This window comes from Schistocerca nitens, unplaced genomic scaffold, assembly GCF_023898315.1.
Source record: "Schistocerca nitens isolate TAMUIC-IGC-003100 unplaced genomic scaffold, iqSchNite1.1 HiC_scaffold_375, whole genome shotgun sequence".
NCBI lineage: Eukaryota > Metazoa > Arthropoda > Insecta > Orthoptera > Acrididae > Schistocerca > Schistocerca nitens.
Window position 1 is genome coordinate 45 of NW_026045909.1, and position 72089 is coordinate 72133.

Consider the following 72089-nt stretch of genomic DNA (forward strand, 5'->3'; position numbering starts at 1 on the left):
AGATGGTACTTACTTCCGGAGGAGGGGTATGGAAAAGATGATAATGATGACGATGATGATGATGTAATATTTCTCTGTGAAATAATAAATATCGAGTAAAAGCACTACATATTTTGGAACACAACCTACGAGCAGCTTAGAGACAGAAGTGATGACACTTTCTGCGGGACCTGACCATCATTTTGCAGAACAATGCTCAAACTGTTACTGATTTGTTTGACTGATGGGATTGCTGAGTGCTGTACCACCTACCGCGGTCCCCTGACGTAAGTCCTCGTGAGTTCAACTCGATTTCTGACTGAAGGAAACACTTCAAAGCAATTGCTTGACGACTGCTGCAACTCATCGATTAACAGACCGCGCCACTCGAACTGTCGACACATGTGACACTGCTAAGAGCATCACTGGCAAGGGTTATACACTATGCTGGAGACTACTTTGAAGGTCAATAAAACTTTGAAAGACATATTTATTTTGTACGAGCTGTAAATAAATAGGGTCCACTGTTAAATGTCCAATCCTCGTATATAAACTCTCTCCTAGTATCCACCATCTTCTACAAGACGAGGCCCTTACAACAGAGTATACCACAGAGGTGCATGTGTGTTTGATGCTTTAGAAATACGCAGTGTGTTGTCTCTACAGTTGCTAAATTCATCGTATCATCCACAGTGATTAAATGATACACTGTCACTGATGAGGCCAAAGATGCCAATACAGAGATAGAATGTATTGTACTTAAACTGCCAACAGCCTCGATTTTTACATCAGTCTATCGCACACCCTTGTTCAGTCTATTTCAGTAATGTCCAGCCTTGTACCAATCCATATATCCTCAATTTACACTATAACTTTGATGCCACTGACTGATCTCCATGACAGCAGCAATATCTCCCTCCCTGTAATACTATTACTTGGAGTGCAATAAGACTCTCTTCACCAACTGTTCGGTGTTGTAATCAAGGAAGAAATTAACCGCATATTTACCTTCTCAGAGGAACCGAAAGTATAAGACCACTCGGATTACGTTTCGCAGACTCATCCATCATTCAATTTGATTTCGTTTGGCTCCCTTACAACTCAGCTGATGACGCCATTCTTACGTGCTCTCCGTCCCACACAGCAACTTGTGTGATGAAGACGCTCGATCTGCTCACCACACAACGAATTCAACCACTGGTGGTGTTAAAGATTAATATGTTTTAGAACAGTTAGTCTAATTCTGAAGACGACGCTAGTTTGACTGATTATGGCATTGGTCTTCCGCTCCTAGTCTGCTTCTGTCTGTAACGGTAGGCTCAATTCAACGTCATGCTTATCTGTTGAACAAAACAAGAGTTAGTTTTACACGTTACAACAAGTAAAAATCAGTGATAGTGGTCAAGGTTCATGGCTGGACTTGAGAGCATCTATCTTTTGTGGTGACCTTCATTATCATCCTTTAAACGGACTGGCGTGTTGTTTTAGCGTCTCTGCTTAACTCAAATAGTTAAGCCCAGACTCGGCTAGCGTCTCTTACAACACTCCTACGGCCCAAATCATCAATAAGCTCTGTCTATCACGCTATTGCGTGCGACCAGCCACATGATTGACGTCTTTCTATGACGGTTCAAAACTCGCCTTTTCACCCAACATCCTCATCGAGCCGATTACGAATTATCCATGTTTGATGCGTCCCTATCGCCTAATTTCGATTGACAGGCCACCGGATAGTCGTTTTGATCACCGGACTCACACTATCAACACAATTGAGATAACAGGTGCGTCTCGAACACTACTGCGTCGGACAGACCACCTCATAATTATCACCCGAAACACCCACAATCGCCATACGCCGATAACGCAACGGGTGGGTCCTGAACACTACCGCGTCGGACGTCATACCCTGCACTCGTCTCAAGAAACGCAACACATTCGGTGGGACGCAATATCCACCTACCACATCACAACACGCTCAACACACCCCAAATCCATCCACCACAGAGCCAGATTTTATCCTGAAAGCTCTCCTGTCCAATAGCCTTGCCATAAAATTTTGTATAGGAAGTTATCTACATAAGATAACCCCTTCTATAATTAATCTAATACTTCTAAATATTGTTCGTGTCATAGATGAAGCAAATTTTCTATACTAAGCGACCCAGTGGTCCCCATACAACAAAATTTAACATCAAACACATAATATACACACAATCCATACCAAAATAAGACAAGCACATGAAAATAGGAAAATAAATACACACATCATAAAACAAATAATCACAAAACACAAATAAAACACTGCCTATACTAATACAAATAAACATCGCCAACAAATCACAAAAATCTAATCTAATTATACACTACTTTGTTCCCGGCCGCGTTCTTCCGCAGCCGAGTGTGCAGCCCTAGTCATTCTTGTCTGTTTTGCGCAGTTTGCGTACGGCCAGGGTTCGCCGGACGTATTTTGATTATTTGTGTAGGTTCTGGATTGCGGTCTTCACTCGCTCTCCAGTTCTGCACTGGTTGATCCCTCGCATTTTTATTGGGTGGTTTCCAGTTATTATTACCCTGGTTCCACCTACGTTCCTGTGGCGGATAATGTTTGTCCTCTATTATCGCGTCACTGTGAATTGTTTCTTCAAGTTGCATGCTTTGTGAGCTGTACCGCGGAACTTACCCGTAAGATGACAGTTGTCTCTACGAGGAGTCTCAGCTTTTCTATCTAAGACCAGCCCGCAAATATGACAATTAACAGCCTTTTCATACAAGTCATCATTTTCCTTTGATTTGGTCATGGGAATATTGATGCTGTAGAGCTTGTGAACTTGCCATCAAAGTTTTCCAAGCTCAGTGAGAAGCCAAACCGCTGGATCGCCCCCCTACATAAGACTGATAGCTATTAAGTTTACAATCATATGCGCATACAACTTGGAACGCAGCCGCATAAGGCTCAGTGAGAAGCCAAACCGCTGGATCGCCCCCCCCCCCCCCCCCCCCCACATAAGACTGATAGCTATTAAGTTTACAATCATACGCGCAGCATACAACTTGGAACGCAGCCGCATAAGGTACATGTTTTTGTGTGAAGGTTGTGTGTGAGGCTAAGGGGTTCCCTTCACAACGAGTAATAGGAGCCAGCAAGCATCAAAATCGGCGTACACAACAAAAGGACAACGCTGCTGGTGGTGAGTATTTTTAAATTTAATGAAGTTATTTTCCTCAGTGGGCATAACAACACGTACCGGGTCCTTGCATGCACAATCTAATAGATGTGTCGCTAATAACTCTTGAGATGAAAAATAATTCAAACACCTTATACAAATATGTTGTTTATGTTCATTTTTACTTAACTGGGAGGAAATGAGTCGGGACATGTCTTTGATCCAGACGTAGTGGTAATTATCACGTTCGGAGAAGAGCAGCATGTTGACATGCAACTCTCGCTCACATGCAAATTTTGAGAAATGGAGGTGGCCTACTACTGTATGCTTGTTCTGCTCATCTGACTTGCTTTTCTTCTCCAGGCCACAAACGTGGACCGATATTGCGGTATTCTGAGCTTAAAACTTAGGTATGTCCTGGATTCTTAAAGGGAACTCTATTCCGTCAAAGTTGTACTGTCTCTAAATATCTTTGACTTTGTAACTGCTGGGACGCTCGGGATGATGTTTGTAATTGTAATTTCTCTCGCAAGCCAGGACTGACCATGCAAAACACGCATTATCATAGTTATTTTGAACATTAACGCACGCCTGCTTTTTCTCAATCTCTATAGGGAGTTTAATATAACTGGACCCTCCATTCATTGAATCATAGACATGTATATGGATGTCGAGGTGTGGTATACTGCTGAGCGCTTTAGCGGATCCACGTACTTCCATCTCGGAAAATCGGTCCATAATGGCGCTCAAGGTGGATTCTCGGTACAACTCAGCAATCGATGTGCTCCGAGAAATAACACCATTTTCACCCCATATATAATGCAGAGTAGCCGTCTCCGCGTCACCTTGATGTTTAGGGGGGTGACTCAGTTCACTGCATAATACCGCACTGCATTTAATGGCGTTAAATTCCGGATCTTCTAAGAGTTTGAGGAGCTCGGTCTCCAAGACGGGGAGGCACGCCTCCAAAAACCTTACAGGATCGCGATACCTCCCGCCTGGATTCTCAATTCTGGTGAAAGAGATTCGCCCCTCAAACGCTCTAGCAACTGCTGAGTATTCTAAGGGAGTCATTACGCCGTTATTCTGATCGATTTCGTTATCGATACAACGGGGGAGAGAACTACCGCTAGCCATAAGGAAATTACTATTATTACAGTTGCTACAGCTAGGAGTCCACCCGATAGATGAATGGACTGGTGATGAGTAATCGTAATCATCATCATTTGCGGGGAGAGGTATACGTCTCTGAACGCACACCTTGCGTGGGCGGCGGCGGCGAGCTGCTGCTTCTAGAGGAGGGGGTGACAGCCGGTTTGAAGGGCCAGGCTGTGGCGACGGCGGACGGGCTGCGCAACCAAACGGATGCGACAGCGCTGGGGGGAGAGGGCGCTAACTCTCTCTCTATGTGACAACCGGGGTTGTGACATAGAGAGAGAGTTAGCGCCCTCTCCCCCCAGCGCCGTCGCATCCGTTTGGTTGCGCAGCCCGTCCGCCGTCGCCACAGCCCGGCCCTTCAAACCGGGTGTCACCCCCTCCTCTAGAAGCAGCAGCTCGCCGCCGCCGCCCACGCAAGGTGTGCGTTCAGAGACGTATACCTCTCCCCGCAAATGATGATGATTACGATTACTCATCACCAGTCCATTCATCTATCGGGTGGACTCCTAGTTGTAGCAACTGTAATAATAGTAATTTCCTTATGGCTAGCGGTAGTTCTCTCCCCCGTTGTATCGATAACGAAATCGATCAGAATAACGGCGTAATGACTCCCTTAGAATACTCAGCAGTTGCTAGAGCGTTTGAGGGGCGAATCTCTTTCACCAGAATTGAGAATCCAGGCGGGAGGTATCGCGATCCTGTAAGGTTTTTGGAGGCGTGCCTCCCCGTCTTGGAGACCGAGCTCCTCAAACTCTTAGAAGATCCGGAATTTAACGCCATTAAATGCAGTGCGGTATTATGCAGTGAACTGAGTCACCCCCCTAAACATCAAGGTGACGCGGAGACGGCTACTCTGCATTATATATGGGGTGAAAATGGTGTTATTTCTCGGAGCACATCGATTGCTGAGTTGTACCGAGAATCCACCTTGAGCGCCATTATGGACCGATTTTCCGAGATGGAAGTACGTGGATCCGCTAAAGCGCTCAGCAGTATACCACACCTCGACATCCATATACATGTCTATGATTCAATGAATGGAGGGTCCAGTTATATTAAACTCCCTATAGAGATTGAGAAAAAGCAGGCGTGCGTTAATGTTCAAAATAACTATGATAATGCGTGTTTTGCATGGTCAGTCCTGGCTTGCGAGAGAAATTACAATTACAAACATCATCCCGAGCGTCCCAGCAGTTACAAAGTCAAAGATATTTAGAGACAGTACAACTTTGACGGAATAGAGTTCCCTTTAAGAATCCAGGACATACCTAAGTTTTAAGCTCAGAATACCGCAATATCGGTCCACGTTTGTGGCCTGGAGAAGAAAAGCAAGTCAGATGAGCAGAACAAGCATACAGTAGTAGGCCACCTCCATTTCTCAAAATTTGCATGTGAGCGAGAGTTGCATGTCAACATGCTGCTCTTCTCCGAACGTGATAATTACCACTACGTCTGGATCAAAGACATGTCCCGACTCATTTCCTCCCAGTTAAGTAAAAATGAACATAAACAACATATTTGTATAAGGTGTTTGAATTATTTTTCATCTCAAGAGTTATTAGCGACACATCTATTAGATTGTGCATGCAAGGACCCGGTACGTGTTGTTATGCCCACTGAGGAAAATAACTTCATTAAATTTAAAAATACTCACCACCAGCAGCGTTGTCCTTTTGTTGTGTACGCCGATTTTGATGCTTGCTGGCTCCTATTACTCGTTGTGAAGGGAACCCCTTAGCCTCACACACAACCTTCACACAAAAACATGTACCTTATGCGGCTGCGTTCCAAGTTGTATGCTGCGCGTATGATTGTAAACTTAATAGCTATCAGTCTTATGTGGGGGGGGGGGGGGGGGGGGCGATCCAGCGGTTTGGCTTCTCACTGAGCCTTATGCGGCTGCGTTCCAAGTTGTATGCGCATATGATTGTAAACTTAATAGCTATCAGTCTTATGTAGGGGGGCGATCCAGCGGTTTGGCTTCTCACTGAGCTTGGAAAACTTTGATGGCAAGTTCACAAGCTCTACAGCATCAATATTCCCATGACCAAATCAAAGGAAAATGATGACTTGTATGAAAAGGCTGTTAATTGTCATATTTGCGGGCTGGTCTTAGATAGAAAAGCTGAGACTCCTCGTAGAGACAACTGTCATCTTACGGGTAAGTTCCGCGGTACAGCTCACAAAGCATGCAACTTGAAGAAACAATTCACAGTGACGCGATAATAGAGGACAAACATTATCCGCCACAGGAACGTAGGTGGAACCAGGGTAATAATAACTGGAAACCACCCAATAAAAATGCGAGGGATCAACCAGTGCAGAACTGGAGAGCGAGTGAAGACCGCAATCCAGAACCTACACAAATAATCAAAATACGTCCGGCGAACCCTGGCCGTACGCAAACTGCGCAAAACAGACAAGAATGACTAGGGCTGCACACTCGGCTGCGGAAGAACGCGGCCGGGAACAAAGTAGTGTATAATTAGATTAGATTTTTGTGATTTGTTGGCGATGTTTATTTGTATTAGTATAGGCAGTGTTTTATTTGTGTTTTGTGATTATTTGTTTTATGATGTGTGTATTTATTTTCCTATTTTCATGTGCTTGTCTTATTTTGGTATGGATTGTGTGTATATTATGTGTTTGATGTTAAATTTTGTTGTATGGGGACCACTGGGTCGCTTAGTATAGAAAATTTGCTTCATCTATGACACGAACAATATTTAGAAGTATTAGATTAATTATAGAAGGGGTTATCTTATGTAGATAACTTCCTATACAAAATTTTATGGCAAGGCTATTGGACAGGAGAGCTTTCAGGATAAAATCTGGCTCTGTGGTGGATGGATTTGGGGTGTGTTGAGCGTGTTGTGATGTGGTAGGTGGATATTGCGTCCCACCGAATGTGTTGCGTTTCTTGAGACGAGTGCAGGGTATGACGTCCGACGCGGTAGTGTTCAGGACCCACCCGTTGCGTTATCGGCGTATGGCGATTGTGGGTGTTTCGGGTGATAATTATGAGGTGGTCTGTCCGACGCAGTAGTGTTCGAGACGCACCTGTTATCTCAATTGTGTTGATAGTGTGAGTCCGGTGATCAAAACGACTATCCGGTGGCCTGTCAATCGAAATTAGGCGATAGGGACGCATCAAACATGGATAATTCGTAATCGGCTCGATGAGGATGTTGGGTGAAAAGGCGAGTTTTGAACCGTCATAGAAAGACGTCAATCATGTGGCTGGTCGCACGCAATAGCGTGATAGACAGAGCTTATTGATGATTTGGGCCGTAGGAGTGTTGTAAGAGACGCTAGCCGAGTCTGGGCTTAACTATTTGAGTTAAGCAGAGACGCTAAAACAACACGCCAGTCCGTTTAAAGGATGATAATGAAGGTCACCACAAAAGATAGATGCTCTCAAGTCCAGCCATGAACCTTGACCACTATCACTGATTTTTACTTGTTGTAACGTGTAAAACTAACTCTTGTTTTGTTCAACAGATAAGCATGACGTTGAATTGAGCCTACCGTTACAGACAGAAGCAGACTAGGAGCGGAAGACCAATGCCATAATCAGTCAAACTAGCGTCGTCTTCAGAATTAGACTAACTGTTCTAAAACATATTAATCTTTAACACCACCAGTGGTTGAATTCGTTGTGTGGTGAGCAGATCGAGCGTCTTCATCACACAAGTTGCTGTGTGGGACGGAGAGCACGTAAGAATGGCGTCATCAGCTGAGTTGTAAGGGAGCCAAACGAAATCAAATTGAATGATGGATGAGTCTGCGAAACGTAATCCGAGTGGTCTTATACTTTCGGTTCCTCTGAGAAGGTAAATATGCGGTTAATTTCTTCCTTGATTACAACACCGAACAGTTGGTGAAGAGAGTCTTATTGCACTCCAAGTAATAGTATTACAGGGAGGGAGATATTGCTGCTGTCATGGAGATCAGTCAGTGGCATCAAAGTTATAGTGTAAATTGAGGATATATGGATTGGTACAAGGCTGGACATTACTGAAATAGACTGAACAAGGGTGTGCGATAGACTGATGTAAAAATCGAGGCTGTTGGCAGTTTAAGTACAATACATTCTATCTCTGTATTGGCATCTTTGGCCTCATCAGTGACAGTGTATCATTTAATCACTGTGGATGATACGATGAATTTAGCAACTGTAGAGACAACACACTGCGTATTTCTAAAGCATCAAACACACATGCACCTCTGTGGTATACTCTGTTGTAAGGGCCTCGTCTTGTAGAAGATGGTGGATACTAGGAGAGAGTTTATATACGAGGATTGGACATTTAACAGTGGACCCTATTTATTTACAGCTCGTACAAAATAAATATGTCTTTCAAAGTTTTATTGACCTTCAAAGTAGTCTCCAGCATAGTGTATAACCCTTGCCAGTGATGCTCTTAGCAGTGTCACATGTGTCGACAGTTCGAGTGGCGCGGTCTGTTAATCGATGAGTTGCAGCAGTCGTCAAGCAATTGCTTTGAAGTGTTTCCTTCAGTCAGAAATCGAGTTGAACTCACGAGGACTTACGTCAGGGGACCGCGGTAGGTGGTACAGCACTCAGCAATCCCATCAGTCAAACAAATCAGTAACAGTTTGAGCATTGTTCTGCAAAATGATGGTCAGGTCCCGCAGAAAGTGTCATCACTTCTGTCTCTAAGCTGCTCGTAGGTTGTGTTCCAAAATATGTAGTGCTTTTACTCGATATTTATTATTTCACAGAGAAATATTACATCATCATCATCGTCATCATTATCATCTTTTCCATACCCCTCCTCCGGAAGTAAGTACCATCTTGACAGTGATGGCGATGCGGGGCTATCGGGGATAGCTTCTGAAACTAATATCAATAAATAAATAAATAACCTCAAAACAAAATGAAATTAGTTTTGTGCATCACATAGACAAAGAATCAGTTATGCACCGAATTTTCTGTGTATTAGCATACCCTGTCATAGATACCTTGCTATTTCGAGTCAGATAGTATCGCTTTTGTAATGATTCGCTTTTGTAATGAACCTCGCTTGTAGTTACCGGTACTCATAACTGCGACGAGCACTAAACAATACTACTTGTAAGCCGTATATTTAGGAATGAAGTACCATCGACATTAATGGAAAACGAAGATGATGTATAATTTGATCGATATTTCATGGCTGTAAGCTGTAGGGAATAGAATAATCGAATCAATCACGTTTAATAGACTGAATCGAGGTCTCGTAAGCCATTAGCCGGCTGCCGAAATATTAATGGGTGAAGCACGTAACTGCCACCGTCACAACTTAGCAAAAGATTTGGCAGGGAGCCGAGAACTTTCAGGCCGTGTGTAAAATCGGTAAGCGAGTCTAAGGATTCCAGTCAGTTCCTTGTTGACCAGTCTGGTGCGGCAGTTGAAGATATCAAAGGCCAAACCTAAGTTTAAAATTTCACATTTAAGACATCGTTCAAGCATGAAAACCGTACAAACATGCAGTCTCTTGACCTTCGGACGGACCCCCGTATGGAAGATGTATAACTGACATAAGGAAGCACCGTCAAGATTTGAAAAACAGACAAATCATCTGGTCCGGATGGCATTCCTGTTAGATTTTAGGAGTACTCCAGGGAATTGGTCCATCACCCCGCCTCTCTCTCTCTCTCTCTTTCTTTCTCGTCCAATACGAAGATCGAAACGAATGGTATAAAGGAACGAAAGAAAGCGCGGGTCACTCCAGTATACAAGAAAGATGAAGGAACAGACCGCAAAATTACAGACCAATATCCCTAACTTCGGATTGCTCCCGAATCTTTGTACGTATTCTCAGTTCGAATATAATAAACATTCTTGAGGCTAAGCTGTTTATGTTGATGAATCAGCCTGATTTTAGAAAGCATCATTCGTTCAAAACTCGGCATGCCTTTATTTCACATGATATATCTAGAACTATAAAGGAAGGTAACAGGTGGATTACATATTCTAGATTTCTGGAAGGTACATGACACGATCTCCCATCGCAGCCCGTTAACGAAGGCACGAGCATATGTAACAGGCTCAGAGATACGAGAGTGGCTATATCCAACATGCAGCACAGTGCAATTGGATAGCTGCTGTTCTCTTTATACTTAAATGATTTGGCGGGTCAGTAGTCTGCCGACGATGCAGCGGTCTACGATAAGTCATCAAAGCTGAGTGACTGTAGGAGGACACAAGACGATTAAGACAAAATTTCCATTTGGTGTGATGAATGGTCGCTAGCCTTAAATGCGGAAAAAATGCATGTTAATGCTGATGAGTAGGAATAATAAACCAGTAACTTTCAGGTGAAGTATTACTATCGTCCTGCTTACTTCACTGGTGGGATTGATCCGTTCCAGGTCATGTTGAAGAATTTCGGCGAATGGCTTCTAGATTTGTTACCTGTAAGTGCCATGGAGCTGCTTTCAGAACTCAAACAGAAGTCCTTGGAGGGCGGTGTTCTTTCCTAGGAACTGTAAACACAAAATTTAGAGACCCTCATTTCAAGGTAACTACCAAACGACTCTACTGCAGCTAACATTAATTGCGCATAAGGACCACGAAGACCAAATACGAAAAAAGTAGACCTCATATGGAAGCGTCCAGACAGCATTTCTACCATCACTCTATTTATGATTAATTGTACATGGAGCCCATTGAACTTAAAGAATTCGAAACATGCAATGCCGTAGACGTATACAAAGAAAAAAAAAACTCTGATAATAACTTCTCTGTAATGCAGTAGAATCACGCATACATGAAAAGCAGGAAATACACCCTTCTCAAAGTTAGCTAATATCAACTCTGGCAGCTTGTAGGTGTAGGGTAGAGTTTCGATGTTTCTGTCGCTGGTTTCGAGTGGTTCTGCGAATTTTTTTTCTTGGCAGGATAACACCAGTTGTATGGTATCGTCAGTTTTCGCGGCGTATTGCGCGATTTTATGCCGTCCTTCTGTAGTGCTTTGCATATAGTTGTGTAATTAGGGCCTATCTTTGTGATTAATTACGCAATTAGGATCGATCTTTGCGTCAGTTTCTCGACCAAAATAAACAAAGTACACTAACCTAACCTTCCTCTCCCGCATCTAGGCAGGTTTCATGTGTTGGGGGTGCACTTGAGCATTCCGTCCAGGAGCACCAGGGTTCGAGTCCCAGAAAGGGCTCCGGCATTTTTTAATTTCCCATCAATTCCATGTGTGTCTGGTGGTTTAATTGTGTTAGGTGGAAGCACTTGGCCTTTCCACCCAGGAGGAGCAGGGTTCGAGTTCCAGAAAGGGTTTCTCTCTCTATGGCACAACCCGCTACGGTAATAACGACTAGAGAGTCACCACTTGCCGGATACACTGCGTGCGATCTTGTTGTTGTCTACTAACGATGCTTCTCTCTCTATGTCACAACCCGCTACGGTAATAACGATTAGAGAGGCACCACGTGCCGGATACATTGCGTGCGACCTTCGACTAACGATGCTTTGGAAGGGTGACGGTGTTATGAAAACATTTCATGTCTAGCGCGTATACGTAGGCGGGAGGGAGGGTGGCGGGGGCGGGGGGGGGGGAGCGGTGAGGGGGCGGGCGGGGGTTGGTGACGGTATTTTGGAATGGTACCGACGTTGTCCCAATACTCACGTGTCAACCTTCAGTTGCCACGCTTCTAGTGCTAATTATATGTGTAATAACCTTTCTTTTTCAGTTACTATAGTAATTGTCCATAGGACTGGCGACCGTAATTTCCCCCAAATCTCAAATATCTAATTACCGCTAGTTAATTGTTAACGTAACGGCCGCACATTTACTTTCTTTATTAACTTTACCCCTTTTCAAAATTAATTTCCACCAGTTTCATTTGCATTTTTCCTTTCATTTAGATGTAACCCTTTCCTCCCTCTTTACCGACAGATTAACTTCGGTGACGATTGCTTTTCCTAAATTTCCATTAGGTACACGCGGTTTAATTTTTCACTGTCATTAAGGTCGATAAGTGAGGGGGAGGTTACAAGTCCTGTCGTGCGGTCACAATCACGTCGGAATCATTTTCTCAGGAGTAACCTGCATACTAATGACAGCCCCGCCAATGCACTAAGTACCCTTTTATACCTTGTATCGCGACACTACCGCGATATGTATGTGTGCATATCGCTATCCCATGACTTTGTCACCTCATTGTATTACGTTCGAGTTACAGTGTATCGGCTATACAGCTTAAAGATTATACAGTAATCACAATTAGAATCTTCCATTACACAGAAAAATTGTACAATTAGAAGGTCTCATAAATGTTAGGTACACGAATGTTATCCAGTAAAAGATCAGACTCCGAAGGTTTCACTGACTAGAGTGTTACACTGAAATATCAGGCAATTAGAAGTACAAACTATGGATATTACCACCCTGCTAACTCGGGGCACGAGACGACCATCTTACAAATATTCAAAAGCGATTTCTGAATGAGAAACCTGCGGCATATTTATGCTTATAAACATAATGTAGAAGGCGTTGAACCTACACAATTTTTTGAGGTTGCGCTGACATACTAACTATTTGCGAACTCAACCAGTAGTAACTTCTTGCCATTTTGACGTTTGTTGCATTCCGTTCTTTATGCTATTGCAATTTTGATCGCCAGCAGTACGCAACCCATGTAATGACTGTGGTGGTAGAAGCGGATAAATTCGGGTTTATATAATATTCTGAGCGAACTTCCCAAGGGCAGTATTCACACAGTAGAACCCCAGCCTTGCGCTGCCGTTCGGGAGCTTTTCCGTCCCAAAGTTATACAGGGGAAACCCACATCTGGTGACCCGCGAGCCCTAGACACGATTAGTTTTTATTCTGCCGCCGATGCCTCACGACCTGCAGGGTACTCTGTCGTGTTTCGAAAATGTTATTGCTCGCGGTTACAGAAACACGCAGCTGCGACTGAGAAAACATTCATTTCGTTGGTGCCAGCATGCGACAGAACGACGATTGATTTCCGCCCGTCGGTCGCTGTAAAAACAACGCTTCCTGGCGTTCTCTTTTTTTTGGTCGTCCATCTCCACTCTCCAAGTTCCGTATTTGCTCTCCCGGGCAAACGGGAATTCAGGTGTCTGTCCGCAGTTCTCTCTCCATAAAGATTAGTATCAAACACAAAATGAAGATGACCAATTTTATTAGAGGTCCGGACTCATTGGTTTAAGAGTCGCTGGAAGAAAATGTTGGCGAAAAACTTTTCGATCCTGTTCCCGGCGCCGGCAAAGTTGTTTCGAGGAAGGAACTGAGGATCGGAGATGATTGACGAAAATAATCTTTTATTCTTTTCTTTCACGTTTACCTATGGACCACCGGTTTCTAAGCTAGGTAGGTCCTGTTCAAGCGTCATGTGGCGAATCGTTGCTGACTCTCTTTGTTCCGTGTCAGCGGAACGTATCTGAGTGTCAGCTGTTCTGCGATGTCTTATTGCAAGAACTTTAATGATGAAATAAGGCCGGCCGGTGTGCCGAGCGGTTCTAGGCGCTTCAGTCCGAAACAGCGCTGCTGCTACGGTCGCAGGTTCGAATCTTGCCTCGGGCATGGATGTATGTGATGTCCTTCGGTTAGTTAGGTTTAAGTAGTTCTAAGTCCAGGGGACTGATGACCTCAGATGTTAAGTCCCATAATGCTTAGAGCCATTTGAAATCTACGGTAAGTTCCTGTTAAATTGTCTTTTGCCTTGTCTTCTGATAATCAAATTAATTGTTCGCCACAAAAGTGGCAAATAACTGTCACCTTTTGCCAAGCGGGTTTAACATTATGGTCAGCACACTAACAGTTACTCCTGGAAATCCAAGCGATCCAGGATGGTGAACAGTCCTCGCGAGTTCACTTTCTATTATTACTATAAGTATGTGTTTTGTAACAGGCCGTCTCTGACGCCATCTGAGGCAGCGTGCACTCCGACGTTTTACCGAAGCGAATTGTACAGTGGCTGGTTGTGAAGTGAAACTTGGTCTTGCCTCTCAGGCTGTATTTATATATTTGGCGCAGCAGATGGCCAAGGGAATACCTGCTGTCGTCCGCCCTATATCCATGGTAGCAGCCTCTAAACGGCCGCTTTCTCGTACACATAATATTTTATAACATTGTTGTGTATTAATTTAGAATCTTCGTAATTTTTGTATGCATATAGTTAAAGTCACAGAAAACGTTTTAGATCGCCTGCATTTAAACTTTGCCGTCTAGAATTTTCAGAACGGAACTGACAATAGAACCTGACCTCTGAACTACAACTTTAAGAAACCTTGTATTTGTTATTATTTACATCCAGGCCTTGAAACTTGTTACATCTCTACTATTTAATAAGTCTCATCATGTGCTGTAACCATAATTTTGTAGTATTAATATAAAAGATATTTAATCTACTACAAATAAGGACATTTCAGTTTTCTGCAGATCACTCAAAAACTATTAGAGATAGCTCAGTGGGGTTACGTAATTAATGTTTTATGTTGAACTGAAGCTTCATACAAAGTTTCATACTTCTAAGTCTAATATTTAGAGCATTCAATTTTTCTTAAAAACGCGGATTCTGAGCAAAATATTTGTTTCATCACGTTGAGACTTGTACCAGTTAAGTTTGACATACATCTGCACATTATGTCAAATTAATGGATTTATAACTGTATTATTTAGCGCCAATTATTTTTTTCTTAAAACGATGTATTTAGAGAAAAGTATTGGCCTGATCATTTTGAGATTTGACAGTTTACAAATAAATGTACTAAAGAAAATGCTAACAAAGTTTGAAAAAGCAACTTTAACTTTTAATTCCATTCTTAAACTATGGTGCAACACTAGTGTGCTACCCACAGACGTGTTGTGGTGACGTGGCGCTACTAGCAGTGAAATGGGGTAAGTCCTGGCACACTCGCTCGCCTCTGTATCTCTTCAATGATACAGCCCTTGTTTCCCCACAAGCATGGCCGCAGACGTGTTGAGATGAATAGAGGAGAGGATGGACAGAGAGAGGGAAGGAAGGGGAGATGCATGAGGCAGGTGGAAGGTGCAGAAGGGTAATGGACAGATGGAAGAGAGGAAGGGAGAGGTGAAAAGAGAGAGGGAAGGAGGAAGAAATGGTCAGAGAGAGGGGATGAATCATATGGACAAAGAAAGGGGATGAACAAGGTGTGTTCAACATGGACATGCAAGCAAATCCGAGGAGAAAAGCCTAGTATAAAAATAAAAATCAATAAAAACTATTTTAAAAATGTCTAATTAATGCAGAGTTACTGATAAGCTCTCTCCAATTTAAGTTTAGTTCTGTCACATGAAAAGATGTAACAAAAATTTTGTATTTATCCGACAGCACTGAGCGAAGATATTTACTCAATTATTTGTCTACTTATACTTCTGTATGCCGCAGGGCAGCAGATGGTGTATGGTTACAGTGTAGGTACACAGTGTGTCAGTCTCACATCCCGCCCAATATTCTGTCTTTTAACTTCAGCCAATTATAAATTTTAGAAATTAAAAGACAGATGTGTATACCCCATATCTATTATTAAACGAGCAAACCCAATACAATTATTCACCTCTTTTAGATGAGATCACAACCTCAGGATAGAAGCAAAACTTTGGGCCCCAGTATATCGTAGTTAAATAGTACTTGGCTGATGCATAACTTTAGTCTGGTCATTGTAGTGTGGTTGCTGAATGTGTAATAATGTATGTAATTTGTTAAAAAAATTGTCATTAACGTAACTGTACATTAAGCTATGGATCGATACATTAAAATGTTGAGATGAGTATCTTTACCTTGTCATGTTTATCTGTGCATTATCATTTTTGGGAATCAGTAATTTACTTGAAAACCTAGGTTGTGCAGTAACATTAATAATAAAATTGTGAAACAAGGCAAAAAACAGTGTTTGTTTAGTTAATTTACTATGTTTCACCAAGAACCCACAGTTGATTCAATTAAAATGATAAAATACAACTTGTACAGACCAGACTGCTGTTGTATGAGCCGAAAGACGCCAAAGGGAAACCATAGTTGAGAAGGGACTGAGGCATGGTTGTAGAATATCTCAGATGTTATCAATCTGTACACTGAGCTATCTGTGAAGGAAACCAAGCAGAAATTTGGAAAAAGAATTAAAGTTCAGGGAGAAGAAATAAATACATTACAATTTGCCGACGTCATTGTACGTCTGTCAGAGACAGCTACAAACTTGCAAGAGCAGCTGAACGGAATGAGTCATGTCTTTGAAAGAGATTATAAGATGAACATCAGTGAAACTGAAACAACGTTAATGGAATTCAGTCGAAGTAAATCAGGTGATGCTGAGGAAGCAAAATGAGACACTAAAAGTAATAGATGAATTTTGTTATTTGGTCATCAAAATAACAGATGATGGTTCAAGTAGGAAAAACATAATATGCAGACGGGCAATATCATGGATAGCATATCTCTAAATATAAGTGTTACAAAGATATTGTGTTCTGAAGATATTTGTCTGGAGTGTAGCTTTGTATAGAAGTGAAACATGGACGATAAACAATTCAGACAAGAAGAGAATAGGAGCTTTGGAATTGAGGTGCTACAGAAGAACGCTGAAGGTTAGATTGGTAGATCGAATAACAGTTGAGGAAGTACTGAATCCAAATGCGGAAAAAAGAAAGTTGTGGCCCAAGTTGACTAAAAGAAGGGGTCTGTTGTTAGGACACATCTTGAGGCAACAATAAATTGTCTCTCTGATAATGGAGGGAACTGTGGCGGTAAAAAATTGTGGACAGAGACCAAGGCTTGAACATCTTAAGCAGGTTCAAATGGATGTAGGCTGCAACAGTTATGCAGAAATGAAAAGGCTTGCACAGGACAGACTAGGCTGGAGAGTTGCAACAAACAGGTCGTCACAGTGAAGACCACACAACGCACAGTTACAACGGAAGACCCGTGCTGAAGGAAGTAATTTATTTCCTGACTCGTTGTAGAACGTGAACACTCGGAGTTTTGTGAGTAAGGCTCTCGGCGATGCACAACGCCTTTCTTGTAACATCTTCTAGCTGCATTTCTCCTGCGGATTTCTGTGACAGCTCTGTTTTGAACTGTTTCTAACTCCTGTAATAAAGCGGTATAGTAAGAATCCCAGGTAGATAAATAATAGTTAAAAATTGTTCGGACGAGGTTTATCTTACCTATTAATATATACATGAATTATACTTCCTTGCCATTCTTCCAAGAAGTATGACTGTGGAATGTGCCTTCTAAACGCCTAGAATTTCCACTTTAAATCGCTCCAGACGGAAACTCTTACATAATTTACATTTGCGAACGATTTCAGTTACTGATCGCCGGCCGGGTATGCAAACGATATCGGATGTTTTTTGTATATTTATGGGCATTGTATTATATATATATTTATGTGCAGATTCAGGTGTCAATCATTACACCTCACGCTTATCATCTGTAAATCTCTATGAAGTAATTATAGCCATTACAAGTAATAAGATTTCATGTAGTATAGCACCTCTAAGTAAATGTGGCAAGATAAGCTGATACATTTTTCCTTGGGCAACAGGTCAGATGCTGAAGTATGGACGCATGGATGCAAAACAGTTAATCTATACCGACAGGCGAAATCCATTTAGTGGTGCAGGTACGAATGTGTAGAAAACGTCGCGTCGTAAAATTTGTGATGTATTCGGCGCTAGGGGAAAAACAACAGAAACACTGATGTTTGTACATATTAATATACTACATACAAAAATATCTTCAATTAAACCTGTTACATCCTATATATACGTTGATCATGACCGGGCCAAATATCTTACGAAATAAGCGTCAAACGAAAAAACTACAAAGAACGAAACTCGTCTAGCTTGAAGGGGGAAACCAGATGCCGCTATGGTTGGCCCGCTAGATGGCGCTGTCATAGGTCAAACGGATATCAACTGAGTTTTTAAAATAGGAACCCTCATTTTTTATTACATATTAGTGTAGTACGTAAAGAAATATGAATGTTTTAGTTGGGCCACTTTTTTCGCTTTGTGATGGAGGCACTTTATTAGTCACAACCATATGGCTCACAATTTTAGACTAACAGCTGGTAACAGGTAGGTTTTTTAAATTAAAATACACAACGTAGTAAAACGTCCCCTTTGAACAATTATACAAGACTATGCTTAAACTGACACACAATATTTTTAGCGCAACGCAATCTGACTTTCAAAAATCCCTACAAAAGAATGGCCCTGACTAACATTAACCTATACCTTTCACAAATCACTTACCTCACCAAAAATCTTCGTTACTCGAACTACTGCAATGCAGCGAGCGCCACTACTGTCAGTAAATAAAAGATTCAAACTACTGAAGGCACTAACTACTGATAGGCATAGTTAGCAAATGAAAGATTTTGATAGAGAACAAACAATGTATTTACCTTAATAGTCATAATATATATAGCACTTCATGATATCCAGTATTACAAATTTCAAAACTCCGCCATCTCTCTCCCCACATCCACCACTGCTGGCGGCTCACCTCCAACTGCGCAACGCTACGCGCTGTTAACAGCCAACAGCCCAACACTACAATGGCAGACAACAATGCAAACCAGCCACAGACTGCACACAGCACAGCCAGCGACTCTCATACAGAGCGCCACGTAACGCCGCCAATAAGAAAACATAAACAGCCTACTTACAGTAGGTACGTTTGAACATTTTATTTTGGTTGTTCCAATGTGATACATGTACCTTTGTGAACTTATCATTTCTGAAAACGCATGCTGTTACAGCGTGATTACCTGTAAATACCACATTAATGCAATAAATGCCCAAAGTGATGTCCGTCAACCTCAATGCATTTGGCAATACATGTAACGACATTCCTCTCAACAGCGAGTAGTTCGCCTTCCGTAATGTTCGCACATGCATTGACAATGCGCTGACGCACGTTGTCAGGCGTTGTCGGTGGATCACGATAGCAAATATCCTTCAACTTCCCCCACAGAAAGAAATCCGGGGACGTCAGATCCTGTGAACGTCGGGCCATGGTATGGTGCTTCGACGACCAATCCACCTGTCATGAAATATGCTATTCAATACCACTTCAACCGTACGCGAACTATGTGCCGGACATCCATCACGCTGGAAGTACATCGCCATTCTGTCATGCAGTGAAACATCTTGTAGTAACATCGGTAGAACATTACGTAGGAAATCAGCATACATTACACCATTTAGATCGCCAACGATAAAATGGGTGCCAATTATCCTTTCTCCCATAATGCCGCACCATACATTAACCCTCCAAGGTCGCTGATGTTCCACTTGTCGCAGCCATCGTGAATTTTCCGTTGCCCAATAGTGCATATTATGTCGGTTTACGTTACCGCTGGTGGCGAATGACGCTTCGTCGCTAAATAGAGCGAGTGCAAAAAATCTGTCATCATCCCGTAATTTCTCTTGCGCCCAGTGGCAGAACTGTACACGACGTTCAAAGTCGTCGCCATGCAATGCCTGGTGCATAGAAATATGGTACGGGTGCAATCGATGTTGATGTAGCATTCTCAACACCGACGTTTTTGAGATTCCCGATTTTCGCGTAATTTGTCTGCTACTGATGTGCGGATTAGCCGCGACAGCAGCTAAAACACCTACTTGGGCATCATCATTTGTTGCAGGTCGTGATTGACATTCCACATGTGGCTGAACGCTTCCTGTTTTCTTAAATAACGTAACTACCCGTCGAACAATCCGGCCACTTGGATGATGTCGTCCAGAATACCGAGCAGCATACATAGCACACGCTCGTTGGGCATTTTGATCACAGTACCCATACATCAACACGATATCGACCTTTACTGCAATTGGTAAACCGTCCATTTTAACACGGGTAATGTATCACGAAGCTAATACCGTCCGCACTGGCGAAATGTTAAGTGATACCACGTACTTATACGTTTGTGACTATTACAGCGCCATCTATCACAAAGCGAAAAAAGTGGTCCAACTAAAACATTCATATTTCTTACGTACTACACGAATATGTAATAAAATATTGGGGTTCCTATTAAGAAAACGCAGTTTATATCCGTTTGACCTATGGCAGCGTCATCTAGCGGGCCAACCATAGCACCATCTGGTTTCTCCCCTTAATGCTAGACGAGTTTCGTTCTTTGTAGTTTTTTCGTTTGACGCTTATTTCGTAAATATATTTGGCCCTATCAATGGAACACCCTGTATACTGGGCCATTCAGCTACCCCCACCTAAGGTGTTTAAGCAATCCGCAGTGTCATCAAATACTATTTGCACGATTTTCATATTCTCTTGCTCGATATACACAAACTATTAGCCCTACAGAACAAAAGACCAGGACCTTTCTGTAGGAAATTTAATGTAGTTAAGTTATATACTGGGATACGTTTTTGCTAGAGACCACAATTCTGCAGTTATTCAAGAGAAACTTATAAATTGTTCAAACGCGTTTTTATTGAATAATTCGAAAACCGTGACCTCCAGCTACTACGAGGTGCATTCAAGTTCTAAGGCCTCCGATTTTTTTTTCTAATTAACTACTCACCCGAAATCTGGCGTTAGTTCTCGACGTAATCGCCCTGTAGACGTACACATGTTTCACAACGCTGACGCCATGATTCCATGGCTGCGGCGAAGGCTTCTTTAGGAGTCTGTTTTGACCACTGGAAAATCGCTGAGGCAATAGCAGCACGGCTGGTGAATGTGCGGCCACGGAGAGTGTCTTTCATTGTTGTAAAAAGCCAAAAGTAACTAGGAGCCAGGTCAGGTGAGTAGGGAGCATGAGGAATCACTTCAAAGTTGTTATCACGAAGAAACTGTTGCGTAACGTTAGTTCGATGTGCGGGTGCGTTGTCTTGGTGAAACAGCACACGCGCAGCCATTCCCGGACGTTTTTGTTGCAGTGCAGGAAGGAATTTGTTCTTCAAAACATTTTCGTAGGATGCACCTGTTACCGTAGTGCCCTTTGGAACGCAATGGGTAAGGATAACGCCCTCGCTGTCCCAGAACATGGACACCATCATTTTTTCAGCACTGGCGGTTACCCGAAATTTTTTTGGTGGCAGTGAATCTGTGTGCTTCCATTGAGCTGACTGGCGCTTTGTTTCTGGATTGAAAAATGGCATCCACGTCTCATCCATTGTCACAACCGACGAAAAGAAAGTCCCATTCATGCTGTCGTTGTGCGTCAACATTGCTTGGCAACATGCCACACGGGCAGCCATGTGGTCATCCGTCAGCATTCGTGGCACCCACCTGGATGACACTTTTCGCATTTTCAGGTCGTCATGCAGGATTGTGTGCACAGAACCCACAGAAATGCCAACTCTGGAGGCGATCTGTTCAACAGTCATTCGGCGATCCCCCAAAACAATTCTCTCCACTTTCTCGATCATGTCGTCAGACCGGCTTGTGCGAGCCCGAGGTTGTTTTGGTTTGTTGTCACACGATGTTCTGCCTTCATTAAACTGTCGCACCCACGAACGCACTTTCGACACATCCATAACTCCATCACCACATGTCTCCTTCAACTGTCGATGAATTTCAATTGGTTTCACACCACGCAAATTCAGAAAACGAATGATTGCACGCAGTTTAAGTAAGGAAAACGTCGCCATTTTAAGTATCTAAAACAGTTCTCATTCTCGCCGCTGGCGGTAAAATTCCATCTGCCGTACGGTGCTGCCATCTCTGGGACGTATTGACAATGAACGTGGCCTCATTTTAAAACAATGCGCATGCTTCTATCTCTTTCCAGTCCGGAGAAAAAAAATCGGAAGCCTTAGAACTTGAATGCACCTCGTACATTAAATTTCCTACAAAAATGTCCTGTTCATTTTTGCCGTAGGACTGATAGTTTGCGTGTAGCGAGTGAGAGAATATGAAACTCTTGTGTGAGCTGGATCACCCTTTATGTCTACCTCCTCCATCTCCCCCCCCCCCCCCCTTTACACTCTCTTTCCATCTTCTCCTGCCCCTGTCACTGTCCACTCTTCCTGGCGCATTCTCTGTCCATCTGCTCCTTCCCATCTATGCGCTCCTTCCTCTTCTGTCCCCCTCTAATTCCATCATCTCTTCTTCATCCATCTCCTTCTCGCCCCTCTCCATGCATCTCCTCCTCCCCCTCTCTACATCAAACTCCTCTCTCCCCCTCTCCCTGTCATCTTCTCATCTACCCTTTTTTTGTCCGTTTCCCCCTCCCCTGAATGGCTTATCTGTTCCTATCCTCTCCTTTCCTTTCTTTGTCCGTTTCCCCCTCTCCCTCCCCCCGTCTATCTCGTCCTCCTCCATCTGTGTCCATCTCCTTATTCCCCTTCGCTGTCTGTCCCCTTCCTCCTCACCCCTTCCCTTCCATCTTACCATGCTCACCCCAATAGAAAGCTGGTGGTTCTTACCCCCACGCCGGCCGAAGTAGCCGACCGGTTCTAGACGCTTCAGCCTGGAACCGCTACGGTCGCAGGTTCGAATCCTGCCTCAGGCATGGATGTGTGTGATGTCCTTAGGTTAGTTAGGTTTAAGTAGTTCTAAGTTCTAGGGGACTGATGACCTCAGATGTTATGTCCCATAGTGCTCAGAGCCATTTGAACCATTTTTTTCTTACCCCCACAGTATTTATTTCCAAATTGTAACTAATGTTGTTGTTGTTGTCTTCAGTCCAGAGGCTGGTTTGATGCAGCTCTCCATGCTACTCTGTCCTGTGCAAGCTTCTTCATCTCCCAGTACCTACTGCAACCTACATCCTTCTGAATCTGCTTAGTGTATTCATCTCTTGGTCTCCCTCTACGATTTTTGCCCTCCACGCTGCCCACCAATAGTGTGATCCCTTGAACATGTCCTACAAACCGATCCCTTCTTCTAGTCCACCTGTGCCACAAATTCTTCTTCTCCCCAATTCGATTCAGTACCTCGCGTCAGTCGCCTTCTTCGAAACGTTCACTTGGTAACAAGCTACACTGCACCACCTGTCATGCCCTCACATTTAGCGCATTTATCGGCTTTTTTTGCGGAGCTTTGACCTAAATATTAACTAATATATCTTCAATAACTCAATAAGGTTGTTAAAAACGGTGTATCGACAACATCGATACATATTTGTATCTGGACAGATAAAGTTGAAAGTACACTTGTGACGCTACAACGCAGTCCTTGCTATGATTTTTTTTCGCTTACTTGACACAGGAAACTGTTTGTATACGATGTATTGTCTAGTGTAAATATGTATTGTAAATACTATGTTTCAATTATGTAATATTTAACACTGGCAAGTCAGGGCATATTTAGTTAACGTTGAAGTCAGAGAGATTGTTTTGTCGTGCCGCTGGGCGCGGGAGCGCGCCAGCGGGTAGTAGTAGCAGCAGTGACGCCGTGCTCGGAGTAAGACGTACAGTCGAGTGCTGTTAGTCCTAGCTATGTAACATCTAACGGCTAGTGTGTGGATCTAAGTACGACGGGAAAGTAATGGTCGGTATATCTGGAAGCATGGCCGGGCAAATTATTATGGATTAATGGGCATAGTGCTGAAGAAACGAGGACTTAAATATGAAGCGCATTGTGGGCCCAAGTCGCAACAGTAAAAGCCCGCTGCCACATTGTGTCGCTGCTGTGGACTTCCGTCGATCCACCGACAACGAGGTAAGTAAGATCTACGTAATTTTTGTAGGATAAAATTGTAGAAGGCTTGCCAGTGACTGTGCTTTTCTCTGAAGTTGAACAATTAATAACAAGCACTTTATAATCGAAGTGTTGCAGTTACATTCCAGCCGACAATAACACCAAGCAGGTTCCTTCCGATCCTTACCTTACTGAACCGAGTGTGTCACGCCATTATCAAGAGGAAATATGTTAATTGGTTCAAATGGCTCTGAGCACTATGCGACTTAACTGTTGAGGTCATCAGTCGCCTAGAACTTAGAACTAATTAAACCTAACTAACCTAAGGACATCACACACATCCATGCACGAGGCAGGATTCGAACCTGCGAGCGTAGCGGTCGCTCGGTTGCAGACTGTAGCGCCTAGAACCGCACGGCCACTCCGGCTGGCGAAATATGTTAATTATCAAATTATTTGCGTAGACGGTGAAGAGTAAATTTCAGACTGGTTATCTTAGTTAATTGTTGCACTTAATAAGCTTACGCCAACCGTAGTAACTTAATAATAGACCGAAGTAATAAATTTGATTATTAAGATTTATTTCAATGCATATTCATCTGAAGTTAGTTCAAGGATAATTCATGAAACTATAAAGCTTATTCCACCTGACAATCTCCCAATTAATGAATTATTATCATTCAAAACATAGTTAATCAATTATTGCCAATATATTTTATTATCAGTAGATTAAACTGTGCAAAGTACCTAAGTTTAAAGACAGAATGACAGTCCATTATTCAAAATCTCCATAGATAATTATCTGTGTTGTCAGCATTGCACTTAGCTGACAAATTATGAACAAAATAATTATCAAAATACTTATTTAAAGTTAACCATTAATGTTTAAGTGTAGTTAGATTGTTATGACATTGTTTTATATGACTACTGAGCCTGACACAGCACTTACGTAAAAGTTGCCGTTCCACCTGCTGCGCTACAAACAGGTAAACTTTATTTTTGACACAATTATTCACGTACTTAACAGTACTGTCGCTCATCAGTTGAGCTGGCGACCGATTTTTTAGTTGCTTTTACAACTTAATCATATCTATCGGCAAAATTTCCACTGGCAAAATGTATTTCCAAATTATTTCCATTATTTCATTTACCGATCGTTATCGAATGAAATTACTCATTCAGTAACGATCAAGTTATAACGTCTCCTGTTTCCCGCGGAATAATCATTATTTACTTCGGATTCGGATGCCTTATCCCGACACGGGTCAAAATTCATAATTCACGGTCATTGTCAACTTGTAATTTCGCAAATCCCGGGAAGCAGGGGGTGTTATACACTGACGGAAAAAAGTCGCAACACAAAGAAGGAGTTGTGCGGCAAAAAAGAAAGTTGGTAAGTGTGTTCCTACATCTGAAAGATGCTGTCTATTGAAAGTTCCCGCTAGTAGCGCCACTATGAGGGTGCAGATCAGGTTTGCTTTAAATGCACGCTGCAACGGTCCTGAACGTTAGTTACCTTTGAGGCTTGACGTAGCGAGTTGTTGTTAGACAAGAACACTTTTAAGGCAATAAAGACGCCATTATCAACACTTTACTGAGTTCGAACGAGGTCGTGTAACAGGTTTACGAGAGGCTGGATGTTCCTTCTGTGACGCTGCAGAAAGACTTGGCAGGAAGGTAGCCACTGTACATGATTACTGGCCGCGGTGTTCACGAGAATGTACTGTCGCAAGAAGACCGGGCACCGGACGACTACGTGGCACTACCGAAAGGAAAGACCACCATGTTCGTCGTATGGCTCTGATACATGCTCCAGAATGAGATTTTCACTCTGCAGCGGAGTGTGCGCTGATATGAAACTTCCTGGCAGATTAAAACTGTGTGCCGGACCGAGACTCGAACTCTGTACCTTCGCCTTTCGCGGGCAAGTGCTCTACCGACCGAGCTACCCAAGTACGACTCATGCCCTAATCTCACAGCTTTACTTCTGCCAGTACCTCGTCTCCTACCTTCCAAACTTTACAGAAGCTCTCCTGGGAACCTTGCAGAACTAGCACTCCTGAAAGAAAGGATATTGCGGAGACATAGCTTAGCCACTTGCCCGCGAAAGGCAAAGGTCTTGCAGAACTAGCAATCCTGAAAGAAAGGATATTGCGGAGACATGGCTTAGCCACTTGCCCGCGAAAGGCAAAGGTCCCGAGTTCGAGTCTCGGTCCGGCACACAGTTTTAATCTGCCAGGAAGTTTCATATCAGCGCACACTTCGCTGCAGAGTGAAAATCTCATTCTGGAAACATCCCCCAGGCTGTCGCTAAGCCATGTCTCCGCAATATCCTTTCTTTCAGGAGTGCTAGTTCTGCAAGGTTCGCAGGAGAGCTTCTGTGAAGTTTGGAAGGTAGGAGACGAGGTACTGGCGGAATTAAAGCTGTGAGGACGGGGCGTGAGTCGTGCTTGGGTAGTTTAGTCGGTAGAGCACTTGCCCGCGAAAGGCAAAGGTCCCGAGTTCGAGTCTCGGTCCAGCACACAGTTTTAATCTGCCAGGAAGGTTCTGATAGATACTGCTGCATCTGCAGCAGCAATTTGCGCAGCAGTTGGCACCACAGTGACACAACGAACCGTTACAATTCAAGGACAGCTCCGAGCCAGACGCCCTGTAGCGTGCATTCCACTGACCCAAATCACTGCCATTTGCGTCTTCCACAGTGTCAAGCGAGAGTTCACTGGAGGCAGGCCGGACGTCTTTTGTGTTTTGTAATGAAAGTTGGTTCTGTCTCGGTGCCAGTGATGGCCGTGTGTTGGTTAGGAGGAGTCCAGTTGAGGGCGTGCAAGCAAACTGTCTGCGTGCTAGACACACTGGATCAACGCCTGAAATTATTGTGTGCGGTGCGATTTAGTATGATAGCAGGAGCACTCTCGTAGTTATCCGACGCAAATTGGCTGCAAATCTGTACGTCAATCTGGAGATTCAACCGGTTGTGCTGCCATTCATGAACAGCATTCCAGGGGGTGTTTTCCAACAGGATAACACTCACCCACGTAACGCTGTTGTAACCCAAGATGCTCTACAGAGTGTCAACATGTTGCTTTGGCCTAGCCGATCACCAGATCTGTCTCCATTCGACCACATATGGCCCATCATCGGGCGACAACTCCAGCGTCATCCACAAACAGCATTAACCGTCACTGTATTGACCGACTATCTGCAACAGGCATGGAACTCCGTATCACAAACTGACATTCGGCATCTGTAAAAGATAAAGCAGGCACGTTTGCACGCTTGCACTCAACATTCTGGCGGTTACACAGGCTATGAATGTATCAGCATTTCACATTTGCAAAGGGTTACCTCGCGTTTCCAATAAGCTGTGATCTAACAATGTCAATCACTTACATATATTACCTAGACAAATGTATTCGCAAAATTTCATCGCTCTACATTAATTATTTTTTGGTGTTTCTATTTTTTTTTTCGACGGTGTATGAATCATAATGCAAAATACGCATCCCCGTAACATACTTTATAAAAGCTTTTGTTATTTCGCAAACTCTTCCAAATATCTAAACTGGGAAACAACATGATAAATAAACACGATAAATTTATTAATAGTGGATAACAGTGTTTCATTCTGACAGTGTGTTAATTCTGTAAATATTTGCTGTCTCAGTTTACTGCATTGTATTAACTTATTTTCGACAATCTCCTGACAAATTATCAGAGTAGTAAGTATTATATTCAAATGATTAATGTTTTTATGTCAATCCTTCTGACATGTTCCACACCTACGAGAATCATCTCATTTTTGGGTCTATGGAACGAAAACAGAAGCTAATCTAATCTAATGTAATACATGAACGAATGGCTCAAAATACTGGCTGCTGTACGTGATCAACAGTAGGGAAAAGTATTGCATCTTGCAGAACTGTTCAGGCTTTTGCCACTATCCACCCCTGCAATAGATCTTTAGTATATTTTCTTGTTCAATTTTTGGGGTTCCGTATCTCGGTCAGTAAAACATCAACCCTTACACGAACACTTTGTTGGCCTGTCTTTCTGTCTTTCTGACCACCTGTTCAAAACCCTTTTCCTGAGGAACGGATAGACGCAATAAGGTGAAGTTTATGTCACATTCGAAGGACTATGGTCCCTCGACGATAGAATGAACGTTAGCTCCTAAACGAACGCAATCAAAAGATACTGCCATTTCTGTCACATATTTTGATGTAGTCATAAAAGCTTATAGAGTACTTCCCATTGGCCTAGAATCACAGAATTTGACAGGAATCTTGCTTCACTGAGCAAGGAAAAGAAAAAATTCAAAAATTGTTATATTATAATTACATCACGCGGAAAGAAAATGTCGTTTGTTCCAGGCTGTCTGTCTGTCCTCCGTCTGTTAAGACCCCTGTTTCTCAGAAATGGGTATACGTACTATTCTCCTACCGTGATGAAAAATATTAAGTTTCGAAGTTAATGCATTCAGGAGATATGGCTATTTATGTCACATACTTTGATACTCGTAAACTCATTCAATCCTGTAGGGTAATACTCCTTAACGTCGAATCATTAAACTTGGCAGGAAAAAAGGTTTCACAGAACAAGGGAAAAAATCATAAAGTTGTCAATTCGTAATTATATCACACGACAAAATGGTTTTTGTCATTTATTACCCGGCTTAAAATTTGAAACTGAAACATCCTCGAAAGTCTTGGAAACCCCTCGATTGCCGGAATGGATGCTATGTCTGTATACATAATTATGTACTGTGAGTACGCGAATCCTACTCGCACGTCACCAATTTTTAAATGATTGTGTTCATTTTCGGTGTGTTGCAGCCTTTTTCTGAAATTAGAAAAATTACTACGGAAAAGTAGGGTTTTTCGATATGTGAAAAAAGTTCGAAGATAGAACATTGTCATGTACGAGGTGTGACTGGAAAGTTTTAAAAATGGGCTTGTAGTTGTACAGTGGTGGCACTTACATGCTACTGTGATGCATTTCCTTCAAAATAGTCCCCTTCTGACTGAACCCACCAACTCCAGTGGTGTTTCCACTTTTGGAAACATTCCTGGAAACTTTTTTTCCTGAAATGTGTTAAGGATGCTCTCCGTATTTTCCTGGATGTCTTCAATCGAATCAAATCGCTTCCCTTTCAGTGAAAATTTCTGTTTAGGAAACAGGTAGAAGTCCGCAGCGGCCAAATCAGGGGAATATGGTGGTTGTGGATACAAAGGTATTTTGAATTTGGTCAAAAATTCAACAATGGATAAGGTACGATGAGCTGGAGCATTGTCATGGTGTAGCACCCAACTGCTGTCTTTCCACAGTGCAGGCCTATTTTCTGCACCTTTTCGCGCAAACGCTCAAGGTCACATTTTTAGTATTCCTGGTTAACTGTCTGTCCTTCAGGGGTAAATTCATGATGCACAATACCGGTAGAATAGAAAAAAATCACCAACATTGTCTTCACCTTCGACCGACTTTGCCTGCTGTTTTCGGTCGTGGTGAACCTGGAGCCTTCCACTGTGATGACTGCACTTGGGTTTCAGGATCATATCCATATACCCACGATTCTTCACTTGTAATTACCCTATTTAACAAATCTGGGTCATTATAGTCCGATTAATCAGTTCTTAGCACACTTCAAGTCGGTATTGTGTGTCTGGTCACTTGACGACACATTTGGAATGAATTTTGACGCCACTCAATGCATGCTCAGATCTTCAGTTAAAATTGACTGAACTGCATAGAAACTTAAATTAAGTGCATCAGCCATCTCCCTAATTGTAAGTCTACAATCAGAGCGCACTAAGTCACGAACTTTCACAACTCTTTCATGCGTTTTTGAGGTGGAACGATGGCCGGACCTTGGTTCATCTTCAGATGATTCGCGGCCATTTTTAAATCTGTTGAACCAGACGAAAACATTTGACTGGCTCATACAATTATCTCCAAAAGCTGTTTTTAATAGTTCATAAGTCGCAGAAGCTGATTTCCCGGTTTTAAAACAAAATTTCACACCAACTCGTTGCTCCGTTTTTATGTCCATTTTCACGCAGAGAGAATCCAGCAACAAGCCCTAACAGACCCGCACTCAACCAGCTGCCACAACGAACTGAATAAAGGAAACGCAGTTTCCTGTCATAGGGCGTTCAAGGACAAGGCAATGACTCACTCTCCATCTTCTGTGTACCTACCCACCACACCAGTAAGCAGTAGCGGATCCATTCTTAAAACTTTCCACTCACATCTTGTATGTAGGAACAAATATTCCATTGGAACTTAATAGTCCATCTGTTAGATTATTACTCTATTATACGCCAATAATTAGTGCGATCAGGTTAAGTAGAAGTGTTATCAGACACCAGTTACAAGTTAAATACATTCTGAAATGGAAGCTTCTGGAAACTGGTTCATTTGTAAATATCACTTTTTATGGTAGAAGACCTTCTACCGTTCCCAGACACAAGATGGTGCACGACCGACGAAGTATGGTTCAGCTGTTCACATGCTGTATAACGAGTTCCAAAAACAGACAATTTTATTGATCAGTAAGTCTGTGACTGAAGTATTAACAATATCTCAACAAATAGCTTTTATATACTGCTTAAATGTGCAGAATTAATTATGCACGCAACACATCATGTGTCAGAACAACAAATACAGAACCAAATGCCAGAAACTTCTTAAATATGAGGAACTCTAGTGCGCCTTCCGTTATGTGAATCTAAAATCGGTCATAATATTGAAACACCGGCCTGGAAACATCATGTCTTCCTAGGTACAATATGCTCTAGGTACAACACTCTCTGCTATAAGCTGAAGGCAAACAAAAAATTTTAGTAGTACTAAATATTCGGCACAAGTGGCTGCAACCTCGGCCCAGTCACATTAATGTGACCACCGCGTCCGTTCGACGTCAACATGCAACAACTACTGACAATCGGCACGTCACAGCACTAGCAGTGGAGGGCATATTAAGCGTCTCGGGGGACGCGCAAAACAGTGCTGTCGTTTTCGTAACACGGAAACGGAGAGATTTATCTGACGCCCAAAGCGGCATGATCGTTGGTTTTCGGTCGAAGGGTGGAACCATTTCCGAAATGGCTGAGTTTGTAAGCTGTTCGCGTGTCGCCATGGTTAGAGTATACCGTACATGGCAAAATGGCGTTATCCAAAACCGGCACATAGCAACTGTGGTGTATAACGGGCCATAGATGACACTAGTGAAAGACGGCTGCATAGATGCGTACAGGCGTATACACGTGCAACTGTTGACCGACTGACCGTCCAAATGAACTAAGGGCCTACCAACAGCGTCTCTTCAACGACCGTTCCGCGAACGGGCGAATGGACCTCCCCAGCTGCTACCTGGTTCATGCATCCACGTTGACTGCTGTTCATCGGCGATTAATGCTGGACTTTGCACGCCAGCACCGCATTTGGACGTCCACTGGGTGGCGACATGTTGCTTTTTCAGATGAATAATAATTTATGCTCCATCGGACAGATGGCCGTTGGCGTGAACGGCGTGAATCGTCTGAAAGCAGACACCCTGCAACAATCATCGGAAGGGTCCAGCCAAAAGGAGGAAGAGTTATGGCCTCGGGAATGTTTTAGTCACTCTGGAAGGCACAATGGACAACCAAAGTATGCAACTATTCTTGGGGACGAAGTCCACTCCTCCATGCAGTTTGTTATTCCTCAGCATGATGGCATCTAACAGCAGGATACAGCAATGTGTCACACACCTCGCAACGCACGTACGTCATTCCAATAGCACCAGAATGAGTTTATCGTACTCTCTGGACGGATTTAAACCTAATCGAGAATGTGGAACTACTTCTATCGGGCTGTTCGCGCCATGGATTCTCAATCGAAAGCAACATCAAAAACTGTTCACATAACACTTTGTTCACTTCGCACTCTGTAAGTAGTACACTCTAAAGTCAGCTGCGGGTGGCAAATAGTGAAGAGCACACAGCTCGGTACACGCTCTGTAAGCATTCGACAATTCATGCAGTACGATGAATTGTTATAAGTAATAAAAATTAGTTCATCCTGTAACTTCTGCGCTTTTATGTAGGCTAAGCAAAGCAATTGCTTTTATTGCAACCACAGTTTCCATTCACGAACACAAAAAATATCTGCATAATTATTCTTGTTATTTTGTACTCAGTAGAACGTCCTTCTTCGTGATCAAAGACAAGAGTTTCATGTTATTACTGAAAAGTGTGAAAGAAACAGAAACGTGTTTTATACAAACTCGACGAAACATTGAAGCGATGTTCGATATATTTTTGCATTGTGTTTTTTTTATTTTATTTTCAGAAACTGCCTTATCTAACGTTGTATGATAAGGGTGTATTTTTTTTATTTTTGCTACAACAGCCCTTTGTCTCACGTTCCATACCAACAATTTTCGAATAAAAACTGAATTAAACATTGAGAATTTCAATTTTTCTGTAAGAACTGTTTATTTTAAGTAAGACTTGTGTGGATAAATACTGAGAGCTAACATCCCAAAGATGTTCGGGCTCACATGCGGTTTCTCTTCGTCGAAATGACTTGGCTCAAACTCGTCTAGGGGTTGAACCGCACGTGTCGCATTATACGCCCTAAATTAGACACTTGTGACCCTTTGGTTAAATTGTCTGGCTGATGGAAAGTTTGCGAAATACGAAGTTAATACAGCATATAATAACAGTAATAATAACATCGGGAACTAAATTAACGACCCATAAAAGATGTAGGCCACACAGTTGGTATTTAGTTAGAATAATGTTTGTTTAGAAAGCAAACTAATAGCGAAAGTGGTCGTATTTAGAATTACTATTACACTCGAGGGCATGTCCATTTCACACAGTTCGATCATTCACAATCTCATCGTGATTTAGTTCAATACTCCATCTCGTTAACTACGCGGAAAGTTAAGAGTTCACACCAGGCGCGCGGCTGCTCACCGCTCAGAGACTAAGTCCCACGATACCATGCAACGCGAAATTTTCTGAGTGGTTTCACTTCCTAGCAACCTAAAGAGCGACTGTCCGCATTCGCGTTTCAATCCGAACTGTTCACTTTGGTGTCTCCAGCCGAACTGTCCGCTTTCGCGCCTGCACCAGCAAGCACTGTCTGCCAGCGCCCGGCCGCGTTTCCCGCGCGCCGAATATCGCTCAGCTGACTTGCAGTTACCTTACCTGAAGCCGTCCATCTGATTGGCTACAACTTATTCTACATTATTTTACATTTTAACATATTTAAATAATCAAAGCTTGACCACTTGCACGTTCTAAATAAAGTAACAATAATATCCATTACATAATAAACGTCAAATACTTTAAATGATGACTAACTGAAACTCGCAGCTGCCGATAGGTGTTGTTGATATACCTCGATGTGGACAGCTGAAAATGCGTGCCCCGACCAGGACTCGAACCCGGGATCTCCTGCTTACATGGCAGACGCTCTATCCATCTTTTTTTTTTTTTTTTTTTTTAACCCTATTTTGTTCGAAACTGTTCGTTGTGTATGTTCGGGGCGGACGTCCCAGGACACCCGAGCAGGTTGTTCGTTGAGTAGTTCACTCAGTTTTTTTTGTTACAGAGGGTAGCTAACCCTCTGACCGAACACACTGAGCTACCGTGCCGGATTCCCGTAAGAGTTTGGGCAACCTGTGCGCATTCGCGCAGACGAAGGTCAATGGCTGGGTAGCCTTTAACTATATATACGAAGACAGTAACTGTTCTCGAAAGAACAGATACTGTAGATGACCGTGCAGCTTTTCCCTGGAATAAATGATGACTAACTGACACCCTCAGCTGCCGACACGTGTTGTTGAGTGGATGGACAAATGTCTATAAGGTACATTACATATGTCGAATTGTGGACAGTGGGGAATGTGAGTCTCACGGGAAGCGTGCAAGGGATAAGTCCCTGCAGTCGCGCTATTCATCTGTGTCCTCGGTGGCTCAGATGGATTGCCGGCACGGTAGCTCAGCGTGTCCGGTCAGAGGGTTAGCTGCCCTCTGTAATAAAAAAAAACTGAGTTGAAACGATCAAAAACGAACTTCAATGGGCGTCAGGTGACGTCCGCCACGAACATTTGAAACGAACAATAACGAACAAAATGAGATAAAAAGAATCTGATGGATAGAGCGTCTGCCATGTAAGCAGGAGATCCCGGGTTCGAGTCCCGGTCGGGGCACGCATTTTCAGCTGTCGACATCGAGGTATATCAACAACACCTGTCGGCAGCTGAGGGTTTCAGTTAGTCATCATTTATTCCAGGGAAAAGCTGCACGGTCATCTACAGTATCTGTTCTTTCGAGAACAGTTACTGTCTTCATATATATAGTTAAATACTTTTACATAAAACCAATACAATTTCCTTCTTAGCTTTGAATGCCGCAGCCAGTAGCCTTGCACCAACGTGCTTTCTGATTAATAAATATAGAACAAAAGTTACTACAGTAGAGCGTCGATTATCCGAAGTAATTGGGGGACGTGGGTGTTCGGAAAACTGGTTTGATCGGATAATCGAACTGTACATGTTTATTTCCCAAAAAGAAGTACTGTACAGTAAATTTATTCATAAAAACAGGCATCTCTTTTTAGTATTACAAAGTAACATACAAAGGCAACTTCAGTAGGGATATATAGTATGTGGCACAGTTTATTAAACAAAAATATATACATATTACGTACGCATTTTGCATGAACAATAAACACAGTACACAAAATTAACGTTTAAAGAAATCCTTTATTTTGGTCTGTCTAAGCAAGCCTACACGCTTACGAGCAGCTAAGTCACGTACTTTTTTCATTACAGATATCTGAAACTGGTCACTTTCATCTTGGGCTTCAAACCATCGCAAGGCAGTATCTAAACAAGTGAACGCCTCAGAAGCTGTTGGTATACTTTCATCTTCAATTTCTGGAGCACTGATTGATGAGCCGCTGGCGGCGTCATCTTTATCAGTGGCGACGTTTACAATCTCGCTGTCCTGCGTGATTTGGTGTCCTGGATCTGTATCATCGACATTCATCCATTCATGAACATCTTCTTCATCACATTCGTGGCAATCTGTTTCTTTTAGCATACCGAGAATTTCGTACATATCATTCTGTTCGTCATTTTCAATCATACCTTGTGAGTTTTCTTCTGTGTCCAAAAATTTATTCCAGGCTTTCTTCAAATTCTCTTCCTTTACACTATTCCATGCTGCGCTGATCATGTAGGACGCGTCTTTCAAGTCAATATTCTTATGATTTCTTAAGAGACTTTCTTCTCCATCCTCTTCTCTTTCTAACAATAACTTACGAAACAATTCTTTCCTGTAATATCGGTTGAAAGTCTCAATAACGCCTTGATCCAAGGGCTGTAATAAGGAGGTTACGTTAGGTGGAAGAAATATTACCTTTATGAACTCGTCTTTTTCATTTAAAATATCACATGACGGATGAGTTGGTGCACTGTCAAGGAGAAGTAGTGTTTTCTCCCTCTTCGCATTCTTTAGCTGATGAGCTTTTACAGAGAGTACGAAAACGTCCAGAAACCACTTCATAAAAATCGTACTATCCATCCAGGCACTGTTTTGTGAGGTGTACACAACAGGCAAGGCTGGCATATTAACGTTCTTGAAACAACGCGGTTTTTTACTTTTACCAATGACGAACATAGGCAGTCGATGACTTCCAGTAGCATTAGCACAAGCCAAAGCTGTAATACGGTCCTTGCTTGTTTCAGGACCAGGTGCTGCTAATTCATGACGTGAAACAAGAGTTTTTCTCGGTAAAGCTTTCCAGTTAAGACCAGTTTCGTCAGCTTTGTAAACGTTTTCGAGAGCATAATCTTCTTCCCTTAATACGTCCTTTAGTTTGACTTTGAAAGAATCAGCTGCTGAAGAATCAACCGACAGTTTTTCTCCCTGTATTGTAAGCTCACGAATGCCGTGTCTTGACTTGAAGCGTTTTAACCAGCTCGTGCTCGCTTTAAAGTTCGAAGCCCCTCCAAGTTTTTCGTTGAACTGCATTGCCTTCTCACACAGAATGGGACCTGAGATAGGTTCTCCTTCCGATCTCTTTTGTGTAAACCACTTGTAAACAGCATCATCTAGATGTTAGTGGCGAGCTTCATAGTTTTACGGCTTGTTGATCCATCAGTAGAATCAAGCATAGCTATAAAATTTGCTATGCTCGTCTTTTGTTTTTTTTTTTTTATATCCGTAATTGTCGACTTCCCCACCTTGTACTCATTGGATAAAGTGGTTGCAGATTCACCTTCTTCTAATCTTTTATTAATCTCGTACTTGTCCCTCATAGAAAGGACAACACGTTTACGATTAAGCATTTTGTATCGTCAAGTTCACTTCTTCAAGCAGCAGCACACAAGTGGTCGTAACACAGAACAGAAGGTGACTGCACCGTGAGAAGCTCTTCTTGGGGGCGCGCAATCCTTCAAACTGCGCGGAGCGGCACGCCTCAACTCTTAAGCTGGAGCAGCTGTTGCTGTGCACAGCTTTGATACTGCCGCTACTTCTACTGCCAGTGCCAAGCCGACATAAGTGTGCTGATTGTTGAAACACAGCGACTGGCGGCTTGTGAAGGCCCCATTAGAAGCAATGTTCCGCCAGCGGTGGCCCATTGCGGCGACTGCTGTGGGAAACTTGGTTTGGGAGTGAGGGGGATGATGGAAGGTAGGGAGGGAGAGTAACAGGGGTGAGCGAGTACACATTTCGGTTAAGCGGTCGTTCGGTTGACCGACGTTCGGATAATCGACGCTCTACTGTATTATGCACTAAACTTTACAAGAAATATTCTATTACATAATGATTCAATAAGGTGTCGTGCTGTCATCGTTCAATGTGGAGGAAATGATTATCTGATGCTTAGCTGTAAATACTGATAATTTAAATTTACTATATCTTTTAAACAAGTAAAGCTACAGAGTTGATATTAACAACATTTGCCATTTTAATGATTCGCTTCTATATGAAATGTCGATCGCTAAGATCGACTAAAGCGTTAAGGTTTAGCAATGAGGTCTTTGTTACGAAACTTGTGAATTTCACTTTAACAGTAAATCCTTAACTATTATGATCAGCATTCAAGTTTTATTGGGATCATCACGAAAATTTATGAAGGATGGTATGTTAAAATTACTGTGGCTTCATTCCCTGCATTACTACAGAATTAAATAGTTTCCATAGATTTTCCCTTTATAGCTGATCTTAGGCCCGCCATATTTTACACTGCTATGCCTCCTCTGCCACAAAAGCCTTCTACTGGGTTTCCCTGTGACGTAAGTTCTCGTCTATCTCACTCGCACGCTACAGCGCTTAGGCCTCTGTAGAGAATAGACGCCTGTGAGTTTCCTCCGGTCCTGGACAACAGGGTTCGTTTCACAATTCCTGAAGGCTGACTCTTTCGGCCATATACTTAAATGAGAGCGAAATGCCCGTTAACTCACAATATGTAGAAGAAAAACGTTATGTAGATTATGCGGCCCTTTGCATATCCTCATTCAATTTGTGGACAGTTCACCGCTTTCGGTTTCTGGCGGAATCTATGAAGACATTTGTTGCATACTCAGACAATTGAGATCTAAATGAGGTAACGCCTATAGACATGCAACACACCTAACATGCAGGTTAGCTGACCAAAGCTACTAGGAAAACTACCGTAGTCTATGGTAGCGAATGGTAGTTTTACAACTCTTAGTACGTAGCCTAGTGGCGAAAAGGATCAGACATATCCTCGGCAGATCGCTGCAGACTTTCAACAGCTAGTCTCTTCCAGAAACTTTTCGCAGTAGTGAATAAATCAGGCTGTTTTGTATCCTCTGAAGTCTGTTAAATGCATCGTACTTCAACCATACCATCGTCGAGAAAGAGTTGGTTGGTGTAGAAAGTAAGTTGGTTGGGATCTATAATAACGAATGGTCCAGAATGATGTTCTCCGACGAATCACTCTTCACTGTGGCAAATGATGCTGGCCACCATTTAGTGTAGAGGAAGAGGAGAACACGTTAAACATCACAGAATGTTCATGAACGTCATAAGTATGGCCTAGGTGTTATGGTGTGAGAAAGCATTATGCACTATGGCCGAACACTGCTCCATATATCTGCGTGAGGTACCTTTGCAGCACAGCAGTATTGCAGTGAGATTATTCTGGATCATGTCCATCTGTTCAGGGGTGCGGTAGGTCCCAAGTTTCTGTTTATGGACACAGGACTGCTGAGGTCTCGGACACACTGGAAAGTGGATATGTTGAAGGTATGGAATGCCCTGCTTATTCTGCTGACCTAAACCCTATACTGCATGCCTCGGATGCACTTGGCAGACATGTTTCTCAGCAAACACCCCGTCCCCGCAAATCCCACAGAGAGAGGAGTGAGACAATATGCCCCAAAGATTCCTCGACAGTTCAGTATCCAGCATGAATAACAGGTCCAAAATGTGCATTACTGCCCGATGAGGACATATACCTTACTGAGAGTCCGATGTCGACATTTATGTCGGAAGTCTGACCTGTGTCAAAGACGAACGTCATTTATGACTGTTGTCCTGCTTTATCATATGCTGAAATCTGTATCATTTTTCGATATAAACATACCACTCCACCTCTACTACGTATATACTGTGTTTCATATCGTCCATCATCGCCTGTGATTATTCCTGTCCAACAATGTCTCTGTGCCTTAGCAATTGTCAAGCAGTGTAATAGCAACACTTGAACCACGTGTAAGGTCCGATTCACAGTTCGTTTCACCACAGGAAAAAATTCAGTTGAAAAACATCTTGTATTTCACAAGTGGCATTCTGCATAGTCATACCTCATGTTCCCACGACCGGTATTTGAGTCCTCGATGACTTTACTTTTATGGGCATTAGGTCGTGGTGGCACATGATATAACTTGAACTACGGCCGAATGCCCATAAAACAAAAATCATCAAGGTCGAACCTGTACATTAATTCAATTACAATCAGTAATAGCAACCAATGTATGAAACACAAACAACAAAAAATGGTTCAAATGGCTCTGAGCACTATGGGACTTAACTTCTGAGGTCATCAGTCCCCTAGAACTTAGAACTACTTAAACCTAACTAACCTAAGGAGAGCACATACATCCATGCCCGAGGCAGGAATCGAACCTGCGACCGTAGCAGCAGCGCGGTTCCAGACTGTAGCGCCTAGAACCGCTCGGTCACAGCGGCCGGCCACAAATAACGCCTACCAGTGCACGAAACACATGTGAGTAATAAATCACAGTTCACAGAACCTGCGATGGCAGTTTATTTAACGTCTTTCATACTGTATGTTGCACTGCGTATGTTAGTTCAGTGGAAACATATAAAATAGTTATTTGACTACAAGCCACGTTCAAACCACAGTTCGTTACACGGCGGAAAACAGTCCACTTCGAATGGATCCTTTGATATCACAGTGTGTTCATAGCAGTCTACATTATAATTCAAGGAAGACGTGTTTTGACGGTGAACGCGTTAGCATAACTAATTGCCCGCTTCTGCTGAACTTCACATCTAAGCAAACACACATTCTCTTATGGGGCTACGTTCCACGCACCATACCTCTCCATCTCAACAAGTCTCCACTCTATCCATATAGCTTCGGTACCGCTTCACGTAGCGGCCTGTCCACGTAGTAGAAAGTTCCCTCTCTCGCGCAAAATATTAGACGAATTACAGTCCTTTAAACTTTTCACACGAGTATATAATTTTGTGCGCAAAGAAATCGCGGCTCAAAAGTAACAACATGATATTAAATGGGTATGTACACAACAGCACAAAATGAAAATAATGAGTATTCCATAATTTCGCGAGTTGAATTAGTCCAATTCGCGCGATTTTTTTCGTTGTTGCGTTGGTAAACATGTTTGAAAAGTATCTTTACACTGTCTTCAGCTATTGTTTACTGTCAATGGTTACACGTGTTTTGGTAGTATCGGCTATTATTAATTTTGTATAAAAAAGGATCAGAAAAAAACAGTTGTATTAGACTTCGGTATAAGAACGAAATATAGCGCAATAAGGTTTTAGAAACATTAATTATAGCTTTTGGTGAAACTAATCTGAGTAAAACAAGGGTTTAAGAGTGGCATAGAATTTCGAAGAACGCCGTGAAATGTTGAAGAAGACGAGCGCACTGGGAGATCCAGCACGTCATCAACCGATGAAGCCGTGGAAAAAGTGAAACACATGATTACAAACGATCGCCAGATCACAGTCACAGAAATCTTTAATTACGTTGACATAATATCACCAAAAGTTTTCGGATGTTTTGGTTACGAAACAATTGACAGCAAAATTTGTCATAAAATTGTCGAATCTCGAACAAAAACAGCGGCGAATGCAAGTTGTTCAGAAATCGCTAGCTGAAGTCGATGTGAAACTACTGAACGCATCATAACATGTAATGAAATATGAATTTATGGATAGGACGTGGAAACAAAGCCTCAATTGTCCCAGAAGAAGCACTCTGGATCACCAATCCCGAAGGAAGTTGAACAAGTTGCGATAAAATGTATAAAATGCTCATTGTGTTCTTTAATTTTAAATATGTAGTGCACCACAAGTTCTTGCCAGGTCTAAAGGTCAATAAGGAGTACTACTTAGAAGTTCAGTGTCGTTTACGTGAAGCAGCTTGAAAATAAAGCCCGGATTTGTAGCGAAGTAATTCGTGGCTTCTGCACCGCGAGAATGCGTCAGTTCACTTTTCGTTGTTTGTGCGTGATTTTGGACAAAACCAGTATCGTAACGATGGACCAGTCTCCATTTTCTTATTCCCAGTAATACGAGATAAAACCTTAAAGGGCCTTCTATTTACAAGCGCAGATGTAAACAAAAACTTGAAGGTCTGTCAGATTAAAAAACATCACTGAGAGAGCTGGAAGCTATCGCGAAGATAGAGTTCCAAAAGTGCTCTGGGACCGGAAAACGCTGGCTTAAACGTACTATAACTGAGCCTATTTTGAAGGGATAATACTGACAAAAAGAACAAACAAAATTCTTTTAAAAAAAATCCGTTTTTGAGGCACCTCGGAAGCACTGCTTTGGAATGTTTTTAGAATGAAAATTTTTGCCAAGAGTTGCAATCTGCACCTAAAGACGCAATTTTTTTCTCGTTTGCTTTCTAATTGGTGTTGTTGTTGTTGTTGTTGTGGTCTTCAGTCCTGATACTGGTTTGATGCAGCTCTCCATGCTACTCTATCCTGTGCAAGCTTCTTCATCTCCCAGTACCTACTGCAGCCTACATCCTTCTGAATCTGCTTCGTATATTCATCTTTTGATCTCCCTCTACGATTTTAACCCTCCCCGCTGCTCTCCAATACTAAATTGGTGATCCTTCGATGTCTCAGAACATGTCCTACCAACCGATCCCTTCTTTTAGTCAAGTTGTGCCACAAGCTCCTCTTCTCCCCAATTCTATTCAATACCTCCTTATTAGTTATGTGATCTACCCATCTAACCTTCAGCATTCTTCTGTAGCACCACATTTCGTAAGCTGCTATTCTCTTTTTGCCTAAACTATTTATTGTCCACGTTTCATTTCCATACGTGGCTACACTCCATACAAATATTTTCAGAAACGACTTCCTGACACTTAAATCTATAATCGATGTTAACAAATTTCTCTTCTTCTAATTGTTGTAATCATCTAAATTTCTCACACTTTTCATTTGCTGTGAACAAGTGTTTTTTCGTTCGCAATTAAGAAGGTAACTGTAGATAGCGGAAGGAAAACATAGGTACAAAGAAGGTAGCTGCGAAGAAACCATGGGTAACAGAAAAAATACTTCAGTTGATTGATGAAAGGAGGAAGTACAAACATGTTCCGGGAAAATCAGGAATACAGAAATACAAGTCGCTAAGGAATAAATAGGAAGTGCAGGGAAGCTAAGACGAAATGGCTGCAGGAAAAATGTGAAGACATCGAAAATGATATGATTGTCGGAAGGACAGACTCAGCATACAGGAAAGTCAAAACAACCTTTGGTGACATTAAAAGCAACGGTGGTAACATTAAGAGTGCAACGGGAATTCCATTGTTAAATGCAGAGGAGAGAGCAGATAGGTGGAAAGAATACATTGTAAGCCTCTATGAGGGTGAAGATTTGTCTGATGTGATAAAAGAAGAAACAGGAGTCGATTTAGAAGAGATAGGGGATCCAGTATTAGAATCGGAATTTAAAAGAGCTTTGGAGGACTTACGGTCAAATAAGGCAGAAGGGATAGATAACATTCCATCAGAATTTCTAAAATCATTGGGGGAAGTGGCAACAAAACGACTATTCACGTTGGTGTGTAGAATATATGAGTCTGGCGATATACCATCTGACTTTCGGAAAAGCATCATCCACACAATTCCGAAGACGGCAAGAGCTGACAAGTGCGACAATTATCGCACAATCAGCTTAACAGCTCATGCATCGAAGCTGCTTACAAGAATAATATACAGAAGAATGGAAAAAAAAATTGAGAATGCGCTAGGTGACGATCAGTTTGGCTTTAGGAAAAGTAGAGGGACGAGAGAGGCAATTCTGACGTTACGGCTAGTAATGGAAGCAAGGCTAAAGAAAAATCAAGACACTTTCATAGGATTTGTCGACCTGGAAAAAGCGTTCGACAATACAAAATGGTGCAAGCTGTTCGAGATTCTGAAAAAAGTAGGGGTAAGCTATAGGGAGAGACGGGTCATATACAATATGTACAACAACCAAGAGGGAATAATAAGAGTGGACGATCAAGAACGAAGTGCTCGTATTAAGAAGGATGTAAGACAAGGCTGTAGCCTTTCGCCCTTACTCTTCAATCTGTACATCGAGGAAGCAATGATGGAAATAAAAGAAAGGTTCAGGAGTGGAATTAAAATACAAGGTGAAAGGATATCAATGATACGATTCGCTGATGACATTGCTATCCTGAGTGAAAGTGAAGAAGAATTAAATGATCTGCTGAACGGAATGAACAGTCTAATGAGTACACGGTATGGTTTGAGAGTAAATCGGAGAAAGACGAAGGTAATGCGAAGTAGTAGAAATGAGAACAGCGAGAAACTTAACATCAGGATTGATGGTCACGAAGTCAATGAAGTTAATGAATTCTGCTACCTAGCAGTAAAATAACAAATGACGGACGGAGCAAGGAGAACATCAAAAGCAGACTCGCTATGGCAAAAAAGGTATTTCTGGCCAAGAGAAGTCTACTAATTTCAAATACCGGCCTTAATTTGAGGAAGAAATTTCTGAGGATGTACGTCTGGAGTACAGCATTGTATGGTAGTGAAACATGGACTGTGGGAAAACCGGAACAGAAGAGAATCGAAGCATTTGAGATGTGGTGCTATAGACGAATGTTGAAAATTAGGTGGACTGATAAGATAAGGAATGAGGAGGCTCTACGCAGAATCGGAGAGGAAAGGAATATGTGGAAACCACTGATAAGGAGAAGGGACAGGATGATAGGACATCTGCTAAGACATGAGGGAATGACTTCCATGGTACTACAGGGAGCTGTAGAGGGCAAAAACTGTAGAGGAAGACAGAGAATGGAATACGTCAAGCAAATAATTGAGGACGTAGGTTGCAATTGCTACTCTGAGATGAAGAGGTTAGCACAGGAAAGGAATTCGTGGCGAGCCGCATCAAACCAGTCAGTAGACTGATGACCAAAAAAAAAGCGGGGAAGGCGACGTTCGCAGGCTTTCCACGTTTCATTGACTTGTTGGCGACATGCCAGGTCATGCAAGTGAGAAGTATTGAGTTTCCATGGCGGACGGCTGCGCCATACTGATTGCGGCGGAAGGAGGACCGTACAGATGTAAGGGCAATGGTCGGAGAAGGCCAGCAGTCAGCGTTCGGCGCCCCTACATGGATACTCTGGAAATCACATTTAAGTGCCTGGAAGAGGGTTCATCGAACCACCTTCACAATTCTCTATTATTCCAATCTCATATAGCGCGCGGAAAGAATGAATACCTATATCTTTCCGTACGAGCTCTGATTTCTCTTATTTTATCGTGGTGATCGTTCCTCCCGATGTAGTTCGGTGTCAACAAAATATTTTCGCATTCGGAGGAGAAAGTTGGAGATTGGAATTTCGTGAGAAGATTCCGTCCAAACGAAAAACGCCTTTCTTTTAATGATTTCCAGCCCAAATCCTGTAGCGTTTCTGTGACACTCTCTCCCATATTTCGCGATAATACAAAACGTTCTGCCTTTCTTTGAACTTTTTCGATGTAATCCGTCAGTCCTATCCGGTAAGGATCCCACACCGCGCAGCAGTATTCTAAAAGAGGACGGACAGGCGTAGTGTAGGCAGTCTAATTAGTAGGTCTATCACATCTTCTAAGTGTCCTGCCAATAAAACGCAGTCTTTGGTTAGCCTTCCCCACAACTTTTTCTATGTCCTCCTTCCAATTTAAGATGTTCGTAATTGTAATACCTAGGTATTTAATTGAATTTACGGCTTTTAGGTTAGACTGATTTATCGTGTAATCGAAGTTCAACGAGTTCCTTTTAGCACTCATGTGGATGACCTCACACTTTTCGTTATTTAGGGTCAACTGCCACTTTTCGCACCATTCAGATATTTTTTCTAAATCGTTTTGCAGTTTGTTTTGATCTTATGATGACTTTATTAGTCGATAAACGACAACGTCATCTGCAAACAACCGAAGACGGCTGCTCAGATAGTCTCCCAAACCTGTAATTTAGTGGATTGCTCCTACTAGCTTTCTTGAACATTGGTGTGACCTGAGCAAATTTCCAGTCTTTGGGTACGGATCTTTCGTCGAGAGAACGGTTGTGTATGATTGTTAGGTATGGAGCTAATGCATCAGCATACTCGGAAAGGAACCTAATTGGTATACAGTCTGGACCAGAAGACTTGCTTTTATTGGTTTAAGTTGCTTCACTACTCCGAGGATATTTACTTCAGAGTATGTCTTTCTCTTTTTCAGGTTACACCAGCAATGACCAATCAACAAGAGTGGTAATATATTTTTCTCTCTTTTATAGGAACCACAGGAATGACAAATTTTGTCCAAACTGCACCATCTCGAGCCAAGGATAGGTTCGTCTTTTTCAGTGTCAGAGTCAGCGTCATGCCCATAATTACCGACCAATTTCACTGACATCGATTTGTTGCAGAATCATGGAACACATTTTGTGTTCAGACATAATGACCTTTCTACACTCTGAGAAGCTCAACTGCAGAAACCAGCACGGTTTTAGGAAACAGCAGTCATGCGAGACACAGCTGGCCCTCTTTGTGCATGACATACAACAGGCTCTACATACCGGCTCCCAGGATGATGCCATATTTCTCGACTTTCGAAAGGCGTTCCACTCAGTTCCGCACTGTCACTCACTCCAGAAAGTGCGCGCTTAAGATCTATCCGATGACATATGCGGTTGGATAGAAAGTTTTCTAACAGACAGAGAGCAGTCTGTCGTCCTGAATGGGGTGACTTCAACAGAAACAAGCGTAACACGTCCTCTGCTTTTTACGATTTACATAAACGATCTGGTTGATGGTATTGACAGCGGCATTAGACTGTTTGCCGATGATGCTGTAGTCTACAGGAAAGTAGTATCACACGAAAGTTGTGAACAAATCAATGAGGATTTGCAGAAAATAAATGCATGGTGTAATGACTGGCAGTTATCTCTCAATATTAGTAAGTGTAACCTACTGCGTATAACAAGGCGAAAATCCCCATTAATGTACGAGTACAAAATAAATGCCCAGTCTTTGGAAGCGGTGACATCCCTCAAGTATCTGGGTGTGACTATTCGAAATGATCTCAGATGGAATGATCAGATTACACAAGTAACGGGCAAGGAGAACTCTAGACTGCGGTTTATTGATAGAATCCTGAAGCGATGCAGTCCTTCAATAAAGTAAATTGCTTACAATACGTTAGTTCGTCCAGTCTTATTGTTCGTCTGTATGGGACCCTTACCTGTTGGGTCTGATTCAAGAGATGAAGAACGTCCAAAGAAGAGCGGCAAGATTCGTGACTGGTACATTTAGCCATCGCGAGAGCGTTCCAAATCTCATAGAAAGTTTGAAGTGGGACACACTTGCAGATAGACGACGCGCTAAACGGAAGAGGCTACTCACTAAATTCCGAAATCCGATCTTCGCCGAGGATGTAGAGCATATATTATTGCGCAATGATCACCATTCAAAGATAAGGGAAATTAGAGCTCGTACTGAGGCCCTCAGACAGTCGATTTTCCCTCGTGCGATCCGCGATTGGAACGGGGAGGGAGGGCGGGGGAATAAGACTTTGGCAGAATTGTGCCCTGCGCCACACACCGCTTGGTGGCTAGCGAAATATATGTGTAGACGTATGTAGACGATGTAGACGTAGACGAGTTCGATTTCCGGTCAGGTCGGAGACTTTCTCCGCTCGGGGACTGGGTCTTGTGTTTTTCTTATCTTCTTATGGTCATAACTGACACGAAAATCGCCTGCGTCGCCTCACATGAAAAGCCCTAGCCTATGCAGTTTCGTATCAGGATACGTCTTGACTCTAATGGATATTCTGAGTTGTCGAAACACACTGTCGTATCGCCTTCCCACTGTTGAGAAGGCTGTAAGGGCATATACTGAAAGCCAATAAAAAAAAGGCGTTTGACACCGTCCTGCATTGCCGTTTAGTGAAAAAACTGCAAGCTTATTGACTATCGGACCAGATTTGAGACTGGATCCAAAACTTTCTTGCAGACGAAATTCAACACGTCGCTCTTAACGGCACTAAATCGACAGATGTAAAGGATATTTCCGGAATACCCCAAGGAAGTATGATAGTACCGTTACTGTTTACAGTGTATATAAATGACCTAGCAGAGTCCGCCCCCGGTAGCTGAGTGGTCAGCGCGACAGAATGTCAGTCCTACGGGCCCGGGTTCGATTCCCGGCTGGGTCGGAGATTTTCTCCGCTCAGGGACTGGGTACTCTGTTGTCCTAATCATCATCATTTCATCCCCATCGACGCTCAAGTCGCCGAAGTGGCGTCAAATCGAAAGACTTGCGCCCGGCGAACAGTCTACCCCACGGGAGGCCCTAGTCACACGACCTAAAAGAAAGCGTCGGAAGCTGTTTAAGACTGTTCGCAGATGATGCGATTGTCAATAATCGATTTGCAGACTGGACTACAGAATAACTACGCGGAGACTAGCAGTTTACCGTGAGCGTAAATAATGTAACACATTACGCATACACAGAAACGAAATCCATTACTATAGAACTACACTGTTGATGGCAAATTACTTGAAACAGTATGTATCTTAAAATATCTAGGAGTGACTATCCAAAGCGACCTTAAATGATATGATCACATAAAACAAATGGTAGCAAAGCAGATGCCAGACAGATTTATGGGAAGAATCTTAAGGAAATGTGACTCATCCACGAAATAAATGGCTTATAGGGCGCTTGCTAGACCGATTCTTGAATGCTGTTCATCAATATGGGACCCTTACTAGCTAGGACTGAAAGAAGACAGAGAAAATATCCAACGAAGAGCGGCACATATCGTCACGGGCTCACTTAGTCGGATCGATAACTTTACAGAGGTGCTCAACAAACTCCAGAGGCACACGCTACAAGAGGGGCGTTGTGCATCTCGGAGAGGTTTATTATTGAAATTTCAAGAGACTAATGTCCGGTAAGAGTCGGGCGACATACACACATCAAAAAACGTTTCTCATCACCCCGATTCCCAGAACTCCTGAAGATAGACGTCGACAGACGTCCTATCACTGACACAATCCCTTTAACTGTTCAGAGATGTCAGTAAACTCACCCAAAGATGTAAATAACCATGCAGGAGCAGCGCCTGTTAGACGGAGGCGATCCGACAGCCGATCAGTTCCAGTTATTCCATCAGGAAGGAGGTACACGGCTCGTGCTGTCTGTAGCTCTACCATGCCTACATGGTCAACACCGCGGTTCGATCGCGTCCGCATTGTTACTTTGTGCCAGGAGGGACTCTCATCAAGGGTAGTGCCCAGGCGTCTCGGAGTGAAACAAAGCGATGTTGTTCAGACATGGAGAAGATACAGAGAGACAGGAACTGTCGATGACATGGCTCGCTCAGGCCGCCCAGGAGCTACTACTGCAGTGGATGACCGCTACCTACGGATTATGGCTCGGAGGAACCTTGATAGCACTGCCACCATGTTGAATAATGCTTTTCGTGCAGCCACAGGACGTCGTGTTACGACTCAAACTGCGCGCAATAGGCTGCATGATACGCAACTTCACTGCCGACGTCCATGGCGAGGTCCAGCTTTGCAACCACGATTCCATGCAGCGCGGTACAGATGGGCCCAGCAACATGCCGAATGGACCGCTCAGGATTGACGTCACGTTCTATTCACCGATGAGTGTCGCATATGCCTTCAACCAGACAATCGTCGGAGACCCGTTTGGAGGCAACCCAGTCAGGCTGAACGCCTTAGACACACTGTCCAGCGAGCGCAGCAAGGTGGAGGTTCCCTAATGTTTTGGGGTGGCGTTATGTGGGGCCGACGTACGCCGCTGGTGGTCATGGAAGGCGCCGTAACGGCTGTACAATACGTGAATGCCATCCTCCGACTGATAGTGCAACCATATCGGCAGCATATGGGCGACTCATTCGTCTTCATGGACGACAATTCACGCTCCCATCGTACACATCTTGTGAATGACTTCCTTCAGAATAACGACGTCGCTCGACTAGAGTGACCAGCATGTTCTCCAGACATGAACCCTATCTAACATGCCTGGGATAGACTGAAAAGAGCTGTTTATGGACGACGTGATCCATCAAACACTCTGAGAGATCTACGCCGAATCGCCGTTGAGGAGCGGGACAATCTGAACCAAGAGTGCCTTGATGAACTTGTGGATAGTATGCCACGACGAATACAGGCACGCATCACTGCAAGAGAACGTGCTTTTGGGTATTAGAGGAACCGGTGTGTACAGCAATCTGGACCACCACCTCTGCAGGTCTGCCTGTATGGTGGTACAACATGCAATGTGTGGTTTTAATGAGCAATAAAAGAGGCGGAAATTATGTTTATGTGGATCTCTATTCCAACTTTCTGAACAGGTTCCGGAACTCTCGGAACCGAGGTAATGCAATACTTTTTTGATGTGTATATTACTTCCATTCACATACGTCTCGCTAAATGATCACGTCAAGAAAATTCGAGAAATTAGAGCTAATACAGAGGCTTACCGACAATCATTCTTCCCACACACCATTCGAGCATGGAACAGGAAGGCGGCATCAGTTAGTGGTACCAGAACTGTCCTCCGCCACACACCGTCGGGTAGCTTGCGAAGTGTTGATGAAGACGTAGATGTAAAGTGATTGTCGGGTGTGAGACACTGGACAGTATAGTACGCTCGTGATGGTAGAGGCATTGTGGTTGTGATAGGTGTCAGCCGTTTCGCGATTTGGCGTGGACAGGGGGCTGCGACGCGCCCTTTACACTGCACATTGTCTGAAGAGGAGGTCCACCCAGATGCAGTGTAGGTATACTCACAATTGCTCGGTTGGGCGCGTGGACTGCAGCTGACTCCATCCAAGACCGACTGAATTGTAATTCTAAACTTGACCACCGCTTCATTCATAAAGACTAAAAATAATATGTGGAGAGCTAGTTTAAAAAAAATAAACTTGGGTTCGAGTACATGATTTTCCAATTGCAACAGTCAGTTCCTCTTTCCTAGTGAGTCACTTTAAAATTAACAATTGCAAAAGAGGATACCATTTTTGACGTTTCTACAAAAGACAAGTCACTTGTAAAATTCATGAAAGTGTTGATTTCGGTCTGCCATTTAGGTAGGAATTGTGTCTAACATTCCACTATAGAGGCTAATCGCTATTGTCTAAGAAACTTGACGTAAACTATGATGCTTTTAGTTGCTATGTTTGTGTTAGCATGACTAGTAAATGTGTTGATACGAATGCCTCACTGGATGAATCCCGTTTCTTTATTATGGTCAGTTCTTTTATCTTGGAACAGGTGATTAGTCTTTTAGCCAGTCGGTAAAACAGTAAGCCTTTTAAGCTTTAGGACTGACATTAAATGTGTCTCACTGCCCTGCAGAAATATTTTATTTTACCACACAAGTTGTGACGACGGCATCCCATAGGTCTACTCCGGGGCTCTTTTGCGTAATAATGCTGCAATTGTTTTTTCAGTTACGTTGGACTGTGCGTATGTCATAGTTGTCAGGTAACGTTTAGTACTAGGAATATGGTAAAGAGCCGCAAAGAGCCGTTTCATCGCAGTGTATAGGTGTTACCGTGGAAAAATTTGACAACAGAATTTGCTAACAAATAATTTTATCGACGAGTAATAAATGTGAGCTGGCCGATTAAACGTACGGATGTGGCCACGCTGAATTTTGCAGAACGTCAGAGGGAGATGTTTTTTATACAACCTCGTACGGCGGAACACTTCGCTGTTAGTCCTGGTGTGAGGTATATCAACCTCTGCTGGGAGGTCGCTCAGGTTTTTAGACACGGGTGAAACCGATGGCTGTTGGAGTCATTAATCTAAAATGACACTGCGGTAACCTAGCTGCCGCTTCATTCAAACAACACCCACCGTCCAGGATTGCTCCCAACTGGCATGCAGACGAATCTCTTGAGGTCAACTCATCTGCCTCATATCACCTGATAAAGGAATGTACACATCTGTGTAACGGTTCACTTTCCAAAATTCCATTTGCCTCAAAGGAATAATTAATACATTGATATAATCACTAGTGAAATGGTCATGTTATTTTCTTTTCAATCTTATTGTGTGATGGAAAAACGTTGACAGTTTCAAAATAAGTTACTTTTTAAATAAAAACACATTTAATGTTTTCTGTTTGGATTTTTGTATGTGTCAAACTGCAAACAACAACCAACATCATTCAAAAGCTACATGGGGCAATCTCGGAAACATCGGCACCCACCCTGCATCATTCTTCCACCCTGTATCTTGTCTCCTGAACGATGACTATTTTGCAGCTGTTTGGCTAGACAGCCCACATACGCAGGAAAGTGACGTCCAACTAAAGAAAGAAAAGAAAAACTACGAAAATGATTGCTGCTGTTACCAAATCAGCTCCTACGAAATGATTACCAGTATTAAGACATATTCCACCCCCTCAACTACGACTTATAAATGCCCTCACATAGACAGAGATCATGGATAATAGAAATCCACCAAACCATCAAGATATCGACGACGCCAACCATAACGGACTCGCTTTAGACGACCATTAACAAAAACGGGAAGGAACAGAGTCAAAGATGAGTTCAACTTTACCAACACTTGGCCTCAAGAATGAACTGGACAGTGAAATAATAATATGACATGGCTCGCGCAAACACCACCGGATTTAGACCTGAGTCTCAAAACGCAGTCCCTGCTAATAGAGCCCAAAATGGTATATGTGCATATTTTTTGCCCAAGTTTGGTAAGCAGTCATACTCACAGTGTGGTAGCGCAGAACTACTAATCATCAGCCACATCGCAGAACGATGACCCCAAGATCATACCATGGTTGGCCAGAAGACTTCCTGCTGGCGACCCCATAGTCGATACATTACGTAAGTCGCTAGATGTTCGTTTTTAACTTTTTATATTATGTAATTATATAAATTACGCTGTGTATTCTGTTATTACTTCTATAAAAAGTGTTTTCAAAAGTATCATACGCTCCTATAGGTGATAATATTGGTCAAAACTAGAAGAAAACCTTCCATAATTATATTTAAGAAAAGTGACATCTGTCGAGACATGGGCTGTTTTACTTGTGACGAGTGGCATAGTAAATTACCACAAGACGCACGTTGGTCAAACGCAAATCTTCGAGTAATGACGGAGGCGAGACAGCAGGGTCGCCTCAGTATGAATGCATGGGCAGTAATTGTCGGTGACTCATAGAGCCATGCTCGTTACCAAAGAGATCACCAGATGTTGTTTATCGCCTACTTCAGCCCTACTGGAAAACGATATCTTTGCAGAAAGACAACGACTGTGGTTTAGCCGGCCGCGGTGGTCTCGCGGTTCTAGGCGCGCAGTCCGGAACCGTGCGACTGCTACGGTCGCAGGTTCGAATCCTGCCTCGGGCATGGATGTGTGTGATGTCCTTAGGTTAGTTAGGTTTAAGTAGTTCTAAGTTCTAGGGGACTGATGACCACAGCAGTTGAGTCCCATAGTGCTCAGAGCCATTTGAACCATTTGAACTGTGGTTTATGGTCGACGGGTCGACACCCCATTTCCTAAGAAAAAAAAAATGGTTCAAATGGCTCTGAGTACTATGGGACTTAACATCTGTGGTCATCAGTCCCCTAGAACTTAGAACTACTTAAACCTAACTAACCTAAGGACATCACACACATCCATGCCCGAGGCAGGATTCGAACCTGCGACCGTAGCAGTCTCGCGGTTCCAGACTGAGGGCCTAGAACCGCTAGACCACCGCGGCCGGCTATTTCCTAAGAACCAAGCAACATTACCTCACCGCAACGTTTCATGGATGATAGATTTGTCGAGGAGGTCCACTATCATGGCCTCCCTGTTCACCAGTCCTAAATCCGTTAGACCTAGCCGGTCGGAGTGGCCGAGCGGTTCTAGGCGCTTCAGTCCGGCACCGCACTGCTGATACGGTCGCAGGTTCGAATCCTGCCTCGGACACGGACGTGTATGATGTCTTTAGGTTAGTTAGGTTTAAGTAGTTCTAAGACTAGGGATGTGATGACGATGTTAAGTCCCATAGTCCTTAGAGCCATTTGAACCATATCCAACGTCAGTATTACGATTGTCATTTTGCCCACCTAACGATGTCTGAAGAAACAGATACTGGTGACGATCTTGCAGCTGTACTAAATTTATTCTCCACTGTTGAATCATTCTGACATTAGCTGCATGGGGTGTGAAGACATTACCTATTACTGACACATGAAAGTTTGTGCCAGACCGTGTCTTGAACCTGGATTCCCTGCTTGTCGCCAATAGAATTGTCTTCGTTCCTAATGCAGCTGATATCAGAAATACTCCGCAATTGCGAAAAAATTTCATATATTTTTATTGCGTCAAAAAGCCAGACGATAAATAAAGAAATTATAAACTGTCCATGGCATATTTAGGTGCATCGTTTATAATTAATAAATGTAATCAATGACACTTAACTTCTCTCGGTGGATAGCATGTAAACCTATCACCACATAAGTTAACTACCCGGCGTATGGCAACGAATATACAGCTAGCAAGTTTCGACCCCTTTCAGCCTAAAAATGACACTTGCAAAACGTCTGTGCAACAATAGTCCAAAGCAGCTGACAATCATTACACGTAGGCTTATGTGTAGCAGGATAACTGTTCTATCCTCTGTCGCTTGGCCCGCACACAGGACTGTGCAGTCGGCTGTCGGAGATGCAGGCCGACGTTGCATTAACTACGGCGGAGCCCTGCAGCTGCCGTCACACCCTGACGCCTGGCTCGGCGGCGTAGCTGAGGCTGCCCGATATGCGTGACAGATGAGGGTCAACAGAGACACGTAGCCACTGAGCATGCGGCACGCCGAGCGGCTGTCATCGACATGCTTTGGCAAACTTATCGTCGGGCAACCGCAATGTTGTTAGTGAAGTAGGAAAATAGCGTATCGGTTCTGTCAATGCACAATTTCTATACCACATCTTCCTTGCGAAATACAAAACGTTATTACTTCTAAGTGCAGTTTACCCAAAATGAAGCAGCCCTTTTTTTTTTTTTTTTTTTTTTTTTTTTTTTTTTTTTTTTTTTGTAATACGAAGACCCAAGGTTAAGTGCTTCCTCTCACCTCCAATATTTCTGGAAAAACAGAAACAGGGCTTTTTTTTGCCTTTTTCCTCCATTCGTTAGTGCAAAGCTGCTATTTACCTCTAGGAAATTAATGAGTTGGGGAACAAAATTTTTAAAAACACCTTTTATTAATACGAATATTTTAATCTGGATCTGTTGATTACCTTCTTGGTGGAGAATGATTGTAGATCATACAAATAACATAGAACAAGAGTGTTAGTGTTTTGGCAGAGGTATTTCCGAGATAGTTATTCACCAGTAATCACAGCGACGCTTGAACGTCTCTTGTCTGCCAGAACAAGTAATGATGTCCATAATACTAAGCCAAACCTACTGGGAGAGAAAAACCTAGTTACTATTAACTTTTTACTTTCCTGCTACCAAAGTGTGTGGTCACTTACATAATGATATAAAGTGCCAGTCAGATAGCAATATATTGAAATATAAATTAATGAATGTTGTCATGTTAAATACGAATTACAGTAAATTACTTTTAAACCGACTCACTCCAAATCATGGTGCAATATTATAGGAATGCCTCAGAGAACTTCCAACAGCCTCAAGATTGAAAAATGTACTCATTATATCGTCAATAAGTGACACTACAAAGTGTTGAGCAGTCTCAGAGAACTAGCCACCTATCACTATAAGTGCACAACACTTTGTAGTGTCATATATTGACGATGTAATGAGTACATTTTTTAAGCTTAAGGCTGTTGAAATCGAGCAAGGGACACAACGCAGAGACCAGGCAAAAGTGGTAGTGTTTGGGTTACCAGGGGTAAACAGCGGCTACTGCATGTCTGTTGGCGTGTGTGTGGGCGTGTGTGTGGGAGCGACTGTAAGCTTCAAACACACACACACACACACACACGATGATCACATCTTAGCAAAGGCAGCAAGCTTGATACTTGCCCCTGAGAACTGACGGTTCAATCCCGCGTCCGGCCAACCTGATTTAGGTTTTCCGTGATTCCCCTAAATCGCTCCAGGCAAATGCTGGGATGGTTCCTTTGAAAGGGCACGGCCGACTTCCTTCCCCACCCTTCCCTAATCCGATGAGACCGATGACCTCGCTGTTTGGGCTCTTCCCCCAAACAATCCAATCCAATCCTGCCTACACTGGAAGTTTGTCTTTCTTCATTTGTGCCTAACCACTTGGAAATTGCAGACTGACCTCTAACCCCCCTGTCTTCCCTCCATCCTGTGTTAGGACATGACAGTAGGCAATCATCTTATGTCACTATATCGTGTAAGGTAAACAAATTAATTAAAAGTCTAAACACACTTAAACCAGAAAGCAAACTGCTAGGCAATACGGGAGAATAGAAATCTATGACACAGATAAAACATTCGTACAGATTAATATTACTTCAACTAGTAGCGGCGCTAATGTCACTCAGGGTCATAATTAATGATAAACTTACAAAAATCCAAGTCCACAAAACAAATTATCTGCCTGTACCTAAAAGCCACTGCAAACTTAACAACAGGCAGGGTTACATTATATTACTCCATGTGCCTTCTCATGAGGAACCAGTACATTTAAGGAGCTAGGAATACCACAAAAACTCATTTCTGTTCGTTTCAAGGCTTCCAGCAATATAATCAATCGAAAGTCTGACAATTACTGTTATAAAACTTGTCACCGTTTGACTGCAGGAACGGTAACGCACGGTCCAGTCATATTAATGTGATCACTGGCTATGTCCGACAACATGCAAGAAACACTCACAGACGGCTGGTGGCAGCATTTGCAATGGAGAGTGCAGTCGTTGTAATGATTTGGAATCGAAGCGATTTATCCCCAGGATCCGAAAGGGCATGATGATTGGCTTTCGCGTGAAGAGTGGAAACATTTCCGAAACGGTTAAGTCTGTGAACTGTTCGCGTGCCGCCGGGGTTAAAGTAAACCGTGCATGGCAAAATAGCGCTGTCCAAAGCCGGCGCCAGGGTAACTACAGTGCACCAAGAGCGTAGGTGGCAGGGGTGAGCCACGTGCAGAGATGTATACAGGCGGAAGACACGTGAAGCTTTTGAGGAAATGACAGCCCAGATGAACCAAGAGGCTACAAACATTGACTTGTCAACGATCGTTCAGCGAACGATGTAGCAGTTGGGCCTCTCCACCAGGCGCTGGTTCATGCAACCATGCTGACTGCTGTTCATCTACATCTACATCCATACTCCGCAAGCCACCCGACGGTGTGTGGCGGAGGGTGCCTTGAGTACCTCTATCGGTTCTCCCTTCTATTCCAGTCTCGTATTGTTCGTGGAAAGGATTGCGGTATGCATCTGTGTGGGCTCTAATCTCTCTGATTTTATCCTCATGGTCTCTTCGCGAGATATACGTAGGAGGGAGCAATATACTGCTTGACCCCTCGGTGAAGGTTTGTTCTCGAAACGTAAACAAAAGCCCGTACCGAGCTACTGAGCGTCTCTCCTGCAGAGTCTTCCACTGGAGTTTATCTATCATCTCCGTAACGCTTTCGCGATTACTAAATGATCCTGTAACGAAGCGCGCTGCTCTCCGTTGGATCTTCTCTATCCCTACTATCAACCCTATCTGGTAAGGATCCCACACTGCTGAGCAGTATTCAAGCAGTGGGCGAACAAGTGTACTGTAACCTACCTCCTTTGTTTCGGATTGCATTTCCAATCCTTCCAATGAATCTCAGTCTGGCATCTGCTTTACCGAAGACCAACTTTATATGATCATTCCATTTTAAATCACTCCTAATGCCTACTCCCAGATAATTTATGGAATTAACTGCTTCCAGTTGCTGACCTGCTATATTGTAGCTAAATGATAAGGGATCTATCTTTCTATGTATTCGCAGCACATTACACTTGTCTACATTGAGATTCAATTGCCATACCCTGCACCATGCGTCAATTCGCTGCAGATCCTCCTGCATTTCAGTACAATTTTCTATTGTTACAACCTCTCGATACACCACAGCATAATCTGCAAAAAGCGTCAGTGAACTTCCGACGTCATCCAAAAGGTCATTTACGTATATTGTGTATATTTATGTATATTGTGAATCGGCGATAAGGCGACGATGGCTGGAATTTGCACTGGACGCCCACTGAGTGGTGACAGGTGGCCTTTTAAGGTGAATCACGTTTTATGTTCCATTGGACAGGTGGCCGTACTCGCGTACGGCGTGGAACCTCTGAGAGCGAACATGCTGCAACCAGGAGGGGGCATCATTGTCTGGAGAGTGTTTTCGTTGCATTCCCTGTGTGATCTCGTCATTCTGGAAGGCACAGTGAATCAATAGAAATAGCCATCTATCCTCGGGGGACCATGTTCCCCTACATAAAGCATGGTTTTCCTCAGCCTGATGGCATCTACCATCGGACAATCCTTGGGAGACCAAGTGCCCCTACATGCAGCTTGGTTTTCCTCAACGCGACAGCGTCTACCAGCAGGACAATGCAACATGTCACGCAGCTCGCAGTGTATGTGCGTGGCTCGAAGATCACCAGGATAATATTACCCTATGCCTCTGGCCACCATACTCCACGGATTTAAACCCAATTGATAATATGTGGGACCACCTGAATAGGGCCGTTCGCGTCATGGATCCTCAACCGAGAAATCCAGCGCAGCTGGCCAAGGCACCGGAGTAGACACAGCCCTACACTCTGTTGGTAACATCCATAACCTCGTTGTCTTTCTCTTCCTGTACGTCTCACAGCAGTCCGCGCTGCAAAAGGTGGTTACCCAGGCTGGACAGTGTACATGTATAAACGCTCTGGTGGGCGGTTTGCGGGTTTAAATCACCTCGGGGTACGACCATGCGGCGCGTTTGACCTGCGGTCATCGCACGGTGTTGATCCATGTCAGAGTACGGTGCAGCGAGTAAGTGTGCAGACGTTTTCAGACGTGCTAATGGTGACTGTGTGTCGAAAATGACTCAAAGAACACATACTGATGACGCTATGAGGGCTAGAATACTAGGGCGACTGGAGGCTAGTCAAACACAGCAGGTCGTAGCACGGGCCCTCCGTGTGCCGCAAAGTGAGATCTCAGGATTATGGCAACGATTCCAGCAGACAGGAAACGTGCCCAGGTGCCACAGTACGGGACGTCCACAGTGTACAACATCACAAGAAGACCGATATCTCACCATCAGTGCCCGCAGATGGCCACGGAGTACTGCAGGTAGCCTTGCTCGAGACCTTACCACAGCCACTGGAACAGTTGTCTCCAAACACACAGTCTACAGACGACTGAACAGACATGATTCATTCGCCTGGAGACCTGCAAGGTGCATTCCACTGATCCCTGGTCACATGAGAGCCCGTAAAGCCTGGTGTCAAGAAGACAGTACGTGGTCATTGGAACAGTGGTCCAAGGTTATGTTCACAGACGAGTCCAGGTATACTCTGAACAGTGATTCTGGCCGGGTTTTCATCTGGCGTGAACCAGGAACCAGATACCAAGCCCCTTAATGTCCTTGAAAGGGATCTGTATGGACGTTGTGGTATGATGGTGTGGGGGGGAGGGATTACAATTGGTGCACGTACACCCCTGCATGTGTTTGACAGAGAAACTGTAACAGGTCAGGTGTATCGGGACGTCATTTTGCACCAGTATGCCCGCCTTTTCAGGGGTGCAGTGGGTCCCACCTTCCTCCTGATGGATGAGAACGCACGGCCCCACCGAGCTTCCATCGTGGAGGAGTGCCTTGAAACAGAAGATATCAGGTGAATGGAGTGATCTGCCTGTTCTCCAGACCTAAACCCCATCGAGTACGTCTGGGATGCTGTCGGTCAACGTGTCGCTGCACGTCTTCAAACCCCTACGACACTTCAGGAGCTCCGACAGGCACTGGTGCAAGGATGGGAGGCTATACCCCAGCAGCTGCTGGACCACCTGATCCAGAGTATGCCAATCCGTTGTGCGGCCTGTGTACGTGTACGTGGTGATCATATCCCATATTGATGTTGGGGTACATGCGCAGGAAACAGTGGCGTTTTGTAGTACATGTGTTTCGGGACGGTTTTCTCAACTTAACACCAATACTGTGGACTTACAGATCTGTGTCGTGTGTGTTCCCTATATGCCTATGCTATTAGCGCCAGTTTTGTGTAGTGCCACGTTGTGTGGCACCACATTCTACAGTTATCCTTAATTTACATGCATGAGTGTAGTAACCACGAGGAGGAAAGTTCCTGACAGCTGGTAATGCTGTTGTAGGCTTTCAACCGCGAAGTGCAAAATGCCGACGGCAATACCAAAGCCGCAAATTTATTGACAAAATGTTCATACGCTAGCAGTGTTTAACTCTTTACAAACACACACAATAACTTGATAACACTCACAAAGAAAAACAAGGTCTAGAAACAGCTTGCTAACACTCACAAAGAAAAACAAGGTCCAGAAACCTTATGTATGAAGCAACAAATGACGAACTTACTTTTAATTTTCTTGCAGGAGAACGGAAATACCAAGGTTATCGTAAACTGATTGGCATTGTGTCGTCATGGCAACATGATCTTCTTCACTGCCTTGACCTCGTTATCTTACATACAGGATGTGTTAGGATGAATAGTAAATATTTCAAGAGATGGTAGCACAAGCCGGATGTGGGGAGAAAGTGGTGGTGCAAAGTTTATAATCGCCAATGGCGTTCATTAAATTCCGTACCTCTTCCCCGGCTGTCATGAAGTGAGTTCACGTGACACTGTTGATGGTGATGCCCCTGTGGGATTGGAACGTTCCCTGCAGAATCCTTGGTACTTTTCGAAAGGAGTAAGCTACGTTTCGGCACTGTGTTTCACCCTCTTCACTGTACAAGTACTAATCGCAGTCATCACAGGGCACAGATAAACACTTCACAACAGGTCAGAGGAAGGCAAGAGTCAACGGAGGAGCAACGCCTCTTAAGATGTCCAGAGCAGTTCTCAACGAAACGTTAGGAGCAGAAGAGTTACGTGGACTACGAGCTTATACCCAGAAAGGTTTACCAGCGGCAATACCATCTGGTCTTGAAAGACTTCGTCTTATCATAAGGCAATGGTAAACCGCCTCCACTAGGACTTTGCCTAGAACGGCGATGCAGGATTCCTGCTTCTGCTGTCCTACGCTCACTCCCAGACTATGGAATCGAGCGAGGTGTCGCAGTGGTTAGCACACTCGTCTCGTATTCAAGATGTAAGTAGGCTGTTTATGTTTTCTTATTGGCAACGTTACATAGCGCTCTGTATGAAAATCACTGGGTGTGCTGTGTGCAATCTGTGGCTAGTTTGCATTGTTGTCTGCCATTGTAGTGTTGGGCAGCGGCAGCTGGATGTGAACAGCGCGTAGCGTTGCGCAGTTGGAGGTGAGCCGCCAGCAGTGGTGGATGTGGGGAGAGAAATGGCGGAGTTTTGATATTTGTAAGAATGGATGTTATGAACTCCTGTATAATTATGACTTTTGATGACTATTAAGGTAAATACATTGTTTGTTCTCTATCAACATCTTTCATTTGCTAACTATGCCTATCAGTATAGTTAGTCCCTTCCGTAGTTTGAATCTTTTATTTAGCTGGCAGTAGTGGCGCTCGCTGTTTTGCAGTAGTTCGAGTAACGAAGATTTTTGGTGAGGTAAGTGATTTGTGAAAGGTATAGGTTAATGTTAGTCAGGGCCATTCTTTTGTAGGGATTTTTGAAAGTCAGATTGCGTTGCGCAAAGAAAATATTGTGTGTCAGTTTAAGCACAGGCCTGTATAATTGTTCTAAGGGGACGTTTCATATGTCGACCCTTAGCCGAGGATACCTCATTGGAATCTTCTGATTTATTTCTTGTAGTTTGTGTAATTAGTGTAGCTTTTGTTTATTGCCAGCGCGTAATTATAGAGAGAATTTCCATTGTAGTTGTAGTTTTTCATTGTTGTACAGTAAAACAGTTGTGGCATGCATGTAGATTTGCACCAAGTATTTCGCAGCTGCGCTTGCAATTAAGTAGACATTATTTCCATTGCTATGTTATTTTATTTTGCTCTTCAAATTGTGTTTTTCTGTGTTGTCGTGTGAAATATTGTGACAATTATGGCGTGTGAAAAACGTAATACTAGGCTCCAAAGTAAACTGAGAAATGACAGTGAAGACGAAAGCAGTGTGTTAGCGCCGCAGAGTAATGAATCAACTAATGTTCAAAGTAGTAATTTGGTAATTGCGCATAGGGAAATGGAGCGGGTTGCAAATAATGGTGTACACAGTGAAACAATTAGTGAACAGGGAAGCATTATCGATCGATCGGTCGGCAACAGCTCGCCTCAGGAATCCGAAATGACAGGAAACAATCTCGCAAATACTGTTGATTCAGGTTTTGGGTCCTCACCGTTTTCTCAAATAAGTCAAGACACATTTTCTGCTTGTCAAAATGTGAATGTTGCCGGTGCAAATGCACTGCCGAAAAGCATAGAGGAACAGATTCCAGACACTAATACATTATTATTGCAATTAATGCAACAAATGAAACAAAATCAGAGACAAACACAGCAACAGTTAGACACAATGGAACAAAATCAGAGTCAAACACAGCAAAAGCTACAAAAGTTAGACACAGTGGAACAAAATCTTAAAAAGTTAGACACAGTGGAACAAAATCTTCAAAAGTTAGACACCACACTTGAACAAACACGTGAAGATTTAACTACTGAGTTACATAAAATCGAATCGAAATGTCAAAAAGTCTGTAATGACGTAAAAACACAAATTTTTGAGCATTTCCAACCTATTTTTTCGCGGCATGAAAATGCATTACAGAATCACGAAGCAGCCATAAAAGAACTGCAAACTATTTTTCATGAAAATCACGACACCTTGCAAGCTAAAATTGACTCAGTTGCATCTACCGATTCGGTTACGCAACTTGCAAAAACTCAAGAAAACTTAAAGGACACAGTAGATACGATTTCAACACAAATGGACACTCTGAAACTTGGTTCAGAAAAACACACAGAGGAAATAATTTCATTATCGGATAAAGTAGCCGAACTTTCAGATCAGTTCACTAACTTATCTATAAAGGTAGATGATGATCTGAATGACACAACACCTGTAGCCTTCACTGACACTGAAGAGTATGAACAAATTAGAAAATTCAAACAAAATCAAAATCAAATCAATACACAGTACAAAAGAGAAATCCGGGAAGTACAAGATCAGCTGACACAGGTAATACAAGAATTACGTATTTCAGAGGACACTCGCGCTCCAGTACGGGAAGAGGGACATAGAAATACGGAAAAGCCACAAAATAATAACACAGGGCATTTCGGAAGTTATGAAAGAAATTGGCAATGTGCACCGAATTTTGAGATGGAACCGCCGACACGACGTAACAATGACCGATATGCTACTCGCCGACACGATGATTTTGACTATAAGCTGTTCATTACTACACGTAAATTCAAAACGTTTAAGAATTCTGCCAACGACATTCATCCACAAGCATGGCTCCATCAATTCTCTCATTGTTTTCCTCCCAACTGGTCGTTAGAACACAGATTAGAATTTATGTGTGGCTATTTAGAGAATGAACCAGCTGTAAGAATGCGATCGGTCATTCACGATTGTCACAGTGAAGGAGAATTTTACCATGCCTTCCTCTCAGCATATTGGTCTCAAGCTACACAAGACCGAGTAAAACATAGCATCATGATGATGAAACACTTTGAACAATCTGAAATTTCCAGTCTTGTCAAATATTTTGAAGACATGTTGCACAAGAATCAGTATCTGTCAAACCCATACAGCCCCTCAGAACTCATCCGCATTTGCTTAATCAAATTGCCTGTACATTTACGACATATTATTCTGGCAGGACGTTGCAAAGACGACATTGAAGCTTTTCAGGGACTCTTACAAGAATTAGAAACTGACACAGACAGTCGCGGGATGCGAAAACAGGAAGACAATCACTACAGGTCACATTCGTCACAATTCCATGACAACAGAAATAATAACTGGACACGACAAGTCTATTCTTACAACGCAAATCGTGAACAAAACAGACACCACCCATATGACAACCACTGGCAGAGTAACCATAGTTACAGAGAAAGATCGCATTTCCGTAGTAATGAATATGACAGAGATTACCTTAGAAACAGACAATATGGGAACCAAAACAATTATTATCAAGGGAGACAGAATAACTTCAGACGCAACAGTTCAGCGCGCAGTTACGATTCAAGAAGAAATTCTCCACCACATGACCGACAAGAAAGAAATTATGAAATCTACCGACATGACGACAGACGAGATAATCATAACGACAGACCTGAATTTCATCAGAACTGGTGGGATTTAAACAGAGCAGGGCACTTTCGACACGTGAATTTGTAGAAGCTAGGTCTGCTAATCCCAATAACGACGCGCGCCAATAAAGGAACAGACAATGACTCGCACCGCAGGCAGCCACCTGCGTCGGCTGGCTCAGAGAAAAATAACATAGACGCTAACCTTGAGAAAAGATTTAGCATTCCTTACCGACGTATAAAACATGACAATTGCTTTTCAGTTGAAAGTCTGCGTACTAGGAAGAGTAAAGGTTTACATCTCTTTTCACATTTAAAACCGTTTATTGAAAGATAATCTGCTTTTTAACTTTGTCTTTGCCATAAAACTTTTCACTTCACATTTCTAGTATGCTTTGTCAGACTTAAGAAACTGTTAACATGCAACAATGTTTGAAGTTAAATATCCAGTCAAGAACCAAGAGAACTTATTTAAACAGAAATTACGAATGCATTGTTTTTGTGAACAGACGACACAGTGGTTAGTTTATGTGACAGCTACACGATTTTATCACGACGCTACTAATGAGTGACAATTTATAATGTTGCTTTTCCGGTGTATCTGTTTTATATCTGCACAGTTTTCTGAATTCTTCTGGAAAGTAAAACATGTTTTAGTAGTAACTTTTGTGGTATAGCAACAATGAGACAGCCTTTTTCGTGGCACAACAATACGTTACTGTACAGTACTTTCTTCATCACGCCAATAAGCATAATAACTACGATATCTATACGCAAAGCATTTCACTTTTATCATGAGGTAAGTACATTGGCTTCTGCAGAACTTAGCTTTCGGAGGACAATAACTACCACACTTCCACGGAGATTATCTTACAGAAAGACGCACATTTAGCGCTACAGGACACGCATCTGAGTGATTAATTTTGTACTTAAACCATTTATTTTTCAAGATTTTTGAATTACAAAGAAAGTTTTCCGTGATATATTTCATTCCATTGCTGTAATCTGTAACACCTGAGGGTATAATTACATTAATCATCAGGGGGGTACACACTTACTTTGTGTACCATGTGTTTGGCAAGCACAAGGAGCCCTAGCTAATATGGTATTTGCTTACACAACTTTACACATCGGTACCATATTTCTCTAACACAGAATTACACAGCTATCTGATCAATTAACAGAGAAAGAAACTTTTCTTTACTACATCAGTGACAGATGTTTACGTAATTACACAGTTGGATAACTTCACACTTATGAAATTGTATTTTGTCTGTACTTTGTGAAATGCTCATATTTTTCCGGAACCATTGTGATACCATGAGAGCTTTGAATGATGTATTTGGTAAGGGAGCATGATTTTTAAAGTACGTTTGAGGTAAATGACACTACTGACATGAGCAGAGAATTTTTTTAGGTTTTGAAACTATTGGAGGAAGCTACGACGATTTTGAGATTTGGCTGAGGTTTTATGATGTTATTATTACGATGATGATGTGTATTATGCTGTTGCGGTATGTTTATGATCAATAAGCTGATGGTATATGAGTTATTTGATTATGCTACGTATCTGTTATGATGAAATATTGAAGCAGTGTCGACGAATATTTATATGTGTAATAAGGTAAGGAGTAATGAATATTGGTTAGGGACTCTGACTTGTGAAAAAGGATGTTGGAAACCAAGAATCGTACTTTAAGAGTTATGAAATGTGTGTAAATGCGTGAATGTATCACAATGCCAGCGAAAATTTTTTGGACACTGTTATATTCATAAGATTTTGTATGTACACATTTGCAACGCAAATTTTCGACCTCTGAAATTTTTAATATGAGACTGCCACTGTAGCGGAAACTGCTGTCGTAAATATTTCCTTAAGAAAGTTAAGTGACCACCTGCATGTAATGTGTCGTGGGCATCCAGCTGTGTCAGACGCCTGGAGAAAAAGCCATTAGTGCGTGCCTTTTCAGAGGCACAGGTAGAAAAGAAAAAAAAAGGGAGGCCATTATCCTCGCTATTGACATTCTTTGTAGAAAGCACCGCAAATACGACACGCTCATTACTTGGAAAGATACTTACATCTGCACACCTGATTATGACAAGCGTCTTTCTCGAGAATTGAGAGAATTTTTACTGCCTTATGAAATGCCATATGGCTAATGAATGATGTTTCATGCCGTCCTTTGTACATATTTGCTCATTTTCTTTAATATCTAGTTTCTAGCTGCACTGCAGCATTGGTTAAAATAAAATTTAATATATGTACTAATATAGTTATTTTATGCCTACAGATCCAGTCAATAAGAAATTTATGATCTACTTCCATGAAAACGAGGGCACATAAATAGACATTTCCCTTCACAGGAATTGCATAAATAATTTCTTTATGATTTGGTAACTTATCTGCTAGTGTAAGTTCTTGTGATGCATCACTCTAGTGTTAAGATGTGACATAGGTATTAGACATGGCCATTTTTAGTGTAATATTTTTTCTGCTTGAGCTATGTCATGTTTAGATATAAGTTTTTGCATTTACTGTTGCTGTTTGCCAGGCATGGTGTTACTGAATTTGACTTTGTATTATTCTGTTAAGCCAGTTTTACTAATGATTTATTTTTATTGTTTGCTGCACATTGCCTTATATTAGTTGTAATATTGCAATTGCTTTGCTAATTTCTATAATGCTGCTTGCTTTGCAAATCTGCATTTTTTTCATTGCTGTTTGCGTTAATTGTTTTGTGCTGCTGCATTGCCTCATCCCTTAGTTTAGCATCTGAGCTCAGTAGATTTAATTTAGCTTAAGAGGGGGTAGACTATATAAGAAACTGACTATGGACAGTAGGGAAAAAATGCATTGAGAAGTTATATGAAAAAGATTTGGCCCAAAATGAGTATTGTACACTGAGAAATAATTATTTTGAAAGAAATATGAATAGAATACAGAAAGCAGGTATAGATAGGACTTTTTGGGAATAATGACGAATGAAGGGAGATCTCCGAGAAGTAAAGAAAGTTTTGTTTGCAAAATACTGCAGTAAAAGAAACCCTGTCCTTTCCTTGTGTTATCCCACTATGTGTTTGTGTTCCCTTGTGTATTTGTGTTTTTCCTGTCTTTATGTGTTTAGCTAATAATATTTATGTTGTAGAATTTTTCTAGTACTAAGCTACATTTACTATGATGAGGAATACTGTTATCCTCAAATATAATTTGCATTAATAATATGTTATTAACTTTGTAAAGATGTTTAGACATTATTTATTCTGTTTTGTTTTCATGCTCATGTGTGAAGTTGATGTTTCGAAAGATATTCTGATCTTTTATGTATGTACTCATGTCATAATTCCTGTAACACTGATGTATATGTCTGTTTCTATTCTTTTGTAAAGCCTGTACTACAAATGTTCTCTGTATTGTTATGTTCTTTAATGATGTATTTTGTACCTTTGTAATTGTATTCTTATGTTATAAAATTGTAATTGATACCAGGTCATCAAATTAAGTAACTTGTAAGTTCCATTTCACTGCACACGTTTCTGTTGGTCATAGTATATGGACAATATGTGAGAAATAGGGACTGTTAGTGTTTACACATGTGTTAATAATTCAGCAAGGGACTGGATAACAGCATTGCTGGTTCTAAGGATAATTCCAAAAACTTTGTGACTGCACAAGTGGTGGTTATGGACTTGCTATATTGTCTGCAAGACTCTTCGATGGTGATTGTGCACCTGCACAGTCGCAGCAGATGGCTGCTGGCCATCTCTACAAGGACTACAGTGGGTCTACACCTTTGCTGACTCACCAGTACCATTATTTCTACAAGGACTGCAGTGGGTCTGCACCTCTGGTGGCCCACCAATACCACAATCTCTACCAGGACTACAGTGGGTCTGCACTTCTGGTGGCCCACCAATACCATACTCTCTACCAGGACTACAGTGGGTCTACTCTGTGATGACCTACCTACCAATATTCTTCAAAATGTCGAATGACTCTGCTGTGGGTTTGCTCTGTTGTGGCCCATTATCTGTCAGCATGTCAAGAGTCAGCATTGTCTTTCTGTTGGAAGGACAACACTACTTCTTCAAGACTGCATGGAAATCCACTACTTCCGTGTGCATTTTCTTTTACTGCTCAGACTTTGAGAAAAACACTGCAATGTTAATGTGATGAATGATCAGGACTGTCTTTATGGACTGTGAGAAAATTTTAGCTTTTGACCAACATTGTATCAATAAGTGTGTGCCTTTGATTTCTTTGTTATTGTAATTATGAAAAATTTTATCAAATCATTATTGGCCACTGCCCAAAACAATTTGTAAAATTTTTTGTGGGGAGCATGGGGGCTATGTAAGTAGGCTGTTTATGTTTTCTTATTGGCAACGTTACATAGCGCTCTGTATGAGAATCACTGGGTGTGCTGTGTGCAGTCTGTGGCTAGTTTGCATTGTTGTCTGCCATTGTAGTGTTGGGCAGCGGCAGCTGGATGTGAACAGTGCGTAGCGTTGCGCAGTTGGAGGTGAGCCGCCAGCAGTGGTGGATGTGGGGAGAGAAAAGGCGGAGTTTTGATATTTGTAAGAATGGATGTTATGAACTCCTATATATATTATGACTTTTGATGACTATTAAGGTAAATACATTGTTTGTTCTCTATCAAAATCTTTCATTTGCTAACTATGCCTCTCAGTAGTTAGTCCCTTCCGTAGTTTGAATCTTTTATTAAGCTGGCAGTAGTGGCGCTCGCTGTTTTGCAGTAGTTCGAGTAACGAAGATTTTTGGTGAGGTAAGTGATTTTTGAAAGGTGTAGGTTAATGTTAGTCAGGGCCATTCTTTTGTAGGGATTTTTGAAAGTCAGATTGCGTTGCGCAAAAAAAATATTGTGTGTCAGTTTAAGCACAGTCCTGTATAATTGTTTAAAGGGGACGTTTCAAAGAGGACGGCGGTTCAAACCCGCGCCCGGCCGTCCTGATTTAGGTTTTCCGTGATTTCCCTAAGTCCCTTATGGGAAACGCCGGGCTAGTTACTTCGAAAGGGTACTGCCTTTTCCTCCTCCTTCCTTCCCTAATCCAAGCTTGTGCTCAGTCTTCGATGATCTCTATGTCGATGGGATGTTAAACACTAATCTGCTTATCTGCTTCTCCTCCTCCAGAGTATGGGACTACTTTGACTTTTTGATAACATGTAACCAATTTTTACTGACTACAGAGAAATAAGTTTTCGTTTCGCGTACTCCAGTTGCTATGGGTTTATTTATAGAGTGTCGTTTTTGTTTTGAAGTTCAGCTTTTGAAGTTTTGCTCGATTTTACTCTTTTGTTGGCCAGTTCTCCTTGTGAAGCAATCTAATATATTTTTTTTCGTTTCTTTTCGCAACCTCGGGAACTGCAACAGTGCAGATCTTTTGTTTCTTTGTGTAAACGTTCTATAAATGTCATCGAAGGAATTCTTATTTTTCTTTTTCTGCTTTTGTGTGGTTACAAATTTACTAACAAGTTGTTAAAATAAGTGTACGTTCATGAAATTGCGTGCTAATGCAAAACAGTAATTAGTGGAATATTTTACTAGAGAAGAGATCTAAAAGTTATCGATGGATCGCTGAGTGGCGCGCTAAGAAAGAATTGTGGAGGGAGGTGGAGAGACTACTAACTGCAGTGCGTGAGTGAGGAAGTCGTGTGTTTGTAGCAGCAGCTTCAGGATGTTTTTCAGTCTAGAACGCGGACTGTTTTCCTTGCAGAGCGTGAACTGTATACTTAATAACGATAAAATCAGGGTGATTCTTGTTATAGACTGTTACCTCAGAAAATAATAATTTGAAGGCTACGATCTTCGCCCACTGGAGTAACCTGTTTACCAGGTAGACTGTTTTCGATGCCTGGAGTGGAATATAAATGCTGTGCTGCATGCAGTGTGGCGTAGCAATTAATGTCACTTAGCTGGCGTGATGGGGTCGCCACCCACCAGCAATTATTCCTTATTTGGTATTTATCATTTCTGGAAAGTCTTCTAAATTTCTTATTTCCTTGATGTTTGTACGTTCTAGCGTATTCGATGTCTGTATAGAAGGCAACAGTCGGCGTCCCGGAATTCAATATGAACTGCTAGTCTAGCCGTTGTATTCGGGAAAAGTTCTATCTGTACGCTGATGTTCTTAGCGAACGTGCTTTCAGTGTTCAGTGCTGTTCTTCATTGATGAGCCTTCTTTTGGATTTGGACTTTGTGGTTACGAAGAAACATTGTTTGGTGGAGACGTCAGATACCTCAAAACATCTACATCGTCGTGGCTCCAATATTCAGCAACGTAAAAGTCGTCACCTACACAGACAGGAAGCAGAGTACAAGCCAAACATTGTTCCCAATGTCCGTATATTTAGGAAGCCAATGGATTCCAAAACAGTACTGATTCAGCTATACATGAGGCATCCATCACGCTTTTACGGATACATTGATCAAGACCCCACGAAACGTCTGAAAGGATTCTAAAGAGTCGCCAAATACAAAGGTGGGGTGACATGGCATGTTTGAAAAATACGTACTTTTACTTGGACGGCACGGCCCAGCAGTGGTTCGAGAAAAATGAAGGCAAACTCCTTATCTGGGACAAATTATAAACCGAGCCGAAGAAAACATTTGGTGACAACGAGCAGGAAGTCCCTTTAGCGGAAGAAAAATTGAAGAACAGAGACCAGCGTCATGGGAAATCGAAACAGTCGTACATACAGAACGTTGTGGCACTGTGCCACATCGTGTTTTCGAATATGACAGAAGCTGAAAAAATCTCGCACTTGATGAAAGGCGTCGCAGAAGACATGTACCAAGCTCTTCTGGTAAGTGATGTCAAAACAATCGAGGAAATGACCACATGGAGCCAGAGCACCGAGTAAATGCAGCAGTAGAGATTCGGACGAAAGAACTGTGGCTGACTCCCGAATATGGTACCTGTGGCAGTTGTCTAAGACCACCATAACGTCGCCTCCCTCATATGCCAGGTAGTAAGAGACAAAATATAGCAGTTTGTGGCAGCCAGAACTGTCGGGCCAAGTAAGCAAGAAATACCAGTAACAAATGTGAAACTCATAGGCCAGCAGGTAATAAATAATGTAGGAGAAGTTCTGTACCGTTCTTTAGCCACAATCTCCGCCACTCAAACGCACCAGGAAGAATGGCTAACTCGGACTTAGGCCGCAACTCTCAAACAACAACCCAGCACCTTACCAATGCAGATATAACCAACACCTCCCCCCGAAGTATAACGCTCCACATTTAGAGGACAGAGGACAACACCACCCCGGTGTCTCCAGTCTGGGAGCCCTAGACACGCTGTACGTTACTTCAAAGAAAGAATATTAGTGTTCGACGGTTACTACCCCACTTGATGTCTGTCGCAACAGTTCTGATCTTCTTTTTCTTTCCAGGTATTAGGAGAAATAGCCTTTTACCGTACCCATCGTTGCCAGGGTCTTCCTCTATCTCTTCTTCTTTGGCACTTATATTTTCTAGGCTTTAAGGGGAGTCTGTCACTCTCGATTCTTTCTAGGTGTTCACTCCATTTTCTCCTATACTCTACAATTTTATCATTTAGACTAAAAAATTTTAGTTCTACTCTAATATCTTGATTCCTTAGTCTGTCTTCTTTCATGTAACCTTTAATTCATCTCAGGAATATCATTTCTTGTGTCTTTATTGCTTTTTGCTAAACAGCCAGGTCTCGCTTCCGTAGAGCACTGTGGGGACTCATACAGTTTTGTAGGATTCAATTTGAGTATCTTTCTTAATTTTGTTTTTAAGGTTTCTGTTAATTGTTCCACATACCCGGCTAAATTTACTAAGCTTAATTTCTATATCTTTGCTGTAGCCATATGTCACTTCACACCCTAGGTAACTCAATTGGTTTACTTGCTCTAAAATCTTTTGACTTTCCACTGTTTTGGTTCTAATGTATTCTTTCCCCACGAAGGTCATTGTCTTCGCTTTCTCTCTTGATATTTCCGCGTCAGATTTCACACTTACGTGTTTCGGTAAGTAAATTCCTTTCTGAAGGTATTCTTCTTTATCTGCTAGGGCCACTGCTTCGTCAGCATGTAGTAAGTTATTTAAAAGAGTCGTCCTGTCTAGGTACACACCTTTTTGAAATTCTTTTTTTTTTATTTGTGCACTATTTCATGCATTTAAATGTTGAAGCTGGGAAGATACAGCGGCCTTGTCGTACTCCTTTGTTAGTTGGCATCTCATTAATCATTTTTCCGTTGAGAAAACACTTTTCTATCGCACTTATTAGATGTTTTGCATACTGGTGATTCGTCACTATTTTCCAAAATTTATGTCTCTTGAGAGTGTCAAAAACGTCCTTTAAAATGGATAAAAGCAATGTGTGTTCCCTTATTATATTCTGTGCATTTTGCGTTATCTCTAGTAAAAAAGTTCGTATATAGTGTAGCGTCCTTTCCTAAAACTCAGTTACTCCTCATGCAGTACTAATTCCGTTATGTTCTTAACTTTGTGTTTAAAATCTTACCATACTTCTTGTATGCTGAATCTAGTAAACTAATTCCTCTGTACTTGCTGCATAGGCTTCTGTATCTTTTTTTAAAAAAACTGGTATCACTCTAGCAGTTTTCCAGTCTTTGGGGATGCTTTTGTCTCCTAACATTCGTTTAAGAGATTAAGAGTAGTAGATATAGCTTCATTCCTTCACATTTTAGCAAGTCAGCATTAGTACTATCTCTTCCTACCGCTTATCTGTTCTGAAGTGATGTTAAGGCAGATTTTATTTCGTCAGGCTGTATTTCATCTGATCCCTTGTCATTCATTGTTTCAATTTCAGTTTCTTGTGTTGTTTCATCATACCATAATGCTTTGTTGTAATTTACCAATTGTTCTTCTTTAATACTGTTTATTTGTACCTTCTCTTTTGCTGTTGCGTTTAATGTTTTTAAAACATTATAGGCATTTGCTATCTCCCGTGAAAATAATTCTCGATATTACAAATAAATCTATCCCAATGGTCTTGATGTGCCATTCTTACTAC